We start from the raw sequence: 71,108 nt of genomic DNA, 5'->3' as shown, positions 1-71,108 counted from the left end.
CTAACTGACAATTTTAGACTTTGATCTAGGGAGGAAGGAGAACCCACAGCTTCATTTCAGCTGATAGGAATGGGGGGCATGTAGCCCCTTGCAGAGGCAGAGTATTTCAGCACAGAAGGATCCTGCCTGCATGAAGTACCTCTGATTTCCTATAGCTTTCACGTCCTTGCCTGGGTCGCTGGATAGATCCACTTTGCCTGCTTTTACAGAAATATTAGGTTTTGATACAAGCCTTTCTTGTAGTCATATACCACTTGCTTATATTGCTCTGCAATTTCTTCACTGACCATTGCCTAATTAATGTCACATTTTGCCAACTGGGATAAGTGACTTGGCCAAGGACACATAGCATGAAGGAAAAGACACATTCCTTGTTCTGGATCTCCAGTGGCACTCCAGAGATGCCTGTGACTTTTGTTGCTTCTTCATCCTGCAGTCCCTCCACCCTGCAAAGTCTTAGCTGGCAAAATGCAGAACTAAAATCAGAGCTCTTGGTTTCAGCTCCTGGGTATGTCATTCTAGGCCTACCTAGAAGAACGTTACTTTTTTGTTCTAGATAGTACACCAACTATGGGAACAGACTGTATCATTAACTGATGCTGGTATAAACCTGGTTGTTTTTTCAAAGTTTAGCTAATGTATGTGGTCACATGCTTGGGAGAATACACAGAAATCTTATTCACAAGCTAAATGAAATCCTATTGCAAAGGTGTATGACTCCTTTCTCATGAGACTGAGTGAACAGCTGAGGAAATATCTATTTTATACAAGGAAAAACATTTTGCAGTAATATGGAAATGATAATTTGATTATAGTTTAAAAGAATGTTATTACTGACTCCTGTCATTGGAAAACTGACTTGCCTTCTGAAGACCAAAATCTTATTTTCTTTCTCAGGGTTCTTCCCAGCCCAGCTCAGAACAGATCTTTAAGAAATTTAATTGCAACATTTTAGAATTTCTGTTTGGAAATGAAACACGCTTCAGCCAGGGAACACTGAATGTAAGTCCTCTTTTTATGTTTCCGTGGCCTCAGCCAGAGGGATGAAATCTTTCTTCATGGCAGGTGACATGATCTGTAAGGTCTACTGACTCTCTTAACAAGTTTTCAAACACTCGTAGATATTTTTCAACTTTTTCTTTACATGAAAGGAGATATGAATGTCTCCTTCAGCACCAGTCGCTGTATAACATATGCACATACTGTAAGGTCTATTAAAAAAGTTTCAATAAGCTAAGCAAATATGAGGAATTCTGATGGGAAGGAATTAAAGCCATCCATTTTTTTTCTTCCAAAATAAATATGCAAGTTAATCTGAAAATGTGAAGAGTGCCAAATATTCATCCTATGTGCTAAAGTGACTCATGGCAAAAGTAGACAGTTTTATAGTGCAATTTCTTTACTTGTGCTGGAAATGGATAGCTTCCAAGTGACACTTATGAAACAATTAGCTGTTCAAGGATAATCAGATTTGTATGAAAATGTAAAGATAAGCGATTTAGCTGTGATCTCAGCTGGAAAGTGACTGAGGGTGGTGGGCCATACTCCACAGTAAAAATCTCCTTTCTTTTGCTAAATGGCACTTTTGCTGAAATGTGCTGGATTCAGGCAAGTAAGGGCTCCCTTGACTTTCATTGCTGGGATGACACACGACTGATTTGCATCATTAGAGATCTTTACTGATGGCCAGGCTGCTTTGCATATAAATGAGTCCTACCCTGAACAACTGTTCAACTGGTGCATGTGAAGGATTTACGGTGCTGGATCAGGTCCTCACTCACCACCAGTCTCCAAAGGAAGTCTCCGGACCACTGGAAAACACATAACGTTTCATTCCTACATGCCTGGAGCTTGGGCAGGGGGCAGAGGCTGGGTGCTCAGATGGCTAAAAACATCTTGAAAACTTTTTACATTTTTAGGTTAAAATGCTTACTTTTCAGTCTGGCCCTCTCCCTCGAAATTATATATGGTGGAAGTGTGAAGTGCTTGGCCTGTGTTAGTGCTCAGAGAGATGATGCTATCTGTAAGAGATGAGCTACAGAGGTAAGGCCAACCTCTGTCATGCCCAGGGCAGCCAGGCTTTGACTGCCAGTACTCCATGATCCTATGGATTTTCCAGCCTACACAAGGCTCTGGAAATACGTGTGTACCCTCCGTGCCTGTACAGTGCTGAGACAGTCACATGGAGAGGGATAGTACTGACAGTATAGCAAGTGCCTGTCTGTATCAGTCCATGGGGTGTTTCTCCTTGTCTTCCTGTTCACTGGACCTCTCTGTGGTGTTAGCCATGTGTTTCCCCTTGAAGTGGACTCTGTGCTCTGCCTTTGCTAACACACTTTGTGGAAGAAGTGGGAGAAAACGTAGTAATGGCTTCCTGACCCCAGACTCACTTGAGCTGTAGGGGGAGGCCCCTTAAGAAACCTTCTTTTGTGATATTTTCAACTGTGTTTCCAAACCCCCAGATGCCTGTCTAAAACTGGTAGGCAGCCAAGCCTTGAGTTACTATTCATCTGCCTGAACCCTCCCTAAAGATTTGCCTGTCTGTGGAGCAAACCACATTGTCAAGGCCATTGTTAATGATGTGCTAGACATAAGAGCAGCTCTCAACCCCAGGAGATCTAGAGAGCTTGGAGACAGTTTGGGTCTTTGGCCAAAGCACCAGTGAGGCATATATCCCTAGAGCAGAAGTGGTGGTATTCTAAAGTGGTGGTATTCTAAAATCCAAGGACTAGAAAACACCTGCACTCTGTGTCAAAGGTATCACTGCCAGTGGTTTGATTCAGAAAAATATTTAGAGGGCTTTCAAGAAAGCATTTGTAGATTTGGACGTACAAGCCTGTGAGAATGTTTGATCTCCTGATCTCACACATGCACACAAAGCATCTTGGTCTTGAAAGGATGCTTTGACATTGCTTATTCCTCCACTGAAACTGACAGAAAAGGGAGTGAGCACTGTGATCCCATCTGCTCTGCAGTAAATCCCTGAAGGCTCTGGGATGAAATCAGGCACCTGGCACTGCTGCAGTGAGTGTTAAGTGTAGAGCTACTAATGGCAAGATCCTTCAGACGCTGCTGATTTTGGAGGCAGAGCATCCTCCTTTCATGGGTGTGGTTGGTTTTATCTCCAGGTTAAGAGGGTGTTGAGATGCCAGATGGAAGAAGAAGCTGTTTGGCTTTCAGAGCTTTGTTTACTTATATAAGGCCTAACAAACACGGTTGTTAAGGGCCCCTAGGAGGTCTTTCTTATGAAGCTACAGGCTATTGGATTAGGCAAATGAGAGCCAGAGATTTGCCTAATAGTTTGACAGGCCATGAGGGATTAGACTCTTGTGGGCTGGTGTAAACTTGTGGGACAGAGGTGCTGTGACATGGGTCTCTTCTTAGCCGTGGATAAATGCCTTGTCAACGTGGGTTAATCTTGTTTGCCTTGTCTTCCATAATGCTGCATTACAGGACACAACCTCCACCAATTTAATCACTGCTGGAATTGAATTGTAGGCTTTTGTTTCACTCAGGCACCTCCTCCGTTACGCAGCACTGTCAGCATTACAGGGGTCAGTGATTAACAGTCATTTTTAAATCACATCGGTTCAAGCTCCTGAAATAGTTGCTCCTCTGGGACCAAAGGTTCAGTTGCAGCTGGTTGAAGGCAAGTCCCTCTGAGGAGATCCCACTGCTGCCCACGCGCTGTGGATCCATGGCTACACTCTCTTTTTTCAAACACTGTTGTTAACACTCCTGCCTCAGATAACCCAGAACCCCTGCCCCTGAGCTGGAATCCTGCCGTGTCGTGATGCTGTGCTTGAAGCAGCACTGGAATGGCACTCTGTGAAGCCTGAAGGACACTCCCAGAGAGCACCCACTCCTCCCTGACACCTTTCATTTGGTTGGAAGTGGGAGTCACTGGTTACCGTTCTCAAAGGCAAGTGGGCAGTTAGCAGTGGGACTGAAGTGCCAGGGCTGTTAAGGGGTTGTAAAGAAAGTGGATGTAGGACTCCTTTGCTCCTGGGTCCCTTTACTCCCCCCTCCTGGGCCTGAGGGGGCAGAGGGCTGTGTGTCTGCAAGGTTTACAGAGCATCCTGGCTTTCACAGCACTTCTCGCTTCTGCTCCTGGCCAACCCAGAGAAGAGCAGCCACATCTGCTGGGCTAGGTTTGCTCACAGAGCACAGGACGTGTTTGTCTCATTATGGTGTAGGGTCCATCCCACCCAGGGTCCATCCCACCCAGCCCCAGGTTTATCACACTTTTAACTTTACATTTCCTTACCCCATATCTTCCCTTTGTCCTCCCTGCAAGTACACCAAGAGCCCAGCAGTGCTGGGTCCAACACAGGAGATGGAGTCCATAAACCTGCAGCCACTGGGGACACATAGCCCTGAATCTTTCTTGATGGGTGCTTGTCAGAGCTGAGGGAGCCAGGAAGACTCACTGCACTCCATCCCTAGGTCCGGAGGCTGGCTGCTCCACAGCCTATTAGCATTTGCAAGGCTCTGGAGGGGACAGTGCAGGTGGGAGAAAGAGCTCAAGCCAGTTCCTTTTGTCCCACAATGGGCGGCATCTTCTTCAGTTGTGTAAATTGCCTCTGAGCTCTGGGGGGCCCTAAGCCCAAATTTCTCCTTAGAAAGCCCAGCCCCCCAGCACAGCCCCTCACCCTGCACAGGGCAAGCGGCAAAGCCCCAAGGACAGGGCAAATGGGGACACCAAGTGCCAGCGGAGCTGGAGGACCAGGTGACACCTTCCCATCGGTAGTGACAGGGCAAAGGTTGCCTTGTGTGCACGTGATAATGGCAGCCACCTGAGCTCAAAAACTGCAGAGATGAGTTTGTGGAAAAGTGTCCTAGGTCTTGTCTCTGTCACCTTCCCTTGCCCAGCAGAGAAAAGCTGCAGGTGCCAAAAGGGTTTTTAATAGAGACCTGGCAGGCTGGTCCTTTACTAACACATCCCCAAGACAGCATCAAGTTGTCCTGGGAGGGTGAAAAAGATTCCAGAGCAGTGAGGTGGTGTGAGGGTAACAGCAAGACCCTCATCAGCTGCACATAGTGCAGTGGGCTGTGCCACCCAAGGGTGCTGGGCAAGGCCCTGGGGCTTTCCCAGCTGTTCCACTACATGAAATACCATCCACCTCTCAACCACCTCTCTGCTTCTTCCTTATCCTACAGGGAGTGGGAACTTTTAAATTGCCATGTGAGCACAGAGGAGAGAAGCTCTTAGGAGGGGGTGTATAATGGGGGATTTTTCTCTCTGTTCTGCAGACCACCCTTGTCTTCCTGACCTCTGCTCTTCCCACACAGGAGCACCCAGCTGTGTGCAAGTTTGTAGCTGGGAACCAAAAGCTGGCCAGAACAGAGCCCAAAACACACCAGGGCATCCATGGTACAGTCTTAGAAGAGCCTGTGCCAGCTTATAAATTTTCTGTGGAGTGGGACCTGGTAGAAAGAAGCACAGCCCATCTCCATGGAGGTGCCCTGTCTGCTTCTGCAGCCATCATTACTCAAACACAAAGCTTCTGCCACCCTTCCTTCCCTAGGCACAGGAGCCTTTTGGAGCAGTGCTGTGAGTTTTCATGTAAAACTGACCCTGCAGGGAAGAGGAAAAGGGAGTAGAGGGCTCCTGCTGTCCTGGGCATGGTGCTGGGCAGTCCATGGTACCTATCACTAGGAGAAGTCTATGTTTTTTCAATCTGAGTACTAGGCTTTATAGACAGAATACAATATCACACAGAGGACTGTTTATATATTGCCTGTGACTTTTGCATGTCTTAATTTAAGAGTTTACAAATTGCATGGTCCTGGGCTAGCCTTTCTGCCTAGCAGAAATTACTTTCCAGAAGGAAGTTCTTTGGCCACCTCTATCTACTGTCCAAACATCTGTAGAAGAGAACCTGCCACACTGTCCATCACCGAACAGTGGGATCTTATGTCTTGCTGTGCCTTTGGAGACCACTTTGTTCTCCAATTCCTTTTCTTTAACTGGCTCTGTCTTTACTAGTTGGACTCCATGTACTTAGATGAGATGCAAATTTTGCATAATAAAAGGGCTTCCTAATAGCCAGCAGTGCATCCTGCTGCTCCCTGTCTCTTGTTGCTGAAAATTAAACAGATGTAAAATTAGGAGCTGAATGTCTTTGCATCTGGGGGTCCTAGTGCATAGCTGGAGATAAGAGTTTAAGATGTGCCCTTTTCTCTGGAGCAGCAATTGCAGACTTGAAGAAATTATAATCCTTAACAAACCTTTCTCCAAAGAATTTTGCATAAATACTTCAAATCATACCGGATGTGTATATTTTTGCTCATAGCTTTCCTTGCCTCTTTTGGCTGTCCACTCCAGTGAAATCCCAGATCCTTTGTTGAGAATGTTTTTGAATGTTCCATTCCTACCTACACTTTTGGATCCCCAAGTGGGACAAGCAATCAGAAGGAAAGACTCACTGCAAGCAGAAGTCAGCAATTCTCCTTTGCCAGAAGAAACCATGCAATTTGGCATCTGCAGGCCCTAGTGCTGGATTGCCTTGGGTAACTCATGCTCCTAGGTATGGTGTCCAGGCAGAACCAAGTCCTGGTCCAAAGCAATGTGAAGCAGTATTTTCTTTTTGGCATGTTATGGCAAGAATCTCTTATGTCTTTACAACAGGCATCTCAATTGCTAAGCTTCATCTTAGGGTGGTAATCACATAAAGAGGCTGTAGTGAATGAATTTAATTTGTCTCCTGGTCTAGCAGCAGACCCTCTTGGGTGAATGGACAGAGCTTGTGTTTAAAAGCTCACTGCAAAAAGTAGTATCCATGGCTGATTGAACTCATGGTGTATCTTGTAACTCTGCACTTCCCCGCTCTATTTGAGAACACTGGGTGTTGGGAAACCTTGAGAACTGTAAGTGGAGAAGGAGCCCCATTAATTCCTGTCTAGACTGGCTTCTGAGCCCAGGTTTCAGAGATGAAAGGGCACTTTATTAAGACAGAGCATAAATCCACCCTGCCAACAAGTCCACACTCCTCTGGATTATTTACACCTCTCTCCCTCCCTCTGGTCATTGCCTGTCCCTATATAATCTACATTAAAGTTCTGACAGGATTAAGCCAGTATATCTTAACCTTTAAATATCAGGCTCTGTGTGCTTTCATTTCCATGGTGTCACAAAAAAAGATTTCATGTTTTTACAGATAGACTGAAAAAAAAAAACAAGTAGGTGTCTAAGGAAAGGAACTTGCTGTTACGACTGAGAAAAAAAGTGTGTCCTTAGAAGATTTTATTGCAAACGTGGCCTTTGCCACACCTTCAGCTCCTCTCCCTGGTGCATCTGGCCCTGTATATCACTAAGAGCCAGGCAGGGGCTGTATGAACTGAGCCATCTGGGCTCTAAGCATCACCTTTCTGGCTGAGGGGTACGAGCCCAGGGCCAGGCTACACCCTCTTCTTATACAGGACTGTGGTGCAGCCTTGCACCAGTGTGCTCAGCTATCAGGGACAAGGACTGAGGGAATGTGGAGGGCATGGTGGGCATTTTAGAATGGAGGCTGTGAGGAGAACAGGCTTTTTTCCTTCAGAAGTCCTGTGAATTTCATTGCTCTTGCAGTTTTGTTCCTTCATTTTCTGTCATCAGAAAGTTCCTATAGATTGTCAGTGGGTTTTCTGCTGCTCATGGAAAGAACCACAGCACTGTATAAGCATGATAGATCCTGTCATCTCTTGTTTGCATGAGTTTCCCCACCTTCCCTTGCAGCCAGGCAATGGGGAGCAAACAATGCTTATGGAAAAAAAGCCTCAAAGGAACTTTGTCACAAATAAATTTTTTGGCTGAAAATATAAAATTAGCATTCACTGCATGAGAATCTCTGCAAGCCCTGGCCCACTCTTCGTTTCTGGTGCAGGTCCTGTTCAGCCACAGGACTGCAGGGTGAGGGGACAGCAATGTGGAGCATTAGTGAGATGGGTGCTGTGCATGGAAATGAAGGCCCTCGAGGTGGCTACAGCAGTCAGCAATATCCCTGGGTGATGTGAAAGAGCTGCAGCCTTCAAGGTGACATCCAGGCACTACTGCAGGACCAGAGTTCATGCTCCCCAGGCATCTGTGTGTCACCAGTAGCAGAGCAGATCAATACTTTGGCAAGAGTGATCAGTCTGTCTGAAAGAAGAGATGAGTTCAGCAGCATACCCTGGTGCAGGAGTGTATGTGTGTCGCAGGCCCTGTGCATTGTCACTGGTACTTGATAAGTCCAACATGATAACAGCTTGTGATGATAGAGCTGCACAACACCCAGAGCAGTGTGACTTAAAGACACGCTGCAGGTTTCAGCACAAAGTACCAATGACAGGCCAAGGAAACAGGAGTCCTGTTGAAAGGATACTCTTGGTATTTTGTGCAGCCAGAGAGATCCATAGTGTCAAAATCTGCTCAAGTCTGCATTTCAGCTGACTGCAGGATTTGCAAACCTTTTGTATTAATTTTCTGTTGCATTTTTAAGAAATTAGTTTACTGGCATGGCCAATTTGAAGTCATTAGCAAGTGTTTATCTAAAGTTAGCTTGAAACCTATAAAAGGGACCATTTGAAGTGTTTCCAAGATTTGCATTCATTTGGCCAAAGAAATAATGATATCTGATACGTGTCCAATCCAATAACCAGGCTGCTATAATTTTGAATATCAAGTGCTTGCACTGAACTTAAAAAGCTGTTTCCAAACCAAGGCTCAGTCAGACTACAGAAATATTTCAAATAGATACTCTAAAATAAATCAAAAGCTGTTCACATACCAGAAGAAAAAAAAAAAAATAAATCACTGAATATATTATTCAGCAGCTTTCTTATTTACAGAACAATCCCTTTTTCCAGCAGCATTAAAGGTCAGTGTCATCTCCCCATTCAACACCCAGCTTTGTCTCTCAGTGTGCTGCAGGAGCAGCTGGCAGTGCAGGTAAAATACCTTGAGTTTTGCCTTTTTGATTTTACTGTCAAGTTTGTTGTTAGATATTTGGGGCCTCAGTAAACAAGTTATAAAACAGTTTCTATCCTTCCCTTTCTGGCAGATTTCTCTGAGCTGGAAGAGCACAATATTATCCCCACATCCTTTTTGCTCATACAGAAAAATTTTCTGTGTCATCTTTTTCATTCCCAGGTTTGTGGCAGGATAAGCAAAGAACTGCAGAGCTGCAGGATGCAATTGAGCACCAGCCTGAACAAGACAAGAGCCTTATTGAGCCTGTCCCAGCCAGGAGCCTGTCCCCCCAGTGCCCGCTGGGCACAAGCCATCATCCTCTGTGTGGGGAGAGCACGTGGCAGCTGCTGGATGCAGGGATGGGATATGCTGCATTTGTGTGAAGGACAGAGCTGGAGCAATAGGCTTTTGTCTAGCAGAAATAGCCCACAGAGTCCCAGAATTGCTTCCCACTGGCTTTCCTTTGGTTCATCAGTTGCAGTATCTCGATGGTAGAGTCAGCAACATGTCTTGGAAGCCTGTTAGTCTGTTAGTCTGGCCTGGGAGAGAAGACTGAAATACTCAAAAGTAGGCAGTGGAGGGACAAAAAAACTCCAGAAAGTAGTAATTTTTTTATTTTTTTTTTTTCATTTTATGGAGCATATTTTCATATTTTTCACTAGTCTAAACTCACCAGGAATTTTAGCAGGACAGGCTCCGTTTCGTGTCAGTCTTTAGCTTTTCCAGCTTTTTATTCAGAGACTCTTGCACCAAAGTTGAAAGACAGTACATATGTGAAGGACTAAATCGCTTTTTACATTCATGACTTCAACCTGATTAACAGTGTCACTAAATCCTTATGCTCTGTGATGTAGGCAGTGCTGTGGTGGCAGTGGGTGTGACTACACTGGACAGCTTGACATTGGGAACTGCAGTTAGTGGGCTTGTCACTGTGGCACAGAGCACAGCACAGAGCTCCCAAAATGTAAGGTAAGTACCAGGACAGATGGCCCAGGAGGACCTTCATCTGTCCCTGGTGATATCTGAGCTAGAGAGTTTGGCAGCATCACCAGTGTCCTGCATTGCCACATAATCAGGTTCAGCAAAGACATGCTCTGTGTAACTATTTTGAACTCTGTTCCCAGGCATGGAGAACAGAAGTTATTATTATCTAAAAACTCAAACACCTTCTCACATAAGGGCAGCAGACAGGTTAGTGTGGATCACAGGAATGAAAAGCTTCCCCCAAACCTCCATCCACTGAATGTTCCACCAGTTTTCTGGCATGTACCAAAGAGTCACACCTATTTTCTGCAGCACACAGCTCTCCAGCTCCTTAAAAATCCAGAGAAATGCTTGGGTACCTCTGTTCTGCAACAGCTGGGAAAATGGCAGGTATTTCCCATGAGAAGTTTTGAAATAACTAAAAAAGAAGTGAAAATTTCAACAAGAAATACATTCCCATGAGGAAATGAAAGGTTCTTTTATAACCAATCATCCTTCATCAGATAATACTGCTGAGGTAAGAGCTCCTGCCAGCTGGCATGTGTCCCATCTTTCATTTCCACCAGGAAGTGAGAAGAGAGAAGGAAATGGCTTAGATCCTCCAGGAACATGCTGACATGGAAAACCCCAACCCCTTTGTTCTGGGAAGATGCTGCAATCACCTCTTCTAAAACAACATTAAATAAGACCTGGGGAGAATTATCCACAAGGCACTGAATTCTTGTAAACTTTTGATATCTAGCCAGGGGGACACACATTTTTCTCCCCTGTTTAACTTGCCTGTTATTTCCTCCTTCTGGCATTTATTAATCTGACTGGTTAACCATTGAGTCCAGCCTGAAAACAGATCTCATCACAAATCCTGTTCTCCACGGTAGACTCGAAAAAGGCTCTAGTTGGACAAACTCATTTCTCCTGTCTTCACTCTGAAGGGCAGAACTAAATGCTGGAGATAGATGTTTACCATGAAATTCACACTAAAGGTTTCCTGTTTGGAGTAGCCCATAATGCTGAGGACACTGGGACTTCCATTTGTAGACAAGCTCTGTTTTGACAGAGCCCTTCATGATTCATCAATAATTTGAGTGCTTCTGGCTATGTGGTATTCATTGCACCCATCCCACTCTAGATAAACAGATTCAGGAGCCCTTATCAGAGGGGCAGTATATTCAATAGCCATTGCTCTTTAATTGTTCCTGATCTTTATCTCTCTTTTCCCCCAGGGTTTTTTTTTTTACCTTTGGGAGGATCATTGTTTCTCTTTGAACTGACTTTTCCTTTCAACGTTTATCATTCAGGACTGCTCAAGTGCTATTTTAGTGCAGAAGCTGCTTGCAAACTATTTTGTAGCAGCTGCTTTGTTGGAAGTTTGCTGTTTGCAGTGTCTGATCCCTCACACCACCCGATGTTGCCATTCTTTTCTGACTATGCACAAGACCCCTGCACTGCTCTAACATGCTTCTGGGAGAGCTGGGGTTGGCCCCAGACCCCCTGTCTCTGGTTGTCGCATGTCTGACCCAGGGGGAGTATTTCCAGCATGCCTCAGGACCACAAATCCATAAGCATGGTCTGTGAGCAGTGCACTGCATGACTACTGAATGAGAGGTGAACCACAGCCAGGTGTGATGTTCAGGTTGGGGGCTGATACCAGCTCCAGCAGGACCGTTTGCATCCCTGGGCACTGGCTTTCAGCCTGAGAGTTTTGCAAAGCAAGCCTCAGAGCCCTTGGAAATGAACATGTGATTGGGATAGAGAAACAAGTGAAAAACATTGTGAGGCTGAAAGAGGAAGTAAAGCTACAGGCTGCTTTCATCATCAGACTTGTCATGTCCTATGGCTTATGTGTTGCTGTTTTTACTATGGGGATGATTACTGGATTGTCCTTTCCATTTGCATCTAATTATTGAGAGCAGTAATGCATACATTGGCTTGAAGCAATTTACATGTGCAACTTTTCCTATATGTTGGTGGCTGACACAACTGCTCCTGTCCATGGAACTGCAAAACCACCTGTTGCTGTGACTGTTCCTGCCTAACATGCTGTGGGGCTCCTGGTTTTTAATCTCTGCTGGTCCTCACCTGAGCAGTTGCCAGAGGAGAACCTCACTGCACACCTGGGAGTCCCAGGCAGGCAGGATGCAGCCAGGGCAGCTCTGTCAATATTGACTTTGTTGCAGGCTTTGGTGCACAGCAATGGTTATCTTGTTCACTAGGTAAGATTTAGCCCGTTAGCACAAGTGTCTTTGAAGCCATTAAATACACAAAATGGATGGAGTTGAAAAGGGGATGGGGTCCTTTCAAACGGAGACGTGTTATCAGCCTGTGTGGGTTACCCAGACCAAGATCTGCACTTTAGACTACGTACTGGAGAGTACTGGGTGACAACTGTAAATGGGACTTTTGCAGGGTTCTTTCTGTCCACCATACTTGTTTACTTCCCATATAACTGTTTCTCCCTCTCCCCTGCATTGAGAGTATAGCATTTTGCAGGGCTTTCTTCCCTGGTGTGGCTATGCAGCCTGCTTCCCTACCTCTGGCATTAGACTGGATGAAAACTTTCCATCAAGAGATGTTTGCTTTATGGGAAGGAGCTTTTTGCACAGCATGAAACTTTCCATTGTATCATGACCGGTTTTGGGTTAACTAATTCCAGGTGAAAAGATCGTGCCAATGAGACCTGCCTGTCCATGGACACTGGCACCCTGGAGCACAGACAGCCCCACTCCCCCTTGCTGGAGCTGGACCCCAGGGGCAGGAGTGCTGCCAGCAAGGGGTGGCACAGCCCAGCCTTGCAAGTCTGCCCGCAGAGACACACTGCTCTGGGGGATGGACTTCTGTTTGCTCAGGTCATGCCAGCTGGAAATACAGAAGAGAGCCCAGGCACGGCCTGGCCTGCTGTGTGCAAAGCCCTGTCTGCCTTCCCCAGCAGTGAGTGGAAATCTCACAGGTGGCAGGATTTCCTCCCTTGTGCACATGCCAGTTGCTTTCCTGGTAATGGAGGGAGCTGGTGTTTTGTAGCCCCTGCATTGCAGAAAGGCTGGACACTCATTTCCCAATTGGATCCTAGTCCCTTCGTGCTGTACCTCTGCCAGTGCTCCTCAGATTTTCTGCAGGATTCCCAGCACTCATAAGGCTGGTTGCTAAAATAACTCTGTGTTCACTGCCTTCATCCTCTGCCTGCTGAACTGTAAGGTGGAATATTTTGAGGAAGGTGTCAACAACCTTCCCATTAGTGCAGAAAAAGTGTTCACATGGTGTCAGCAGGTTGAGATCCTGCATGGTGACTATCCATAGACGTGCAGTGCTCTTGGTTCACTCCATGCTAGGAAAGCACAGGAGGGATACATCTTGCTGGCCCTTAGCTGTGCCTGGTGTGCAGCATTCAAGCCAAGAGGAGGGACTGCAGTTGGAAAACAAGGCTCAGCTGTGTGTCCTGTTAAAGGTAGCTATCTCACCTGAGATGGGTGAGTTACCAGCTGTCCTGGCTATAAAAGCTACTGGGCAGGAGCAACTCAGCTTGCTGCTATGGAAGGAAGATGGGGATGGGATGTTCTGGGGTAGGGAGGCTCTTCTGGGGCTTCTGGTTTTGGCTATGGTCCTAAAGCTTCTGTGTTAGGGTATGAGAAAAAAGGGGAGGTGAGAAAAGAGCCTCTGAGATCAGACTTGAGTCAACAGAAAATGATGGATTCTAATGAAAGGCTCCAAATAGAAAAAGGAGACAAACCTATGTGGGTGGTATCTGCCTTAGGACTGACTCATGGCTATCTCTGGAGACACAGAGCCCCTAGCTTGCTGCCCTCTTTTACTGCAAATAGTCTTGTCCTTCTGGAGAAAAGGCTCTGAGGAGAAAGGTTTGGGGACAGGGGTGTGCTTGGATGAAAAGAGAAGGCAGGGAGCTGTCAAAAGCTTTTCTAAGCTGTGTCCAGGTGGGTGCACACAGTTTCTATGCTTATCTGATCTATCCTGCAAGGTGGTGGCATGGAAAATGCAACTGCCCATTGCAAAATGAATGCTGATGGCTTTATGTTGCTTCCCTATGTTATAAACCAACCTTCAATTCATGTTAATAGCTTGATATGGGATTTAAATGTTCTAAATTGGAACAAAACATCAGTGCTTCTGTTATTAGGAGGACTTCAGCAACCATGACAGGTTTAATCACTGAGCAGATAAATCTGCAGTTGGATTAAAGCCTAATTACCCAGTGATGAATCACTCTGTAATATTTTGTACAAAGCATTAGGTTTATAACCCAGCCTAAGTGGGGAGATCCACAGTGTCTGTCGTTGCGCTTGGGTCACTGATGCACATTCCTGTTTTAACTTGATTCTGGTGCTTTAATGGAAAGTAGGGAAAAGAAATAACTTACTAGTTCTGTCACAGCAGCACAAAGGTATTTCACTTTAGCTTTTTTCCAGCTAGAAAATAAGCCACTGTTTTGCCCTCCTTGCCTTCTGGAAGCCAGAGGCCGTTTCAGGACTGCTTTTACACTTTTTCAAGCTTGGCTGAGAGTCTGGCTTGCTTGGCAAAGGCTAGAGCAGTGCCAGGCACGCTGCTTACGTGGGGACCCTAGCGCTGCCGCTGCTCTTGCCAGAGGCAGTTAATTTCCCTAAATGCCATTTCTCAAGGTATTTTTCAGGAGCTTGTTGTTAACAACCTGCTGGCTGTGAAGTCCTGCCTCCAGCCATGGGATCAGAGGTTTCTCTGCAATGTCCAAAGGTAAAGCTGAGGGCTACGTCGTGTTTAAAGCTGGGAGAGGGATACATGGCTCTGTTTACTAGGGGAGGCAGATTATGTTTTGCTGGGTTTTCCCATTAAATCCCTATCTCCTAATAAAATACTACAAGAAAAAATTCATTGCTCCTGCCAAATTTAACAGGAAATTGAGAATAAATATTTTACTTCGGCAAGTTTGCTTTTTAGCAGCCCAAGCTTTTCCTGGGGGTGGGTAGACGCCTGCTTGGTCTATCCTTTAAGCCAGCCCTGGCAGAGCACCTCGCTGCAGGGGGCTGAGCCCTGCTTGAGACCACACTGGAGCCAGGTTTTCCAAGGGGGATGCAGCTCTCACTGCTGTCACACTTTCCCATTCCCCTTCTACAGGCTTTTCTCATAGCTGAGCTTAAATACAAGGAGAGGGAGACGAGTTTTGCATCCAAACATGAAATCAGCTTTGTGTAATACCAATTTGGGGCCAAAAGGAAAGGTTTTTAGCCCTGGGTATGTTACTAGAGGTACTAAGGGCACTGCTGTGCTGTAGGAAAGCAGCTGAATGCACAGGAGAGGGTAAATGAGCTGACACGGAGCAGCAATCACAGAGTGGCAGCTATTGATGAGCCCTGGCCTGGGAACAGCTCTGAGAGGAGGGTCTCTGCTGGTCTGCAGAGCTGCTCAGGATATGGCAGTACTCCTTGTCTGTTGCATTGTGTGGAGAAAAAGGAACAGCCATTAAAAGTGATGAACAGTCTTAATGACAAATGGGAAGCCCAGATAGTAGAGCTTGAACAAAATGCAGTTTTTCTGCATCCACCAGAAAAACAAATCTTTTTAATCCAGAGGGAGAAAAATTAGTAATGCAGCCCAAAAGCAAGGGAGAAAGCAAGTGGTACATAATGAAGTAAATAGACTGTTCTGTAATAACCTTGTTAAAGCAGCAAAGGATGTCTTTTATATGTTGCTTTTATATTTTTTTTTTTACACAGGTGACAAGGAGGCTGGTGTGGCAATCAGTACCTGGGAGGGCACAGCAGCCTGCTTGCCCCTCTTCTCACAGTATGACCCACATACCTGGCCAGCCCAGCTACCTGAACAAAAGCTATCCTTCCCACATCCTGCACAGTATGAAATGAAGACTACATGGGCTCACCTGGTTCCTTTACAAAGGTTGTCCATGGCTGTGGAAGCAGCCAGTGTATGGGCCACAGCACAGCAAACGCTTGCCGGATGCCTCCGTGCACAGGGGTGAGTGAGCTGAGGGAGGGGTGATGATCCCTGGCACCGTTTGCTCCTTCTTTTAATCAAGGCAGAGTCAGAGCTGCCAGGGGTTGTGTTTTTTCTAGGTGAAGGGAAATTTCTACAATGTATTCACCTGCCTCTCAGGGTCTGCCAGCTCTTAAACTCAGTGTTTGAAAGCCCACAAGCAGTATTATCACTAGATGAGCACAAGTCTTCCCCAAGCAGGTAATATTTTACTGCACAGCATTATTTCAGGTCTTGCTAAGAAAGCTTCATCCCAGATGAAATTCGTTTAATTTGCCTGTTTGTTTTTCTTATCTTGCCTGGTGGAAGTAGACCTGTGTCTTTCAGAAGGCACTATCAAGCTCCACAGGCTAAAATGTGAGGAGGTCTCTCATTTTGGCAGGTCAGCCAAGGGGCTAAAACCAGGCCAGCATTTAATCTACAACACCATCCCAAGGTCCGCCAGGGCCATGGGACAAAACCCCCAGGCATCAAGCCCTTCTTGAACACTGCTGCTCCTCAGCTGAATGGGTGGCTTGTGCTCCTACTGCATCAAGCCAAGAAAGCACACCTCTGGCCTGCCCATGCTCCTGGTTCTTTCTCCCCAAACTTCTGGAAATTATTTTGGCTGTCTTGTGTAGCCAGCCTACTTGAGCTATGATGCAGGATCTTCTTATAAGGTTTTGCTGCAGCCCCAAACCTTAGTGCTGTTGAATGTCCCAGACCAAACAGGCTACCCTCAGTTTTCACTTCCATAGGGTAACATTTGCTCAATTGTAAGAGAAACATTTGTGGTGGGAGTGCTTTCAATTCCAGGGAACACCAAGCAGGGAGTTCTTACTTTTCTACAATAATTTTAAAACAACCTAGAAAATCATCCATGGAATGGAATTATCTGTTAAAGCTGTAGCTTTTTTTCTAAAACCTAGTAGAAAATGCCTTCCCCCCCCCTTCTCGGTTTAGCTGTTTAGACAGTTAAAATAATTCTTGTATGACCTGCAGGTTTCATCCTGCTCTATTCTAGGGAGACTTTTCACAAACCACACATTAGACTAGATTAACAGTCTCATATGGATACCAGAGAGGTGATTGTAGCTATAAATGAAACAGCATTTCTGCTGTGCTTGACACCAGTAAAATGGAAAAGAAAAGCTGAAAACAAAAGGAGGAGAATATCAGAAAGAATGAAAAGTAAGGGATAGGAGGGATTTAAACAAATGCACTAAAGGAGGCATCTTCCTCTAAGGGATTTTGAAATCCAACTAACAGTTTCATCAGGGAGAAACAGAAAGAAATACTGTTGACTATAAAGACCTGGGCTTTTTTGTTCCCTAACCCCACACCAAGGATGATTCAGGCACCCTCCTAGAAAAGATAAACTCCTTTGGCAAGGGATAGTGAAGCCCTGGATTTACAACATGCAGCTCTGCAAATCTTTTCCTGGCTACACCGTCCCTGGGATTGGCCTGTATGAAGGAGAGTGGGAATGCTGGGGAGAGTTGCTTGTAGAGCTTTTCATGTGGTTTCCGTGGCTGGGTTCCCTAACTCCTTGTGAGTGGTCAAAACAGCTGTTATATTTAAAGCATGGCTTGAAGTCTTAGGTATGTTCCAGGAAACCAGAAGGGCAGGGAGAGAGACCAGACCACATGCAACATGTGGCTCTGGGAGATTGCTTGTTTTGCTTCAGAGTCTTTACAGTGGCCTGGACTGAGAAATCTTGATGCTAGCAGCCCTTTGCATGCTGCTGGTTCCCAGGGTGCTGAGTAAGAGATGATGTGGATGCCATACAGGTGATACAAACAGGTGCTGCATCGGGATATGAGCTGCTGCCTTTGTTTGCTCTGCTTTTGTTCCACTGTCAAATGGGCACTGATTTGCTTCCAAGGGGCAGAGTCCATTCCTGGGGCTCTTTATTAAGGCACTTAAATGCAAGCCCCCACTAAGATATCTGGAGATCTGCTCAGTGTTTTGTCTTCAGTGAACAGTGCCCTCTGCTCTAAGGCAGCCAATGAAATGAAATACATGAGCTGCAATAGCATATGTTGCTAGATGTTGGGGAGAGGAGGAAATGCAATAGTATGTCAAGACAGGAAACTTTAAAAGTCATCCAGAAATAAGAGGGGCATCCTCCAGAGTGCACAGGCAGTGTTCCCTGAGCATGCTGCTGCTGGCAGGTATGAGCAACAGCCCAGTCACATTCAGCTTCCCTCTGCCTGTACCTTGCTCACCCTGGTCTGCCTGTGCCCCCAGGAACAGCACGCTGGAGACATTTGAGTGCCCACCCTCAGGATGGCTCCTGGGGCATGACAGTGTATCATGGTGTTGGGCTGCTCTGCCACTGGGTAGAACTATCCCAGTGCATTCATTGCTCCCAGTTGCTGATCTCAACAATGGTGCTCTTTCTTCTTGTCGCTCCTGCTCCCCATGTTCATAGTTGGTTGTCTCTGTGGGTGAACACGTCCCCCTCACTGGCAGTTTCTCTGCTGATCAGCCCCATTAGCTGGGTTTACTCTTGGCTGTGCTCCCCTGACTCCATTTTCCTTCTTGCTCCTACTGGTTGTGTTTGCAGTCTGGTCTGTTCTGCCATAAAAAAGTGGGAAGGGAGGCAGGAAGATACTTTTTATCCAGCTCTCAGACATGAAGTCATCAAGTTATTTCACTACCTGAGTGCAGTTTTCTTCAGCTTGTTGGCAGCACAGAACACAGTCTTGACAGACTGGACTGGCTATTTCTTAAGCAGAGCACAATGCTGCTTTGTGTGGGGCTCCTCCACCAGCCAGGTTAGGTTTTGTTTGACAAAGCCTCTTTAAATTTCAATTTTTTTCTCCTCCATGGAGTTACGAAGAAAAAGATTTCTTTCTTCCTTCCTCAAACCTGCCTCCTGAGTTTGCTCAAAATAGGTCTGTGACCCAAGAGCTAAGGTTTCAGGTTTGCAAATAAACCCGTAGGCCAGGCAGCCTGGCTGTTTTGTAATCAAATTTGGGGACAGCAAAGATGCTATGATTTCAAACCTAGAGAAAAAAGATGGAGCTGGGAAGCCAGAGGATTATAATTTACTCCAGCATCTCATGTAAGCTTTGTGTAGAAAACTACACCATTGCTCTGTATGCAGCTTCCTTGTGTGTCTAGTGACATGAAGCAGTTGCAAGATGTCTCACAGGAATGGTGTAAACCTCTCCCCATGTTTCCAGAGTGCCTGAGGTCTTCTCGTAAAGAGGATGAGAGAAGTGAGGGGGATGGAAGGAGTTTCCTCTGAAAAGGGGAATCCAGAATGAGAAACATATTCAGCCACTGCAAAAAGTAAAAACACACGCACTTTGATTCCAGGAGCCAGACCATGCATGCCTCACATGTGCAGCTGCCCAAATTTATGGCCTGTTATCCTGCAAGGCAATTACTGGGGTTTGTTGTGGGGATCTGGATGAGCGATGCACGGGCTGCCCACATAGCCCAGCCTTCTGAGAAATGACACAGTGCTCGCTCTGCCAGCACTCACCATGTGCTGTGGCCAGGAGCAGCTGTGCTGGAAAACCACCACGGAGGAAATCACAAGTTAGTGAGTCACTGAGGCTGCTGCCAGCCTCTCAGGAGTCTCTCCATAACTCAGCTTTCATGTGCCTCTGCTTCTGCACTGAAGCAGGCTCGGATGCCACCTTGAACAGCATAATGGTCACTAGCAACTGCAGAAGGAGTGAGAGCATGTGGGCAGGTGGACCTGGTTTTTGTTCTTTAGTCCTGAAAAAAGGTGGGTGCTGTGGAGAAGTCACCCCACAGCCCAAGCACAACCTCCCACATGGCCTGCACTACCCCCATCCTCTCCCCCCTCACCTTTTTGTTATTGGTAGGTGGAATACCAGTAATTGCAGTACCATTCATGGTGGTAATCTAGAGTGCACCCCTCACAGCTCAGCAGAGATGTTGCCCCACGACCCTTCACCCTGTCCAGGAAAGGTGCTGTGTGGGACACGACCAGGAGCACACTGTTGCCAGGATACTTTTGGCCCAACTGTAAACATTGATATTGAGGTCTTCCCAAAGCTCTATGGCTTTGGCCCAGCTATGAGGTCCAAGTGGTTGGGGCTTTATCTGTGCACTGGGAGACCACTCACAGCTGCTCTGGCCCAAGAACAAATTCCTGTGCCTTGAGCTGGGCTGCATTTACATCACTTGCATCTAGGAGAACCAGGAGAGAGCTGTTATGTGTGTTAAACAGGCCTTCAACCAGAAGCTTGGAGACATGAAGGGCAAGCTATTGTGCATTAAACCAACAGGCAGAGTAAGGGCTTTCCTTTCCAAAGGAAGGGCAGTGCTCCCCATGGCCCCAGGGCAGAGGTGCTCTCTGCACCCTATGGATGTTCCTGGTGACCAGGCTGGCTAATCAGTTCCTGGGAGAAGAGGGTTGGAGTTGTGCTGCAGGACACAGAGCTGGCAGGGACAGTGCTCCTGCCTGCTGTGCTGTGGAGCCAGCTGCCTGCACCCAGCTCATCCCACCAGCCCACAGCTTTAAATGCTTCTCTTCCTTAATCCCTAACAAGAGAGGAGCAGGATGCAGAGCAAACCAGTTCCAAATGCTTGTGCTGGGGTCTCCAGGCTGGGTCTTGTTCCCCTTAAAGCCAGAGGCAAAATACACAGGAGACAGAGGTGCTAAGATCCTTGCTGGCTGAGTAGCCAACTGTGCTTTCCTTGGAAGTGAGAGAGGGTCCATGAGGTACAGTTTTGTCAGTGAGCAAGACCAGGTATTTTCAACATCAAAACAGTCAGGAGAGTAAGAAGTATTTTATATGGAAACTTAGTTGGATAAAGCCTACATCTGGGACTTGTGCACTGCTTTCTCCTACAAAAACTAAGCAATCATTCTTGTTTCAGGACTAGAAGATTTTCAAGCAATGAAACTATTTCCTTAAAATCTCAGTTTTAAAAGCAGTGCATCCTGCACTGAGTTTTTGGACGAGTTCTCACCACATATTTCAGCTGGGGTCTGTGCAGCACATGTTCCCTGCACCAGCAAGGAGTGCTGCTCCTGCTGCCTGCAAGGTGAGGAGGGCTGGGAGCTCTGTCCAGAGCCCCTTCCAGCCTTCCCTGGTTTTAGACCTGCTTGTGCTTGTGGCACTGGTGTGTGCTCAACCCATTGTCAGTAGCAGATCCCCTCTGCTTTTTTTCTCTCAGCTGGTGACAACCACAGAGAGTTGGTTGTCAGTGCTGGCCTTGTGTTTTTGGTCTTCCATCAATTGTGCTTTAAATTGACACTTGGGCTTAACTTGCTTTGCTTTACACATGCAAATGGTGTTTTCTACCCACACTCTCACCCCACAAGAAGCAGAATGTTCTCTTCAGCTGTCCAAAATAGTCAGAAGCCCAATTTGGGACCTTCAGATTTGAAAAATTTGGTCTCACCTTGGGCACAGCAGCAGGCAAACTTCCCAAGTGGTGTTAGAAGTGCTCTTTGGATATAAGAAGGTGGTACTTCTCAGCAACAGCAGTAATGCTGGCTGACATCATGAGCTGGTTGTTGATACAGTGAAAATGCAGCATGGCCAAAGCTCACAGTGTCTGAAGTCACTTATGAACTAGGATCACATTCAGTGGGTAATCTGGGAGGAAAAAAGATTCTAACAAATTTACTTTGAATTGAGAAAGCTGTGTGTGTTGTGTTGAGCTGCTGTTCCACTGTGAAATGTCAGATGTACTATTTTTGAAATAATTAATAGCTTACTATTTTAAAAACAATCACCATCAGTGAAACACGTGAAAAACAAACAATCTTCTGTCTTGGACTGAGTTAAATGTTCTGTTTGACCAGGTGTGATTGAGATTTTCTTAATTTAGTTTTCTTCTGTTTGGTACTTTGTTTTGGAAAGGGGTAGAGGGAATACCCCACAGATACACTAGATCCACCCGAAATGAAAGATTTCCAAACTAAAAAGTGACCATTTCCCATCTGTCCCTGCTCTCTCCTTCTAGAGGGACCCTTTACGTGGCTGCCACCTTGCAGGGGGTACCTGCACTTCCTGGCTGACACAGGGCTGTGGGACCTTCCTAGCTGTAGCCATCTCCTCCGGGGCACGTGGCTGGGACACATGCTCAGGGGAAAGGGAGCTGGCTGCCATGTGTCACCTCTGTGAATGTCTCAGCTAAGCCCACATTGAGCCTGGAACCCTCTCCCAGCCAATTCAGCTCAGCGTAGCTGTAATTATTGTGTGCTTTGCTCATCTTTTGTAGTAGCTGCCTGCTTTTGAATCCTAATGGTCCCATTCCCTATCCCAGAAGGTATGGGCTCCCTCTCCACTTGGGGGCTGCTTCTGCTGTTCAGTGAGTGCCCCTGTCTGCTCTTGGGTGGCTGCATGTCAAAGGAGGTGATGACTGAAAATATACCTGAGGAGAGTCAGGGCTGTTCCCTCCATGGGTAAGATGAAAGCTGGGTGTCCTGGCACCCCAAGGCCACCTCCTACATGTCTGTAGTCAGCAGGACAGGTGATGCTGGTTAAGCACATGACTTCTTGGTGTGAGTTGGTCTTGATCTTCTCACTGACTGCTTACACAGATGTCCTCTGGGTCTTGTGAACATGTGTCTTCAATTAATTTTCATCAGCAGAGAAGTAAAACACTTTTCCAGTTGGAAAATGAGATGCCTGGTATACTCCAAGTGGCAGATTTTCAGGCCAGGTCTGCTCCCTTTCAAATGCCTAAGGGCAAATTTTCCAAAATGCAGAGAAGCAGCCAGGGCTGGTGGGACAGCTAATGTGGAGCTGTTTGCATCCAGGACCTGAAAGGCAGAACATTCTGGGTAATGTGAATCCTGCTGGAGGATTACTCTCCCATAGCATCATCTTCTGGGAACTCACTCAACACAAGCGTTTGAAGAGTTTTTCTCTAGAAGTCCTGCATAGATGCAGACACTTGTAGCTCTTTCTACAGTCACCACCCACAGAGGTTTTGCTGTCAGAAACTAGTTCAGCTGCATATTGGTGACCAAGACATTGCAGCATCCTTCTCTGTCCCCAGAAGCTTCCTTGATGTCAGGGCAAAATGAAAAAATTCCCTATTTTCAGCCATGTAGATGTTAAACTGCTTAATCCTGAAGGACATCTTGAAGACATACGAAGCTACATACCTCATGGCTTGAGTCAGTCACTGCTAGTAATTCAGGTGAGATCTGTGTGAGGCAGATTTCCTCACCTCCACATTTTTTGAAACTCTTCTACTGAAACGTCTGAGCTGGGATCTCAGAGGGGGATATGCAGGCCTGACCTGCTTAGGAGATGTCCGCAAGCAACAGATCAAACCCATAATCTAGGAAGGAGTGTAGGTGTGATAAGTAAAATGGGGCTGTTTTCACTACAAGCTGTTCATTACAGCTGTTTCTCAGACAAAAACAGGTGGAAGAGAGAGTTCCTGTCCTGTCTCTCTGGCCAGGGTCACCCTGTCTCACTAAGGGGAGGGCTGGAGTGTGTTGGTGGTGGTTTTGAGGTTGGAGGTCTGGAGGGAACTTGCAATCCCAAACACTCTGTGGTACCACTTATGAGAAGTGCCAAATTCTGGGGAGATTTGAGGAATATGTCCTGCTCCCAAACCATCTTCAGGATTTTCCTTTGATCTAAAAAGCAACTGAATAGCCCCTGGAGATGGTGATTTAAATGGCAAATCCATAAAGGACCAGTGGAGATCTGGTGAAATGCAAACAGCCAAAATCTCAATCTCCCTCCAACACACCTAGAGACTGTGGTAGCAGCGAGTACATGAGAAATGACCCCTTGTTGTTCCCAGGGTACTTTTTATGGCTGAAAATTCCCGAGAGCGGTGTGAGCAGGTTAGCTCTGCATGCCTGCTAATGCTCTCTGCTGCTGTTGCTCTCATTTCTAATGGTTATTTCCTAAGCTCCGGATTCCCTGCAGCAAGGCAAACAGGAGGGTATACAAATTAGGAATTAAATCAGCCAGCCAAGGCTGGCAGCCTGTTAATCAGTCTTCTTCAGCTGGAGAAGGCCAGTTGCATAGAAGTCAAAATAGCATCCTTGATTGGAGGTCTGCCTTCGTTCTACACACATCAAATCCATATTTTGCTTGCTTTCCCATACCCAAAGGATGGAAATCTCACTCAGAGTGACTTGTTTGCCTTTGAGCAGATGGTGTAAAGTGTTGCCCCTCTGATCCTGCAAAGCACTCACACAGCAGCCCAGCGTTGCTCAGCAGAGCCCCCCTGCCTGGCAAAGCTGGTGCTGTGCAGAGATCAAAGCCAAGTCTTCTCCTCCATGACTTTCCTGTTACATTTTTTTTCCCCTCCTTTACTTTTTTTTTCCATAATCTGAGTCTTGACTCCTTTTACTTCCATATTCAGGCTTGAGATCAAACAGGCCAGACATCTGCTTTGGTATTTTTTTAATCATGTTAATGATTTAATAATTTCTAGGGCAGAGGGAGAAAAGGGAAATTAAAATAATGACAAAGCCAAAAAAATGACACAGTTTCTTTCATTCAGGCGCAGTCAGTGCCTGTTCTTCCCTCTTCTATTTTTTAATCTTGAGGAAATCATCATGATGATTGTAGCTGATGTACAGTGGCAAAACATTTAAGTAGACATGTGCCTGAAAGCATGAATCACATCTATTTTCTTCTTCTTTTAGGAAATATGTTATAATGATAAGGCTTTTTCATCTGAAAACACAAAAAGCCTGTTGCAAACACCTCATCCCTGTGAGGCAGGTAGAGCTTGTGTGTTGGATGGGCAAACAGAGGTGGAGAGTTTGGGCAGCTTTCCCAGAGGAACGCAGGGTGCAACAAAAACAAATCCCTCTCGTCTTAAATGCTAGACCATATTTTCCATTAACTATCCATTAATTTGTCTCAGTTGCATCTAATGTGGGGATGACTTGCTGCCACCACCCAAGTCACTCCGCAGGGGTTGTGCAGAGGAGTGTGGCTGAGAGGTGTGCAGGGAAGGGAGTGATGCTGCCAGCTGCATTCACAGACCACCTCTCTGTCACAGGGCATCCTTGGCTTACCGTGAGGGCTCATTTTTCACTCATTCTTTAAAAATCACAGGCATCTTTGAGTTATGTATCAGCACCAGGCCAAAAGATTATGTGCAAACTCACCCACACTGCTTATTTTCAGAGAGAAGGTGCTCAGCCTGCCAGCCATCTCTGGGAAGAGGTCTTTTTGCAAAGAGAGATGGATGGCAAGAACATAGGATGTAATTCTGATCCCCTTATTTAAATTAGGGAGAGATCATTTGAATGTACATGCCACATACGCTCATCTGGCTTTTCATTTTCTTCTGTAAAATTTAAAAAAAAAAACAAGCAGAAAACTCAATAGGAGCACAGCATCTAAATGTGGTGTACAATCTTCCTCTTATCTGCATGCCATTGCTCAAAACAAATGCATTAATGCATTTTATGTTTCATGGTTATGAGTTGCCCTGAGGATAATCAAATCAAAATCTAATGCCCCTGCAGCAGATAAGGTCACTGATGCTGTTTCCAACCCTTTCCCACTCTGGCTGCTGGTTTCACTGCAGTTGCATTTATTACTCTCTCCTAGTTTCATTGCTGTTTCTTTCCCATATGGGAAAGAAACATTTCATTGCTTTCCCATATGGGTAGTTTAAGTTTTTTTAAGCTGTAAGCTCTGTAGAGGTGAGACTCGCTGACAAAGCTGGCAGCTGTAGATGTGATCCTGTGAGTGAGAAATAGCGGGGAGAAGTGGATCGCAGTCTCCCAGAGGGAGAGGAATTCCTTGGAGCACAGTCCATTGAAGTGCCCGTCTCCACCTCTCCTGCTCCTTAATCAAGCGATCATATCAGCCCTCTCGCTCCTTTCAATGGGGGGAAATTTGCAGACAAATTCCTGCCAGCAGGATGTTGGAGTTCTCCTGGGTGGCAGGATAAAGATACCTGTCACCTCCGCGTGGCCCTGCCGCTGGCTCACGCTGGGAGCAGGGCTGGGGAGCCTTGTGCTGGCTGCAGGGCCAGTCACTTCCAAATCCCCAACAGAAAGTGAAATAAGACCCAGTTCCCCAAAGGCTCAGCAGACCCATTGACCAAGGCAAACAACTGTGTAAGTGGTCCCATATGTTGTAGGTACGCTAGAGGGACATAAATTGTGCTTTGTGCTCAGGGTGGTGGTGGCTTGTCCCTGCTGCGGAGCTGCTCTTGCCTTTTATTTATTGGAGGGGCAGCTACTCTGACCAAAAGATGTGTGAATGTCACTGAAGCTCTGAAAATGGGATCTTCCCAAGCTGGTTAGTCAGGAGAAATACTTGCAGCCATCATTGTGAGTGTGGCTGTCGTAGGGTACCTGCAGGGCAGCAGCTCTCTCCTCCGGTCTTTGTCCTTCTACTGCTCCCCCGTCACCAAACGAAGATTGTATGGGCAAGGATAAACAAAGAGCCTGTTCATATGAAGGAAGTTTTGGGGCCAGAAAGGACTGAAAGGCTCAAGATACGGCAAGGCTTAATGCCATAAATCTGATTAATTTACCTTGTGACAATCGTAACAAAAAAGTGAAGGCTGGGAGCCGGGGCTGCGGGCTGACCTTTCGCTCGCGCTGAAAGGCGGCACAATAGGGGCTGGGGCTGGTCAGGGGAATGACCCTGCCTTTCACTGCTACCTGCTGCTTCCGACAATGCAATCGGACACAGCTCTCAGGGTGATGAAAAACACCTTCCCGCCAAAGGCCCCTTTTTCCCCCTGCCCTGGCTGGGGGCAGCCCAAGGGTGTTTGCTCGGGCTGGGCTGGCTGTGCTCGGTGCTTAAATGGGCATCACTCACCACCGTTAATATCCACCAGGCAAAGCTCCCCTGGGGACTTCAGGCTCGGACCCTGCCTGGCCACCCGTATGGCTGCTGCCCATGCAGGAGGTGTGGGGGACTCTGGGCTGACCTGCCAGCAAGTGGAGAAAGGATTTTTGAGGGCTCTCATCCCACTGCTGGTCAGTCCAGAGTCAAAACTCCAGTCTGTGGGATGGGATGACCCTATGTGTGCAGGGAGTGCCCCAGCCACATCTGAAGGCATCAGATGTGGGAAAGAGTCTTTTTGTGCGTTCTCTGGAGAGTATCTTCCTTGGGTGCCCTCCCACTGCCCTGTGAGCACGGGATTTATTCCTCTCTTGTCTCTCACTAACCATACCCTAAATCACACAGGGAGGGTGTGTGCTAGCTTCAGCAGCAGCAGCAACATGTCCTGGTGGGAACATCTGGCCCAGAGGCATCTCAGCACAGGAAACTGGCTGAAGTCTTGCTCAACAGAAATATATTTGGCTGAGGAATTAACTTTCGTGTTCAATACTTGTTCTCCAGACTTGTCTTTGTCTCCAGCACCTGCTTTGCTCTGAGTAGCAGCCCTTTCCACCAGGTGCAACTTCTTGCTCCACTAAAATGGGGCCAGAAGACCTTTGGGTGGAGAACAGAAGTTGTGTGTGTACCCCTGCACCCAGGGCAGTGCCAGGCTGTGCCCAGCATCATCCTGGCCCTGCTCCCTGTCAGGAAAGCGAGATGGAGTGGTCTCATACCCTTTCACATTTCAAGCTCTCTTCTTTACACTGTAATGGTTTGGGTTCAGTTCTATTTGCAGAGGCACTATCAAGAGGAAAGTTTAAGGGATTTCACAGTTTATTTTAGTTTTATCAGTATTAAAAAATGGAAAACTTAAAAATAACTCTCAATCTTAATGGGACCATATACCAGTCAGGCAAAACCTATTGTCTGCTTTTAAATGCACTGGCTGGTATCTCCTGAGATGCATCAAAAATAAATAGTTAATAAAGGTGGTTTGACTTGAACATCTGCTGCAATTCTTGGTTGTGGAGCCTTAATTGCAGACTAGAGTATCAAACTTTCAGAAGGTTTGGGGACAGAGATTGATTGGGGTCACCAGGTTATTCAGAATAAAATCCCAACCCTTATCTCTCAAATGCAGTGTCCAATTGATTTTCTCTGGACCATTACACAACACACTCTGCCATGAAGCCCAGGAGGGGAGTGGCAGAACATCACGCTTCTTGGAGTCCTTTTGATGCAAACTACTGCAGTCCTTTGCTGGCACTTTGGGAGGCACAGCTTTCTCTTGTAAGGACTGAATCATGGGTGATGAAACCATCATGGCAAAGGCTCAGCCATTTTCCAAACTCAGTGTTTGCAAAGCACCCAGCCACATGTGGTGGGTCTGGGTGATTAAAATCACCAGCTGCTGTTCAGACAAATCCAGCATTTCCATACAAATTGCTGAATTCCATTTATTCCAGACTTTCAGCCTGAAAAACTGGGAAGAGCTGCAGTTTGTGAGCAGAGCTGGCCACGATGGAGGTGTGTGTGGTGCAATTTGCTTAACAGGAAAATACTTCAAGGTTAAAGAGAGCTCTTCACACCAAAGCTGTGGCTCATTACCTACCAAGTCCCAGGCAGCTGGGATTTGCCAATCAAATCATATTTAACCAAACTGCCAACATCAGCCCTGGTTGCTGTCTCCCACACATCCCAGAGCTTTGCTGCCCCAGGGAAAGCAGGCTTTGACATTCCAGCTCTCTCTGTCCCCTCGCTGCTGAAGCTCAGGCTTCCTACAGGGGTTTCCTGGCATCCTTGTTTCATCCACAAGTCAACCCCCTTTCCCACAGTCTCCTGATGGGAGCAGGCTGGGGTGCAGCCTCCCTGGGGACAGATTTGTGCAGACCTGGTTAAAGCCCAAGCCAGGAGGGGCGGTGGGAAGTGGGGACCCACTGGCTCAGAGCCCTCCTGGCTCGCTTTGTTCTGCAGCCCCTAATCCTTCCTGGCGTACTTCTTGTCTTTATGGACTTCCACCTCCTTCAGGTTTGGGGAAAGCAGCTTTCCCTTGTGCCTCCATTGATTTACCAGCTCCAGGGTCCAGCTGTTGCCCTGGGTAATTGGCAGCAGTGACATATTTGGGCTGAATTTTATTGTATGCATTAGGAAAAGTCAGCAAACAGAGTTGAGTGCTGTGTCAAGTATTGCCTTTGACTTTCTATTGCAGCCGTTTGGGGTCTGTTTTGTCCTTGGACTGAGAAAGCCTCTGTTCTGGTTGAGCCTTTGTCTGAGATGTTGGAGGTTAGTCTGAGGAGAGCCGTCTGAGAGACCCTGCTAATCCCTTTTTACTTTTTGAACAAGAAAGTCAAGTGTTTTTTATAATAATAATAATTTGAGCTAATAAGTAACATGCTGGCTGGAGCTGGAGCTGCAGCTGCCTGGGGTGGAGCAGATTTGTTTTCTCCATCTCATTAGAAAGCCTTAGCTGATGTCACACACCTCTTCATTTGCAGGTTTTCTGGAGAGGTCCAGACTCTCACAGTGAAATCAGTGCAGGGGCCAGGTACCAACACTGGCTTCCACCCCCCCAGAGCTTAGCCCTTCTCCCTTCATTTCTGCCACTCAAACCCTGCTCTGCCCTCACCACTGAGCATTTTTTGGGGGACCTCAGGCTCTGGTGTGGCCCCTAGGCAGGAACCCCCACTCATGAATCAGCCAGTGGTGCTTTGTGAGGGTAGGTTCCTCTATCTGTGGGTAAAAATGTTTATTTTATTATAGTTCTAATTCTTCCACACTGCATTCCTGCCTCATCAAAACGCAATCGCAAACTAAATCTTCATAAGTGAGGGAGGTCTTGCTTCCTTTCAGGGATAACAATTCTTTAAGTCTGTGGGAAGATTAAAAGTGTGGTACTAAGTAAAAAATCATAAAGCTGGGGAAGGCAAATGCCCGTAACTGTGTTCGTTAACAATATTGTATATCATCTAAATGAAAGCAAGTTTAAAGGCTTAATGATTTCCTTCTCACCGATACGTGCTGTTCAGCGCCAGCTCAGACAATGAAGAAAAACCAACCGGTTTTACCTCTGCCCTGCTTTGATGGTTGTTTTGCAAACACTTTAGGGAAGTGTTCAAATTCCCATAAAATTGATTTTCAGTGGAAGTTGAAAGGAAAGAAAAAATATTTTCTATTGAGCGATCTTTACAATAAGATTAACTTCACAAGACCTCAACTTTGGCCCTAGCTGGCCTTGACAATCCCTCCCTTTTAAGAAGGTGATGCAGCTATCTATAATTAGCCACGGCTAGTTAATAACTCATCTGTTAACGTCCAGGCCCACAAATAGAAGGTTTCAATGTACAAGGAACCAAGGTTAGGCCAACAAGGATAAAATCATGTCTATTTTAGTTTAATGGATTCCGTTTCCATTGTTGCTGCATTTTATTTGAACAGTCAGATGGAGAACTGGGCTTTGGGACTGCTTTTGGAAGGGTTACAGTCTCCTGCAGTGCAGCAGCTCAGGCTCCCTCCGCCAGCCTCTCTGGCCATAACAACATTGCAAATAAAGGTAAGAGCAATAGTCTGCAGTCTTCTAAGCTTAACTGCCAATTTGTTCAAAGCTTTGGTGATGGTAACTTGTTTCTATACTATGTTACTGCTTTTGGTGTCCCCTGAAATCATGGGAATGAACGGAGCATTGACCTCTGATGCTGAGGTGAGGTGTTGCCCCTCATTGCCTGATGTGGGTCCTCACCCTTTACTGCAGGTGCGAAGAAAGGGCCCCTCAGTCTGCATCCCCACCACTTCAGGTGGGCAGCCTGCAAGAGCAGAGGCCGGGCTGCCCAATACAGGCCTTAACATGCTCTCTGAAGAGATGCTGTGGCCCTGGTTATTACTTACTGCCTTTCAAATCAAAGATAAAGCCAACATCCTGGCATTACTGCATCTTGGCCCTTGGCTGGGTGATGATATTCCATACTTTTTAAATACCCCCAGAGCTTTGAGGTGTTTGGTACAGGACAGCTGGGCTTTGGTTGGCTTTGAATAATCGGGATTATTAGACACCCAGCCTCAGTCCTGATGAAAACTAGCACAGAAGCCAGATGATGCTGTCAAATACTAACCAAACTGGTGATAGCACTGGTTTTGGCTAGCAGTGTGAAAGGAACCTTGTCTGGGTAAAGACAGTGATATTTGTTTGCATGAAAATAATTAAATACCAGAAGTGTGCCTTTCCCCATTTCAAAACCTAAAAGATAAATTACATGTAAAATCTCAACAAACTGACCCTTTCCCTGAAACTTTCTGCTTTGACTTTCAGTTGAAAAATTCCCACCCAGCTTTAGTCATGGGAAAGAATTTTCTCCTTAGTGTTCTGGTCAGAAAAAAATAAATCTTTGTTTGCATGACTAGGTCTCAGTCATGAAAAACTGACCCCAAAAAATGCTGCTAAGAGTTTCCTCTGGCTGTAGAGACTCAAAACGGGACATGTTATTTGAGAAGATGCATGCTTGAGCAGAGTGGGGACATGGGGAATTTTGGGAGAAACCCATTGGAAGCTCCTTGTTTCTTACTGAGTGTTTTGTTTAGTGCAGAGCACTTGAACCAAGCGAGATGCAAGAGGCTGGGGCCATGTCACGTAAGGCAGCGTGTGCAAGCCTGCCCTTGTGACACTGCCCATGGGGAGCTCTGGAAAACAAACTCTTTTCCAGCCCACATGGCCCCAGCTGGGCCGGGGCTGCTCCTTCCCCCATGCTTCCGATTGGAGCCAAGGCCATCTCAGGACAGGCAGTTTTGGGTCCTCTGTGAGGACTGAGCCACGTGTTGTCCTACGTCCCTGACGTCCAGCCTGTCTGTGAGTCAGGCAGGCGCTTATTGAGGTTTTGAATGATTCCTCAGTATTCTCCAGACCTCCTTGGTTTGTAAAGCCAGACAGGAAATCTTGTAGAAATGGTTTTTCCTTTCTGAATCCTAGCCAGGTCCATTTTGAGGACTACCTGGAAATAGCTGGAAGATGGTTTTGGCAGAAGATGCCCACAGTTGGAGCCCTGTCTAGGGACTGGAAGCTGGGCAAAGTTTAAATACAGATTCTCAAATCTTAGGAAGTCCTGGGATATGTAAGAGGGCAACGATATAAATACTAGCATCCCCCCACTACTTTAGGCTGGGCTTTCCAGAGGACATGAGTAACAAATTAACTTGGCTTCCCTGGGTTCCTAGGACATGGGAGATGAACTCCACATGGCTCCTCTGGAAATCCCCCCACATCCCTGGGCAGAGAGAGGGCTTTCAAGCAGCTATTTCCACCTTTATCCCTCTGGAAACCAGATTAATTTTCTTATGTAATTGTGCTTCTCCTGTCCTGCCCTCAGGCTTTCCCCTTTGGCTGTGTGGTCAATACAAGGTACACTTCCATATCTGGGAAGGACAGAGAAGTTAGCCTTTCCCACCAGTAAAGCCAGAGCAACCTTCAGACTTGCTCCCTGACTATATAACCTCCTAACTATAGTCTGATAACAAAAGTTCAATTTTCTTATAAACCCAGTCAGCTCTATGGAGGCTGGTAGTTGTTGCTGGCTTTTCCACTGGAAAATATCACCAATGGACAAAAATCTTGGAGGTTTCAGGCATTTGGCTTTGGGAGGGCACCAGGCATGCAGTCGTTTGTTGCATGAAATCCAACCTCAGCAAACTAAATTGCAGCTTTCATGATTGCTATTTGAAGCTACAGATAGGAAGGCAAAAACAACAGTTCAGACCTAGGCAGCAAGGATCTGAACTTGAAAAAGGCCCACCATGCAGCCTTCAAGAGCACTTCTGAGGCTGCCTGTAGAGAAAATAATTAAAGAGATGAAAGATAGAGTGACTGATAGTAATAAATCACAGGCGGCTGTCTTTGCTCTCTCAGCAACAATAAATCACTTTTGCCTTTAAAATATGGCAACAAGCATTCTTCCCAGATTGCTTTGAATTTATTAGACAAGGTCATTAGAAATGTATTAGGGCAAAATCTGAATTTATTAACTGAGTTACTTAATAGCTTAATTGTTCTGTTAGTGATGGGTATGTGCTCTGCCTGCTTCTTTGGGTGAGAAGGAATGCTGGCTGCTGTGCAGGAGGTGCTGGGGTCCCCAGGAGCAGGTGGCCAGGATGCCCTGTGGTGGGGCTGGCACAGGAGCTGGGTGCAGCCCTCCGTCAGGTCCCCACGCTGAGCTGGGTGCACAAGGTGTCCCAGGAGGTTTCTGATTAGCATCAGGCAGGTGTGTCTGTCTCCCTGGTAATTGGCTCGAAATTGGTGTCTTTTGAGAAGGCAATCTGATGTAGGAGCTGCAGCTGGGCTGGGCCAGAGCTTGTCTGAGTCTATTTTGTGTGTGCTAATTTGGGAGGGCAGTTGGGAACTTGGGAGGGTCAGACAAGTTAGCTCCGCTCTCTGCTGGGACCAGTCAGCAGAACACACATCCCTGCACCTTCTAAGGACTAACAGGTTGGAATTCAGTTGGATTTTTGTCTGTGCATGCCAGAGGCTCTTCTAGCCTTGAGCTTTGAGACACTCGAGGCTGTGTAACTATGCTGCAAGGAACTCTTCTCATTGCACAGCCAGACCTGTGTCCCTGCTTGCAGGACATGATGTACTCTGCAGCATTGTCCTCCCAAGCAGGGGCCATCTGCCAGGAGGGGCATTTCTGGCAGCAGCCAAACCCAACAGACTGACTTGCACATGTGCTTCTCCTCCTCTGGGACAGGCTGAGGCAGCAAGGACACAGAAGGTCTGAGTCTCAGGCACTGGTGACACGTCAGAAGTTTTGGTTTCACAGACCACCGAAGGGAGGTCACCATGGTTGCTGTGGAGCTGGGGCATGCTGCTATGGTGCTGCTGGGATAGGGTGTGTGGCACCCATCTGAGGGTGAACGCAGAGCTCAGCTCCTGCAGTAAGAGAAAGACACTCTAAATATCCTATTTACCAAAGCTTTCAGCCCACTCAGCAGCTGTGACCTCCCAAGCATCTGCAGCCTCCAACTGATAAAAACTCATAAATTGCATCTTCTGCTCTTTTTTGGCTTAGTCAAACATAGCTTTGCACTTGTTGAGCAGGAAAAGCCTCCACTGAACCTGTCAGCTGCTCCACCATCTACCTGTAGGTCAGGAGATGCACTAGTGAAGACTTCCAGTGAGGACTTGTTCCTCCCAGGATGTAAATTCTGTAAAACAACAGCATTTGCTTAGTTTTTCTCCAGTTCTAGGTAGAATTTGGAGTCTCTTCTTCCTCTTTCTCTGCATGCTTGTTCTGCCTGGCCAGGAGAAGCCAAGTGCCCCAGGAGTTCATATAAGACAGGCTGGTAGATGCTTGTTGAAATCAATGGGTATTTTGCTTTAAGGCAGGCTTCATGATTAGACCCTCAAATTTTTCACTGTGGCATGTTCCATCTTTCTCCCTTATGATGGGTAGCTCCAGAGTAAGGAAGAAGGTAAGAGGAGAAAACATGAATTTGATGACTGCAATGGCAAACTTTATTACAGCAACTTTATGGGGGGAAAATGTCTCACAATCTTCACTGCATAACAATGTCCCAACAGACATGATGTCATTGCCTCTTAAAAGGTGTTTGAGTTGGAAAATCTTTTCAACAGTGTTTTAAGGGGCTGTTTCAATGATTAATAATGTTTACATATGTGATTTATTATCTTAAAATAAAAATGTACAGTAGGTATAAAATGTATTTGAAAGGGGGATGACTGTGTTTATTAAGGTTACAGGTGTTATATTGCCAGACATTATCAAAATAAATATGCATAACTGTAAGAAAAAAACATAGCATCTGGTCAGATTTTATACATCTCCCCCACAATTGGTATCAGAAGGAAGGAGAAACTGGGCAGAATATTATTTTGGACCTCATATCATGAAACAGCACAAAGATGAGATTTCACCTCTTTTCCCTGCTCACTAGAGATATACCTAGAGTACTGTGTAATGTATATTTTGATGAAGTGCACCCATTAAAGCCACTTAATGCTGTTCATTAATGCACATCTGAGAATATTTACCTAATGGACAATATCTAAATTTTGTCCAAAGGGGCTTGTTGAAGTTAAACTCTAATCCCCTGCCCCACAGGCACAGGGAGGGATGGCTGCAGGGGGTGAGAGCAGGAGGTGGCTGCAGCCACAGCAGCCACAGTCAGCTGTTTTCATCCTTCCAATTGTTTCCCTTTGTAATTGCTTTCCCTTATGTAGTGTTTACTTGCAGGCAAAGCTACAGTTTAGTCAAAATCTTTCTGAGCCAGAGTCCTATTTTTTGTTTCAAAAATTCAAAGAAAGTCTGAGAATGCCTTTATTTCCAGTGGAAGTTTTGTTTATGGGGAAGTTTTCAGTGGCAAAATGGATTAGCTTGAACACTGCTTATTTTGCAGATCTCTGAATAGCAGAAAATTAGTTTGGATGAGTAGAAATGAGGAGACTTGGGACCTTCTCACACACCAGCTGCATGATGAGTCCTTACTCTCTTTCCTCATTAACTTTCTGAAGGCTGCAAATGCCAATGCTGATATTTCCATGCTCTGTTCAAACACTGGCTGGTCCCTGTCACAAGCCCAAAGTGCTCTGTAGTGCCACCATCCTTGACTGCCAGTGGCTTGGGAGTGCCCAGGCTGGGCTGTGGCATCCTAAACCAGAGGCTGCCTTCAGAAATCTCACACTTGGCTTCCCTGAGACACCATTTCCCACAAATTAAAACAGGGATAAGTGTTTCCCTGACCTGGTTGCACTGAAATTAAGGGTCTAGGTGAAAAGACCCGTGTCTTTCCCAGTACTTGTCATCTTCATGCTCTGTCAGAGGACACTGGGATTCCTCCTGCCTTCCTCACGTCTCCAAACTCACTACCCTGGGAAGGCTGCTCCCAGCCCTGTTCTCACCTCAGAGCACATCACTGCATCAGCCCCTGTGCAGACTGATTACCCCAAAACCCAAACATTGCCAGAGAAACAGAAGCTCTAAAGGAGCTTGGATTTCTTTATCTGGAATTGTTTATTTCCAAAATTTTCAGTATCCATCCCTTGGGCACAAACCCAAGTAGACAGATGCCTGCATCCCCTCCTGCTGTCCCATGGCTGCTCTGCTGGGCACTGAAGGCCCTGGCAATATTGCCAGAGATGCAATTTTGGCATCTCCTGATGTTTCTAACCTATATTGAAATATGCCCAAATGGAAGTTGCATTCTGCCTCCTCTAGGGTTTCCATGGAGCAGATCTAATTATCTTTCTTTAATAGCACTAATTGGTGGAATTACAGCCCTGGCAGTTCAGCCCACTCCCGGGTACTCCCTTTATCCCTTGCTCTGTGCCGGCCTCTTGGGCTGGATGGGCTTTAAGCATGGTCCGATGGTTTGTGAAACCACTTTGACTTCTTGCCCTCAATTCACTCGTGCTACCTGAGCTCCTCGACCTGTTGACAGAGGAGCTTTCCTTTGTCTTTGCAAATTGACACAGCTGCACACTTGGCAAATAGACTCAGATGTTGAGCTTTGGGCTGAATGGATCCCCCAGATTAGCCCGGGGGAGAACTAGCTTTAAAAACCTTAAGCTGGAGCCAGCAGGAGGAGAATGGAGTGAAGCTCTTTATCAGGATTCACTGCCATAGAAAGGGGCTCCCCACTCTCGCAGTGATATTTACTTCCCTTTGGGGAGGACATTCCTGGAGCCGATAGCTCATCATGACCCTGGACAGCCCACTCGGAGTTAATTAGCCCACTGTATAATGGGAGATTCGCCTGGAGATTACACGCAGTGATCTCTCACCACACACGCTGTTTGCTGAGTGGTTTGGGGCTCTTGGCAAGCACAAAGCACAAATGCAAGCAGAAGAAAATCTGGATTTGGGGGAGGGGGGATTGCTGCGACAATGCTGGGCAGAGCTGCAGGCAGGGGCTGAGCCTGAGCCCTGCCGGGTCCCCACACTCCGGGGATCCTGCTCCCCCATCCTCCCAGCCTGCATGGACACGGGGCAGGTAAGCCCTCTTAAGGCTTTTTTGGCAAAGGGCTTGGGAAGTTGGCCACACAGATGAATTTGCCAAAACTCGAGCAATAGGGTAATAAAAATTATATAGATATATATATGTCACCTCAGCCTTGCATCAAAGCTGGGATGTAAGCAGGGAGAAATCAGCCTGGCTGTCCTGGGCCAGGCAGGGGAAGACATCTGCCTGCCCTGCCTTGTCCTGGAGGCAAGGGGACAAGATCGGCATTAGAGGCAATTAACACTGAACAACTTGTTAATGATTTTATAGCAGGTTAAAGAAAATGGCTCAAATAAAACTACGGGAGACCTTCTATAATTCTACATGGCTGTAAATATGTATGAACTTAATTACTATCGGCAATTCCAGCTTAGTTTGGAAACAGTTAAAGTGGGTGCACGCAAAAAGGGATTATTATCCTTAGAAAATGAGTGTGAAGATAAAAGGGATTTATTTCACATTAGCTAACAAGCAAAGGCAGAGTTGCAGAAGAAGGTGACTCCCTCTGTTTTACCACGCTGGTCAAAGGGGACAAGGGAGCAGCCAAGCTGTGTCCCAGGGCAACCAAGGGCCTGTTTGTGCCCAGCGAGTGGAAGGGGCAGTTGGGAAGAGCCTGGCACAAAAGGAACCACCTGTCCCTCCGAAGGAACAGATGCCCACTGGAGTTAGATCCCCATGCTCATGTACTTCATCCTCAACTGCTTCTTGCAAGGGGCTCAGAACCAACCCCCAATACCCAGCCATTCTACTCCTGATTGTTGTTTCCCTTATTTTCTCCCCAGGTCTACGAGCTTGTATTGCTTACAGTTGAGAAGCTGGTTCAATTTCTTCAGCATAGAAGTTCTGTATTTCACAGGTGTCCCATTTTGCCCATAAATACCTAAGCTGAGCCCAGGAAGAGCTAGAAAAGTATCTCTCCTTGGACTGAGCACCTCTCTTTCCTTTTCCTGGCTTGTTACAGTGGTTTCTAACCCTGTTTCTTAAAGATGAATTCCTGATTTCCTGTTAAATGTGCCCTGATTCTGTTTCCAGGTTTTGAGTCTTGTCATAAACATTCTCTGCTAAATTCAATATTTGTTCTATTTCTTCTTCCTATCATGACTTTTAGAAGTATGACCAAATGCTCATTTTTCACAGTTTTTCACAGTTGCACAAAACCAGCTGAGCTCTGCAGGTCTCTCCAGAATGCTTATTTCTGCTTTCAAATAATTTCTGTGATTCTCTCGGTAATCACCAGTGTATTCGCATGCTGCAGGGTGAGCACCAGAAGGTGGTAAGTGCTTTCCTGTGACAGCTCTCTCCTATCTGCCCCAGGATCTTCTTGGTGTTTAGCCACAGCAGCATCACTTTGCTGGAGCCAAATACTTCCCAGAACTAGAAAGTCCTCTGTGCTCACCCTGAGCCCTCAGTCACCTGCTGGTCCCCTCTCCCTGCCTTAGCTCCCCATCTCCAGTATAATTAACATTGTCTTAAATATTCATTTCCCACTCTCACAGCCATGATTGAAAGCTGAATTCACAATTAAATATTAACTCATGTTTAAAGGCCAATCGTTAGTCAAGAGCATTGAAATATTTTGTGATCTGCCTGTGGCACATGTGGACTCCTGCTCCACAGCCCAGACCTGGGTTTAGGACTCCCCAGAGCAGCATTGCTGGGGTCTCCAGGGTACCTCGGTAGAGCCTGAAACTGCTTCTGCTCTTTGAAGATGCAAAGTGCCCTTACTGACAATCCCCAGCCTTTGAGACTGGGGAACAGAGCTGGAAGCCTGGTGAGATAAAGCTGCTTTGTGATGCCAGTGCTTTTGTCATGCACCAAAGCTGCCAACACAATTGCAATATCCCTTATCGAGTGCTTAGACCAACCTGCCTGTTAGGGGCCAGAAGGCAGAAACACTTAGTGGGAAAGGTGGGGGACAAGGCTATCAGGCCATTCAGTAGCCCTGGAAATGAAAACCTAAAGACAGGCAGGCTTCAAGAATGGGGAGGGGAGGCCAAGAGGGGTCTGGACCCCCATAGTTTATCCTGGCTTTCTAAACTTAGTCAGGGGCAACTTTTCCAGGCTGGCTGCCTAAGTGTAGGTGCTGCTGCTCCTGGCTGCCACCCAGGACCTGTCTCTTCTGAGGTCCTCAGCAGCCACCCACCGTGCTGTGAGCATCAGCACCCAGCTGAGTACTTTGGAAAACAAGGTCATTTCCACCCTCATTGACTGAACTTCCCAGCACCCGTAACTCATGGACAAAACACAGCAAGCTTGGGTTCTCCTGTGTGAGCAGAGATGTTTTACACTCTTACAAACACATTTATCACTATAGAACATGAGGTTTGTACATACAATCTGCTTTTCTTTCATGCTCTGCTTCTTCTGAGTTCACAGGTGTTCAGCACTGCCTTACAGGTAACTATCCCTGCAAATGGCAACCTCTCCTGAAGTCTCCTGTCACCATTTCTGGTAAGAAACCCATCTGAGGGGGAGCTGGGTCTGGGCTCATGGGTGATGTTTGGAGCAGTAGCAACATTTGAATGCGATGGTATTTCCTTCTGAGCAAAAAAAAAAGACCCTTCAACTTGTTTTCTCTCCCCCACACCCCTCTGCTGTAGGAGAGGATTCGCCAAGACTCACAGATGGGATCGTTTACAGTTTCCTTTTGAGCTGCCTTGGCCCTTTCAGGTTTTGTTTATTCGAGCTGGGCTCTCAAATAGGGGAGGGTGGGACGGGAAGGCCTCCCTTCCATGTTCTGGTTTGGATTGGGGTTGCTTAAGTTCCCCATCTGACAGAAGATGATTGATGAGAACAATGCAAGCTGTAAATTTGGGAGGGTTTGGAGATGGGGCAGCTCTGCTCTTTTCGAGGCCTTAAATCCCAGTTGCTGGAGCAGTGCAGGGAATGGCATCCCCGGGGTAATTGCAAACTGAGGACAGGAAAAGCCATACTTTTCCCGGGGGCTGTGAGACTGAACAGGGCTGTGAAAGACAGGGATGTCTGTGCCCATGCTGGCAGCTGCTACTTCGGGTACTGGGTCACCAGTTTCTCCTTTCCAAACTGGAATGGACTGGCACTGCTTTTCATTGCTGCTGCAAATAGACCTGTCCTAGTGTGCTCCTATAGGGTGTGTGACCTGGGTTGGGTCTCCAAGAGCTCTTTTCAAAGCTGTAAGCATCCTGAAGCCTCTAGACTGGGAATTTAGCAAAACCAGGAGCACTGAGCTAGAAGAAAGCAGCCAGGGGTGAAGCAAGGCCCGACACTAGATGCATTTAGAGTAGCTGGTCCAGTTAGACTGGATGACTGTGGGGCTGGGATGGGAAGGAGGGGATTTCCCCTCCCTCTGCCTGTGTTGCTGGTTTAAATCCAACCACAACTGAGCAGTAAATAAGAGTTACCACCCGGCAGCTGCCGGGTGACCTGTGTGCAGTGAGTCAGCGAGCTCTGGCCACACAGCCTTCCAGACATTGCAGCAGAGGAAGCCTGGGCTGAAAAGCGTATTTTCTGTGGGAATGTGCTCTCATTTGAGTGAGCCCTGCAGCGCTGCTTGCACACCCGAGCTGCTGATGCACCCTGGGATGCAGCTCTGCCACACAGCAGAACAGCAAATGTCTCTGTGTTGCAGCTCAGCAGTCAAGGTGTGTGGGGCTGGGGGCAGAGCAGCATCAGTGGGACTGTGTAACTGGAATAGCTGTGATGAAAGGGAACCCAGTGCCTTGTAAGGCTGCTGAGCAATCTATAATCAGCAAAAGAGGTGGTGCTGCTGCTGGGTCAGGCTGAGCCTGTGGCAGCTTGGGCATGTTCATAACTGCCTTGGTGACAATGGGTTTACTCACCTGAGGCAGGGTAAATACAGGGACAGTTCTGCAGTGTCTCACAGACCTAACAGAGGGGGGGTTTGAGGAGACATTTGAAGAGCAAAGCAGATTTTTATAAGGAACTTCCTCTCCTGGGCAGATGAGACAAAAGGGGATAAAGCCAAGCAAAAACACTCAGCTGCTTATTTACCACTTACATTCAGGAGAGTTGAGCCATACACACCTCCCACTGTGCAGGAGCTGCACAAACGCACAAGGAGACTCAGGTCTTGCCCCAGAGTTTCCAGTCTAAGATGAGGAATTATAAAAAAAAAAAAAAACAAACAACAAAAACCAAAAAAACACCTCAGAGGAGTAGCAGCTCTGAAATCTCTCTGCAGATCTCCATCTGGTAAAAGTGCAGACAGGGGCATGTTCTCTCCACATCAGCTGCACAGCGAGAGAGGCTTAGATGAACTCTCCTAGCTGGTAATAAAATGATTTTACATATGTAGGAAGCAGGATGTGCAAAGCCCAGGAGTCTGATCTTGTTTCTGAGATCAAACAGAGTCTTATTGTACAGGGGTGTGGAGCTGATGTAACTGTCTAGTGTGCCGGACACAATTGCCGTGGTTACGCAGCTGGACCGGAATAAAGCAAGTCTGTATCTGAACTCATTAATTTTTACAACCAACTGCACCACTCTGCCTTTTTCTTTTGCCCGTTTGGTGGCAGAGGACTGTGGTGCTGCAGCAGAGGGGCTCTGTCCCCAGCCCCTCACCTGCAGTGCAGCAGCCGTGGCTGGCACAGTGAGAGGCACCCAGACCTATGTCACCCCCAAAGTTCAGCCACCCGCCATGTCCCCAGGGATGCTCAACCAGCTGCACGGGTGTTTCTGAGACAGGCCAGGAGCTGGAGGAATTAGGGATTAAAACACAGGCTTCACGTGAGCAGGGCGGTTGCTCTGTCAGCTACAGGTTATGTCAATCTTTCATTAGAAACCCTGGTTTGCAAGGTTTATAACTCAGCTGTGGAAGTGCCCTCCAGGCTGGGCCCTGGCAAGCCTGGGAAACCCACGGTTTGCTGCTGAAATGTTCAGTGCAGCTGCTTGGTGCTTGCATGTTGCTTTTCACCCACATGCCAGTCGGGGAGGGCTTAGTCGGTAACCGGTGCAGGCAGCAGAACTCACTGTGCTGGGAGCCCCGTGTGAACGGCCCCTGCCTGCAGCAGCCCCAGGGCAGGGCAGGGCTGCCTGGCCAGCACTAGCACTGTGGGACCTCGGGCTCCCGGGAGATGATGCTGCAATGCAAACAACGAGGTGAATTTACCCAGGGACAAATCAGAGGCACAGCACCAAAGCCAGGGGCCAAAGCTGCTGATGAGCTGTGGCAGGGTGAGGGGGTGGGACTGGGACTCTGTTGCTTCTGGCCACCAGACCAGGACCAGGAAGCTACCTCATGCTCCTCCACAATAACCATCCCCATCTCCCGTGGCAGCCCTCCCAGGAGCCTGGCCAAGAACTGAGCATCCTAGTCCAGTGCCTGAGATGCAGCTGTGGCCTGACGACAACACGAGCCCAGCACTGGGCAGAAGGCTTTATGCAGTGGCCAGAGCCCTGTAAGAGGCTCCCCTGGCCTGCAGCCTGGAGAGCTGTGGTCTGACTCTACCTTGGCTGCTCACTCGTGGGAGGGGCTGCCTGGCCATGGGACAAACATGCATCCAGCCCTCCTCCCTTCATCCCACCCCTTCCCACTCCTGGGAAGTTCCTCTTGACACATACGCATTTGCCTATTTTAAAGACTCACCAAGAGAACTTGCAGGCTAGGATTTCACTGTGAGCAGGACCTCCTGGGGCAGGCAAGACTGCTTTCTTCCCTTGCTCCCTCCACCTACAAGGCTATAAAAGAGGAGAGCAAGAGATGCCCACAAGCCCCTGGGGTGTGCAGGGCTGGTGGCATGCCTGGGCACCTTCATGACCCCCCTCCCGTATCAAGAAACAAACCCAGCTCTCCAGCATATGCCCCCAGCTCTGTCCTGTGCAGTCTGTTCCCTGAGGCCAGCAAAGGGAGGATGTCCCTGTGGCTGAAAGTGGTGCCCCCCAAGGGCATGGCACCCAGCATCCCTTGCAGGAGGGCACACACTGCCGGCCTGCCTGCCTGCCAGCATGCCTGCCCCAGGTAGAGGTGCTGCAGGTGGGCAGCTTCCCTCATCCTGGGCTGCAAGTCCCCAGCACCCCAGCTCAGCTAATGATCCAGAGGGACAGCACTCAGCCATTGCCAAAATCTGCCATAAAACCCACCTCATGTAATGAGTGTAATTGGTGCCATCACCCCATTAAGAAGGCGGCTCCTGCAAAAAGCTCAACTAGACAAACTCCATCAACCAATTCACTTCTCCCCCTGAGCCAGGAACCCAACTGAAACCCAGCAGAGCCCCACAGACCCTTTCCTTAGTGGCACAGCAGCAGTCACCAGGTCCTTGGCCACCCTGGCTCCATGCACCCACTGCCCTCCGTCCAGGGGAAGGTGCCTGAAGCCATGGGGTGACCCACAGCCAAGGGGACAAGGCTGGCCATGGCCATACTAGCCTGGCAGAGGGCAGCCATCAGTGCTGGCACTGGTGGTGCCACACAGAGGTGAACCACAGGCTCTGCTCATCCAACAACCAAGAGAGAGAGAGAAAAAAGGGGGAAATAAACCACAACTGCTTGCTGTTTTGCTGCTGCCTTTCCAGTATACTTGAGTTACCATGGTTAGTTTTCCACTGTTCTCCTTGACCCCTGCAGCTTTCCCTTATGAGTTAGTGTCCTGGAATGTCTCTTTACGAGGTGCCTAGAGAAGTAAAGCTGACCTGATGCCAGTGCCCCCACACTGAGGACTTTATTAGTTTTTTAATTTTCTGTCTGGGTGCTCTCACTTGCCTCAAACTTTCCACAGCTGCTAGGACTTATTAATGAAGGAGGTTCATTTGTGTCCTGCCTCCCCTTCCCCTGCCCAGTGAATTGGTGGTGTTGCTTTGCTAGTTGTTTTTGTTTAATGGCACTCCGGGGGGTTTCAGGAGATCTGGTGGAAGATTTCACTTGTGCAAGCAAGCTCTAAAGAAATGTGAGGCACACAGATGGGAGCAGCCATGATGGGACCATCCTGATAGAAACACAGTACGTGGCAAGTGGAGCCTGACTGTGGAGCCAGCACTGGGACTGGGAAAATCCAAAACAGCCATGTCATTGCCACTAGGATGAGAACCCCAAGAATTAAGAGGATAAAATCATTTTGGTTCCCCCAAAATGGCAGGGAGCCTCCATGTTTCCCATGCTGGAGGGGCCCTGGGAGACAGAGCTGCAGGCTGGTGAGCAGAGGGCTGAAGGGTGGTGAAGGACATGCAGAGATGTGCTGGATGTGGAGGAGAGGAGGTTTAGCATGGCCAAAGAAGCAGAGAGACCCTGCAGTATAAACATGGCCAAAAGGGCACAGAGAGGGGGAGAAGGGACAGACTTACAAGGAAAGAGGAAAAAGGGCCACATATTTATTTGTCCATAAAATAGGTCTCCATAGCAATGAAGTGCTTCACAATATGTTTTCAAAACAAGCCCAGCCACAGGGCGTGCAGGCCAAGCTGCCAGAGGGAGAGGTGATGGCTGCCCAGGCACCATGTTCTTGCAGATGTGTGGTCTCACACCAGGGACTGCCAACCCTGTAGAGGGACACTGGAAGGGGACAGGGAACAGATGCTCCCTAGGGACACTGGGCAGCCCCAGCCCCTGCCTTGGGGTTGCCTTGTGCCAGGGTGGGGAGGTTGAGCGAGTAGGTGGGTTTTTTACAGCTGTGTCTTGTGTCAGGATATCCCAGGGTCTTGCAGGTGTGAGATGCACAAGCATGCCTGGTGTTAGGCAGGGAAGGAAAAAAGATGTTCTCCTTCAAAATACTGGGATGGGGAACTGGCCAGGGGGTGGAATTAAAATGCAGGCTGCTGCCTAAGGATCTGGCAGCTGCTTCGAGCACACAGCATGCAGGGGATGGACCCCAGCCCGCCGGGTTTGTGGCTCTGGGGTTACAGGGCACCTTGAATTAATTACTGAGCAGGCAGCATCTCCTGGGCGGGTGCCAGCAACAGCAGCACATCTGTGCTGCACAGCTGGGGCGAGTCCTGCAGGGACCACACAGGCAGTGTATCGCCTGCCCAGGCGGGCAAAGGGGTTTCCCCCCCATCTCTCCCCAGAGGACAGGAGACGGGGCCTGATCCTGAGCCCTGGGCAGCCCTCCCTGCTCTGCCGTGTGAAGGTAACTGGTGCCTGACCCCAAAATATCTCAGCAGCAGCATCGAGCACCTCTCCTAGAGCTCGTGCTCAGACAAATGTCACTGCAAATGATTTGGCTCCAACCTGTGGGGACATAAATTCCATTATTTTTATGTCAGCTGCACAATTTATTCCTGTAACAAGGTGTTTTAACCTTGCTTCACATTCATTGTTCTGCCCACTTTGATTTTACTGTAAATGACTGGATTTGTTTTTGATGTGATGCCAGTGCCCCATAAATCTTGACACTCACTGTAGGAAAGGAGAGGGCCCTCCTCACTGCTTGGTTTGCAGAGGGTGGCAGTGAGGGGAGGACTGCCAGGAGTCTGTGCAGGGATCCTGCACCATCCAAAGCAAGGATCAGCTTTGGCTCTGAGCCTCCACCTGATTTTTCCAGGCAGGGAAACAGTCTGTAAGATGGGAGAAACAGGCAAGGAGGAGGAGTTGGGTTTCTCTTGCAAACCACAGCCAGCATCATTCAGAGATTCACGGCTCCTTTGAGGGCCCAGCCGGTGCGCCGAGCTTGCAAGAAAACCCCAGACCAAGCACAATTTGTGTGGTTTGAGGTTTTATCCTGAGCTGCTTTTAAGTGTTTCGGTTCCCAGCACCTCTTCCAGAGTGTGCTGGAGGTGAAAAGGGGCAATAAAACCACCCCACACAAAACCCACACTTAACTGAACATTTCCAAGCCCGGCAGCATTTGGAGGATGGATCCTTCTGTTACTGCCATCACCCAAATTCCTCCCAACTCCAGCAGCAGTCAGATCAGACTCCAGTTTTCCAACCAGTAATGCTGCCTGGGTTTTGTTCAGTTGCTTGAGTGTTTCTGCCCAGGCCTCCTGTTAATGCAGCCTGGTGAATTTCAGAGATTTTACTTAGAAGAGACTCTGCTCCCCAGAGCCTCCCTCCCCTGGCAGTGTGAGACCAGGCCCATGCCCAGCTGGAACTGAGGCGTCGGCCTCGGTGCTCATGCCAGGGAGAGCGAGGGTTGGACTCGTGACCAGGAGGAAGCCGTGGCCTTGTCGCTGCTGAACAATCAGCGGAAAGGGGCCATGGCCTCGGCCGGCATCCCAGGGATGGGGATGGCTGCGTGCCAGCAAGGGCAGGGACCGTGCCGCCTCCGCAGGGGACAGACCCCATCCTGCCCCGGCTGCATCCCAGCCAGATGCCTTATCCTGGTGCTGCCCCACAAGCAGGAGCTCCTTCAAAGGGAAAGGCTGGAGCTCCTTCCCCAGGTCCTAGGAGTGCAGGAGCACAGTTTATTGGGGTGGCGTTTGGTGTGGGATGCAGAACGTGCAGTGCATGGTGTGCAGCGTGGTGCCCAGTGCACCCTGTGCAGCGCAGGGTGTGCACAGCATGGTGCACAGCATGGCACCCAGCGTGGTGCCCAGTGCACCCTGTGCAGCGCAGGGTGTGCCCAGCATGGTGCACAGCATGGCACCCAGTGTGGTGCCCAGTGCACCCTGTGCAGCGCAGGGTGTGCACAGCATGGTGCACAGCATGGCACCCAGTGTGGTGCCCAGCACATCCCGTGCAGCGCAGGGTGTGCCCAGCACGGTGCCTGGCGCGGTGCCCACCGCCTGGTGCGCAGCATGCGAGGCACGGTGCAGGCTGCGTGTGTGTGTGTGTGAGTGCAGCACTGACCTCTCGCTGCCTCTGGCCCTGAGCAGGGGCCAGGAAGGGAAGTGCTGCCGGTCCGGCTGCTTTCATCAGAGATCTGGAGCGCCGAAGCCTGCCCAGATCCTAATCAGTGTGGGAAAGCAACTGCAGGCCCTGCTCTCGCCCTGGCCTGCTGGAGACGCCTTTTATTTTCATAAACTTTATCGCAGCCCACAGCCCCTGATAAACCACCGTAAATAAACGGAGGGGAGCGTGGCAGCCAGCCAGAGCCGCTCGCAGACGCACGCTCCCGCTGCCGCCCCGCTCCCGAGGGGATGCCCCGTCACACGCCAACTTTTGGAGCCCTCCTTTGCCCCCCCCCCGCTGCTGCTCGGCACGGGGAAGCCACACGGCCCTGCCACTGGGGCACCAGCCAGGCAACCAGCGCCTGCTGGCAAGTTCCTGCCCTGCCCCAGCCTCCCCGGTGACCCCAGCCCCTTGCCAGGCCGGGGCCCTGCAGCCAGACCCGGGTCCTGCTCCCGGCACTTGGCACGGGCCCTGGCAGAGCCACGGGGGTCAGGATGTGGCCAGACACCACCCCGGGACCTGGCATCCTCTCTGGGCCGTGAGAAGGGGGTCACATCCCACCAGAAAGCTGAACCGGCAGCAGGTCTCAGTGCCTCCCCTGGGGCTCCTCTCTTGTTGAGTTGGAGGGTTGCTGAGGTTTGCCACACAATAACAGTTTGGGCTGCTTTTTCTCTTTTTTTTTTCTTTTTTCCTTTGCTCAAAAGTTTGGGTTTTGTTTAAAAAGGTTTACATTCTTCTGGAGCATGGAAAAACAGGACCTGGGGGGTTTTTTCCACGCTGGCTCCACAGACTGACAAAGATGAAAGTTAACCCTTTTCCATTTCTGTTTGGAGCTGCTGGCTGAAGGCATCCCTGCCCAGGGCTAGCAGCTCTTGCCATCTCCCACCCCCAGGAGGCCCAGCTTTCCTGCAGCCTCATCTCCCCTTCAGCATCACCTTCTCATTGCAGTCAAGGGCTGAGGGAAATGGGGAAATGTATTTGCTTGTGTTTCATTTCCACTGTGATTTACAGGAGCCAGTTTTAAGCTGTAGTTTACCCCAGCATTTGCAGAAGGCAGCTTTCTGCAGTTGGGTACCAGGGCTTTGCTTCCAAACGTGCCTTCGCTTGTGGCCACAGGACGAGCTGCCGGGGTCCAGTGCAGGAGGAGTTTGGTTCCTGCTGGTTTATACTCTGCCTCCGCAGCCGTGTGTCAGGGAGGCCGCCCAGCTGGTGCTGACAGCTTCTGCTGTTAAACTGAGGTGATTTAATACAGAAATGGCTCAAACCACAGTGCTGTGAATTAAAGGTATATAAATTGCGTGCCACGTCACATGCGCCAGAGCTTTGGCCAAGAGCAGCTAATCCAGCTGACTGCAGAGAAGATGCAGTGGGTGCCTATGGGTGACTTTCACTTGCTTTTTGCCAGGCACCATGGGGCTCCATAGGGCTGCAAAGGAACCTCTCTCATCTGTATTTGCATGGCCAGTGGCATCTCTTGGGGCTCCCTCTGTAGCTCCAGGACTGCAGCAGAGGTGGCAGGAGGCAGCAACCAGGGGACATCCCGTGCCCATGTCCCTTCTCACAGGGGCATGCCACAGCATGCTCTGCCCCCCTCCTTCAGCCACAATCCTTTTTCTGCCCGCAGCCCTGGCCTTGCCTGGCATGCTGCTCTAACAAACACACTCTCTTTCTCCACGCTGGTCATTATTGGCAGCGCTCAATAGCCACTTTCCAGCCCCACAGAGAGCCTTTGAGTGCTGCCCTGGTAATGCTGTCCCTCTGCTCCTCTGCATCCATCCAGTGGCACCCTGCCCTGCTCCTCACCACCCAACAGGCAGGGCAGGCAGTGCAGGCAGGGCACCCCATGCCTGCCTGCAGCTCCTATCCCACCACTGCTCCCTCCTGGGCTTGTTACACTCTGCCACTGAAGGAAATTAACTTGGCCTGACATGTCTCATCCTTGACAAAGTCATGTCAGATATTAATTACTCTTCTCTGTGCTAACTTCCAGATGCTCAGAAAACTATCTGGGATTATGCACACCAGTGTTTTGCTGGGCTGCAGCCCTCCACTCCTCCCTTGTCTCTCGGTAAGGCGGGTACTGTGGTTGCTACTTCGGGGCACCAAACTCTGACAAGTAACCACCAGTGGCTCCGCGATCCCAGCAGATCCTCGTTTCACCTTAGAATGGATCAGGCCCAGCCAGTCTGAAAACACTAAATACACCCTGTACCATTTTGCATTAAAAAATATTGAGGGGCTGTTTCTCCTACTTCCAGACTACTTTTGCCTCTGATAAAGAGGCATGTTGTGGAGGGCCTGAACCCTTCACTATTACAGATGAGAACTACTTGATTTTCCAGGCTCACCAGAAGTTTGCAAAGACAGACACACTTTCTGCAACTGTTTCCACTCTTGGAAGAACATCCTCTCCTGTCAACAGGAACACTTTCCTGTTGGATGTTCCAGTTATGCTCCATATAATCTTTCAAACCAGGATCTCTAAATGCTGTGCTCCTCCTTGTGTAATATTTTGTCTTCAGTTCCTGGCTCTGTTGAAAGTGAAGGAGTCTGAGGGCCCTTTAGGGCTTCAAGGATTTGGCTCATGGAACAGGATTGGAAAACCTCCAGAATTAAGGCTATATGTATGAGACTCCCTAAGAGGGGCACTCATAGGTCTCTGGTTTCTCACCTAGAAGTCCTCCTGGGATGCTGGGCAGCACAGGGTGCCAGTCCCCCTTACAGTGATGGTGCATGCTGAGGTCATGTCCACAGCATGAGCTCCTGAGGGACACGGGCTCCTCTTGGAGATCTCCAGTCACAAGACAAGCCAAGGCCCATCTCCAGTGTTCTGCCTGTCCAAGAGCCTCCTGGGACTTTCCAACAGGACCTGGCATTGGCTGCATGACCAAAGAGCATCCTTGAACTTTCCTCTCTGGAGTTTTATTCTTTAAGGTGCTGGCAGTGAGAAAACCCTCTCTGTGCCCTTCCCCCACCTCAAAGCATCCTTTATAAAAATAAAGTGCCCAAAATAGCCCTAGACAGTGCTTGACGTTTGCCAGACAGCTGCTCTCGAGAGGGCTACAAAGGTTATGGATTGGTCTCTGCTTCCCTCCTCCTCCCGCCCCACCACCGCCCGTGTGAACCTTGGAGCAGGGCCAGGTTTCATGGCAGTCTCTTCGTTTGGAAAAGCCAGATTTGAGAGGGAGCTGGGATGCAGGGAGGTGATGGTGGGTTTCTGCCTCCCCTCCTGGGGTGACCTCTGTGAGGGCAGCTGCAAAGCATCAGCTCTGCCCATGCCTGGAACTAGCAGGATGCTGCTGCAGAAGCCTGGTGGCCATGGGGCAGGACAGTCCCCACCTGCAAGTCATTGGGAATCTTTGCTTGGTCTTCCAGGTGTCTGAAAACACAGGCAGAGGGGCTGTCCTGTGGTGTGCACCTCACACCAGGCTGCAGGGTTACAGCCAGACCTAAAGGGTCCCCAACAATTTCACAGTCAGCCCAGGAGGCCAGCGGTGCCTGGGGAAGTCATGACTCAAAGAAAGACTTGGGAGTCATCTTGGGTCAAAGTCCCAGGTCAGGCATTAGGAGTGCAGCCTGGGGAAGGAGCAAGCAAGCTGGGAGAGCTGCAAGAACATGGTGACTGGTGCTGGAGTAGCACCTGGAGAAGGATGTGGGGACACGGCAAGAGGCCAAAGGAAGGGCCTGGCCAGGCAAGCATTGCAATGCAAGGCAAAATGGACTCAGCACAGAGAAGGTCAAAAGGCAATTTAGGCATCTGCAAAATCAAGGGACCTTCCTTCCGAGGTGGAACTGGTCCTGTGTAGACTGGTGGATTTATCATATTTCTTGGGAGGATCCAAGAAGAGTTGCAGCCAGGGGGAGGTCACTTACCTGTGATCTGAAGGGGACCTGGAATTGCACAGAAAGTCTCCTTCCCATGGAGCTTTGCTGATGCATCTTGTACTAGGACAAGGTCTCAGGATGGAGCAGGAGGAATCCCCTTTCTGTGCATTGGGCATTTTATAGAGGGAGCAGAAAGTCACAGTCTGGGCCTCAAAAAGTGAAAGGTAAAGGTGCAAACTTTTCAATTAAATACATAGACAAATGCTTGAAATCCATTATCTTCATCAAAACGAGAAGTCAGCTGCAGCAAAGCAAACAAAAAAGTTGTTTAATCTATTAAGCAAATAAATACATACATGTATTTTAAGCAAAAGAGTCAACAGCCTTTAAATAGGAAGAAAACATGCACACAGGAAGGAAATTTATCACTTAGGACAGAACAGGGTATTTGAAATGTTAAATGCAGTAAAAATTGTTTTAAACTACACAAGATAGGAATAGAGGCCTCAAAGAGAGAGTAATCCCAGCAACTTCTGCAGGCTCATGAGGCAAGGAGGCAACCAGCCAGCAGGGAAAAAGGACAGGATCACAGTCACCTCCATCCACGACCTTATGAAATTTGGGAGACAACAAATATTGGGATGTCTTCAGGTGTGGGTTTGCTTTCCCTTGCCAGAACCATGGGGCTCACTCCTGCACAGAGCAGGATTGTCCCTGCTCCCTGTGCAGCCCCCAGGACTCTGCTGTGGGTGAGGGATGAGGATGAGGGGATGCTAGAGAAGCTATCAAGGGGACTGGTGGGTCTGGCAGAGATGGGTGGCCCAGAGGAGCCTCACAGACAGACTCACTTCCTTGGCTTTTTTTCTATCACTTTTATGTTTATGCAAATGAAGGTTTCCAAGGAAGTGCCGGTACTGGCTGAGGCCGTGCTGCCAGTTTTCTGCAGGATCCGTCTCATCTCCTGGGCCATGAGACTATTTTAAGTACTCTCCAGATCTCCAAGAAGAGTAACTTTTAAGATGTTTTCCCATGCCTGTTTCTCCAGCCTGCACACTGATTTGTCCTTGCAGTTTCACCAGCCAACAACTTTGATGTTTAGGAGTCTGACATGCTCACCTCTGAAGCATTTCCCATCACATGTCTGGTTGTTTATACCTTCAAGGCACGCAGCCACCCTGTTCTGTTTAAGGACTGTCTTGACCACATCAGTAGAGTGAGAATATCTAAAAATAGATGAACTGGCAAACTTCACAATCTGGAAAATGACATGCTTTTGAAATCTCTGGAAAAGAATGGATTCCTTAAAGTATAGTTTACAAATACTGATTTCATTATTTATGGTAGCTGTAGAGCACGGTGCATTCGGAAAGCATCGTCCCACTGAAGAAGTGTGTTACTCATTACCACGGCTTTAGTGTTCCAGCATGTTCCTCAACTGAAAGGCAGCCAAGAGAACAAGCTGGGGGCATACACAAGGGCAGCCTGGAGGGAAGCTGCTTCTCATTTCATGTTGGAAAGGGTGGTAGAAAGGGAAACTCAGGGGACTGCAGGATCCTCTGCTAGAGTCTGCTGTGGCATCAGGCGAAGAGGGCAATGTAAAGAAGTGAAAAAGTAGCAAATTCACAGCTGGATAGAGAAGTTAATTGATTTTAATGGAGTCAACACTCAGCTCAAGGCACCCGGTGGGCCAAAAATGGAGCTGGGTATCAGAGTGGTGGGACACTTCTCTGGCTAAGGAGCTGGGGACTGAAGGTTAGGTGCCAAGCCTATGAGTTTTGGGAAGAAACACCCATGTGTGAGGCACCCAGAGGATCTCAGATGGGTGTTTTTCCTCCATGCTTGCACACTCAGTGCCCTCTCGTCCTGGCTCTCCTCAGAAGACCCAGAATTTCATACCTTCTTTGCTGTTCTTTCTTCAATGCTTTGCTGAAGTGCAGCCTGACATTTCTTTTCTTCACATATGCTGTGTAAGACAGAGATTACCACTCCTGCAAATCTTTTGAAAAGCACTCAGCTTGTTCAGGAATCTTTCCCAGGATCCCCGGATTTAAATTGCTCTGCGACCACTGTTTTTCCCCTGCCACTATGTTATCCCTTACCCTCTCTACTTTTTTCATTCCTAAAGTCACTGGTAGCCAAGGGAACATGCTCCTTTTTATGCAGCTGTCCTGGTCTTATTGTTTCTTTTAAAAGATTTATTGCATCATTGCTCCTGCTCCCCTCACTATTTCCACTAGTATATTTGTAGACATGGGTAAGCACTGCAAGACCGCCTGCACCTGTTCCTCCAAGTCCTCCTTCTCCTCTGCATCTTGCCCTTCTGTGAAACCCTCCTGCAGGAATTCCTCACCCAGGCTTGTGTTTCACCCTTGAGCTGTACCTTTGGAGCTCTGAGACCATGCTCGGAATTCTTGGTGCTGCAGAAGCAAGAGGTTTCTCAGGAATGTTCTCTGAGGATTTGGGGTCTGCTTCAACTGCTACAGCCACGTATAAATGTATAGGTGTATGTATATGTATATGTATATCTATATGTACTGGGGACCAGATGATCTTTGAGGTCCCTTCCAACCTGGCATTCTATGATTCTATGATTTTCTGACATCCCACCACAATGACAAGCAATTGAAGGGTAACTTCTTGGCACTGAGGGTGGTGTCCCCAGCCCTTCTGGTCCCCTGCAGGAAACCTGCTCCAGCTGCTGCTCCTCAGCACCCACACGGCCCCTTGCTTTGGGAACACCACATTTTTATTTTTATGGACGGGGATGCTGCACCTCCTAAGTCCTTATCCAGATGGTTGTGCCGGTGCTGTTTGCAGAGTGGTGGTTGAGATGGGATCTTCAGGACTTTTCCTGTCCCTGCTTATGTATGTGTGCTCTGGAAGGTGCTTGAATGTACCCATCCATGGTGCTCCCTTGCACAGCTGAGGAGGCTGTTCCTCCCATATGGTGAGAAAATCCCTGACATGAGAACATACTTGCCCAAAAACCATACCAGCTGTGTCCTCAGCTGCTGCCTCCCACAGCCAGGGCAGCTGGGCACAGGTCTGCCCTTGGCTTTCACCTACCTCATCACACAGCGGGGCACAGACTGTCCTTCAACACTCAGATATCCAACCCAGGATATTCAGCAGTGCATTGGGCAGGTGTGAAACCCACCACGAGCACCAGCACCCAACCAAACCGCCATCAGCAGCAGGTCAGCAGTGGCCAGCAAAGGGAGTCTGCACACATTTGTGTCCTGTCCCCAGGCTGCTTTTGGCTCATCTCCCTGCTGCTGGGAGCTGCCTGGGGAGGTAAGCAGCACTCCCAAAGCAAGGAGTTAGTGCTGTGCTGTAAATATTTGCTCTCTGATGTATTTATAACTTTTACATCTATCTGACATTTTATGGCCCGGCAACATTACAAGGGACAACTGCTTTCCATTACTCACTGCCATGAACTCTCATTCACGGCTTTTTTGCCTCCCTGTGACATCATGTTTGCACGGCACGGGTGAGGGCAGGGGGGCAGTGCTGGCCCCCACCAGCATAACCCAGGATGCCCCTGGAGCTGAGCGGCAGAAACAGACCTCATCTCCAGCCAGCCCCTGGGTGAAGGTCAGTTGCTTTCCCAGGATGGATTTTTTGGTAGTAACCCCCTCTTAGAGGTGACAATAAATCTCATCCCACTGGCCCACTGCTGGAGCAGTCCCGTGTGCGGTTGCATGGAAAAGTAACTGCAGGGGGGAAAAAGCACCTTCCTTGGATTGCTTGCAAAAAGAGACAACAAGGTTTAAAATTTCCCAGGGAGGGGGAATGTGCACAGTAGCAGCCCCCCTGCCTGCACCCCCTGCCTGTCCAGCCCCTCTCATTTGGCCCCCCAGCCACCCTGCTTTGGTGTCAGCCACTGGGTTGGCATCCCTGTCCCATGCCTCAGCTGACATGAGGACAGTGAGGACTTTGCACCATCTGGGCATGGGGAAAGCGTGACCGAGGAACAAATGTCACCCGTTTGCTGATGGCACCAGGCCCAGAGCACGCAGACGGCTCCTCCAGCAGCCCTGACATGGCTGCAGAAGGAGGTAAGAGGACACTGACCCACCGTCGACATCAACCTTTCCTCCTTTCTCCTCCTGACTGAAATTTTCCTGCCTATGGGTCCTCTTGTGGCCAGGGCCAGGGGCAGACATCTCATTCCAATTGTACTCTGCAGAGCACTGGAGAAGGATGTTCCTCCTTTGCTTCCAGGCAGCATGACCCCAAAGCCAGACCTGTCTGCTTCCCATGTGCAACCTCATCCCTGCGCACTCCAAGTCCACAGAAGGTTTTGCTGGGGCAGTTGCATGCTGTGTGAAGGTGTTCCTGGGATCAGAGACCCTTTGGGCTTAAGGCAGCTGGGCTCCAGCCACTCTTGGTCCTGCTGAAGTGCTTGCGGCCAGTTGGTACAGTCTCTCCTTTACCTCCTGCCCAAGCAACCCCCTCCTCCCTGTCCTTTGGCGTCCCTGGTCTCTGCTGCCTCTCAACCACCACCCTCACTCCTGGATTCCTCAGAGTTTCCTTCCACCTGGATTTAGTCTGTGCCCATGTTTGATATCCAGCATTTCCCTCCAGTCTGTCATCACGGTGAGACATGGAAACTGTCTTGCTGCCAGAGCAGTGTGCAGCCCTGAAGGGTTACAGCCCACTGGTGTCTCCAGGGGGTCTGGGGTTGCCCACAGGGCAGGTTGTGACACACGCAGAGGTGCATCCTTGACCACAGTCATCCTCACACCTTTTGGAGCTCTGCTATGCCCATGTGTATTCCGGATAACGTGTGCACATATGTGTCTTTTCCCTTTCCTCTCAGAAGTTGCTTTGCATTAAAGTCACTTTCCATGGCTCCAGAGCTTCTGCTGCTCCTGTCTCACATTACCCCTGGGGAGATGCACACCTGAGTCCCAGCTAACCCACCACAGACAGCTTATAAAATAAAAGGGGCTTCTGAGACCTCACCTCACAGAGCAAAGGACTGGGGATCAGGGAGCACAGGCGAGGGGATGCCAGGAGCCATGGTGTGGTGGGAGAGCCAAACCCACCACCAAACAGAGGTGAGGTGAGGGGAACTTCAGCCAGTCTGGGGTGTCCCATCACCCTGGGGCCCTTACTGTTCCTTCCAGCTCAGGGATGGGGACCAGCGTGTCCCTGGGGATCTGTCCCCAGCCACTGAACACAAGCAGGGTGAGACAGCTGGTGTGGCTAGGATGCTTTGCTCTCCCACACCTCCCACCCATTCCTGTTCCTTCATCCAAAAGGTCTCTTCTGGGAACAGGGGTCTTTGGCTGGGTGGAGGTTTTCCCCTGCAGCTTTCAGGAGCAGGGCCTGGGGCCAGCAGGGAAAAGGAAGGGGGAAAATCTTTTCTCTTTGGAGGAGAGGCTGCTGATGGGTGATTAATGGCTGTGGCCAGACCACTGTGCTTGTGCCATCTGATAAGAGGCCTCCTGATAAAACAGACCTGTTGCTGGGGAATTCATCATGCCTCACTCAACAGCCATCAGATAAGAGCAGGGCTGGATATGTCCCATTCATCCTCTTCATTCCTGCTTCTCCACCCTCTCCTTTCACCCTGTTTGCCAGAGCATTTCATTCTCAGAAGTGAACTCTGGAGGGGCAGGGACACTGTGCTGTGACTGAGGGGGGAAAGAGCCAAAGCTGACACTTTTTAGGGTTTAGGGGCAAGGATTTCCAGTTTTGTGCTTTTTATTAGTCCACTTGTAGGATCTCACCCCCTTTTTTCTCTCCTTCAATGACAAGCATCAAGTTTTAAGTCAAGGAGTCACACTTTTAGGGAGAGGGCACCTCTGGGTGGCAATGATTGATCATGAATAATGTGCCTTTCAAGGGTGAAATGCTGCTGTGTGACAGAGGGAACTGGTTGTGTGTCAAACTGCCCATCCTGTGGCTCCCAGCCAAAAACAAACTTGTCATACTTTAGCTGACAGTTTTGAGCTCCTTTAGTTTTTGAGCTCCTACATGGAGGAGGAAGCTTTTGGGAGGCTGGGGTATTGTAGACCCCTGCCACAAGGTCTGTGCTGTGGGGCTGCAGGCTCTGCATCAGTGCCAGCCAGACCTCTGCGCAGGGATAGATGCCATCCCAGACCAACAGCCTTGGAAAAAAGCCCCTTCCACCCAGCAGCTTCTGGGAGAGTGTCACCCACAAAAGGCCCTGTGCTAGTCCCCAGGAGGCTCCATGGGGACCCTGCAGGTAGCAGAGAGGGGGTCAGCCAGGCAGGCTCTGCTATGAACACAGGCAGACCTGGTAACCCTGTGGCCTTCATGGTCCTTTCAGCCTCTTCTCTCCTCCAGCACAGAGCAGGTTCGGGCACCCTGTCCTGTCTGTGCTGGTGGAGGGCAGGCTCTCCAGCCCCACACCCAGCAGGTACTGCCCAGGCTGCCAGATTTTCAGCAAACCTAGTTCTAGAGACACACATCTACATACACATATAGACACAAATGCCCATCCAGCTGGGACACGGAGGATGGCAGGGACTGCATCCCCTGCCCTCTCCATGCAGCACTGCATGAATTTGCGCATGGCCAGCAATACCCACAATGTCCCCAGCAGTGGGGACACACTGAGCCCCTGTGTGTAACACTGAGCTCTCATGGACAGCCCTGCATGTCCCAGGGAAGAGGGGGGGTTCAACTGAGCCAGGAGACTGGCAGAGGTGCAAGCATATTTGCACACTCACACACTCCTGTCCATAAAGAGTTAATCCCCATGTGACTGGATCTCTCAGGCTTCTCTGGTGGGATATACCATGCAATGAGGGCACTTAATGAAATCCAGGATCTCCAGCAACTCTGGGGTCACATTTTCCTTCCCTGGAGGAATGGGGAACGGACACCAGCCAGGGCAGGCACCGTCTGGGATGCGCCTCCACAGACCATGCACCAGCCCCATGCCAGGACACTTCCCACAGCTCTTCTTCAAAAAGGCTTTTCCAAGCAATACCCCGGAGCAGATTGAATTAAAGCCTAATAAAGCAGTGGTAATTTGCAAACTGGAAATGCTCCAGAGTGCCCAGGACTAATTCATTAAAGTCTTCCTCCTCCCCTCCCTTCCCCTGGAGGTATCTGGGTGAAGGTAGCCAAGCTTTAACCCTGCTCTCCTGCTTTCCTTCTGCACCCCAGCTCCTGTGCTGGCTGTAGCTCTCACATTTTCAGTTTTCTAAGGGAGAAGGGAGGACAAAAGATAGACCAAAATAAAAAATGTGGTATCAAAGAACAATTTTTAGTTGAAAATTTTTTTGTATTGAAAAAGTAGTTGTTACAGAAGGCATTTGGGTTTAGGATAAAGCTTTCAAGTACAAAACAGCTTTTGTTTTTTATCACATTAGTATTTGAGTAAAACTAGATATTTTTTTTAAAGATAACATTTTGTGGGGGTTTTTTCCTTTTGAAAATAAACTAGAAGTTAGCATAGAAAATATTTTTTAAAATCAAAACTTCAGGCTAAACCAGATATTTTTGACCAGTTCTGCCGAAGTCCCTTCATTTCCAGAGGAGAGATCTCCCAGGACTTGGCAGGGTTGGGCCCTTGTCCCAGCATCCTGCTCCTCCCTTCTCATGGTGGGAGAGTGGTGGTGACCCCCAGACCTCTCCCAGGGCCAGTGGTGACAGGCGGCTCATGATGACACAGCGCTGACACCAGGGAAAGCTGTAGGGCTAGCCAAAGGGCTGTGGGACCTGCTGTCCTGCTTGCCACCCCTTGCACTCCTCATGCTGTGCAGGGGGGTTGAGCCCACTGCCAGGGGTCTGAACCACACCAGCCCCTTGGCCAAGTTTCCTGAGCTGCCTTATGGCAGCAGGTGTCTTGAATTTGAGCTGTGGGCTGAGCTGGGTGTCGAGAACTCAGGGTGGCTCTGCCATCCCAGCAATGTGCCCACTAAGCAGGGATCAGCAGCAAGGAGAAACATTATCCCAATGGGCCCCACAAGCGCTCAGCAGCTGAGGTCAGAGTGGAGGGGAACCTGCTGGACCCCTCTGCCCTCCAGTGATTCCCTGTCGGCATTTTTGTTGCCCTGCCTGCCAAGACTGCTGCCTCCCAGCTGGCTGGAAGGGAGGGAGCTGTGGGGATGTGCATGGCACCACCAGCAGCAGGGAAGGAGCCCCAGCCCCACACATGGAGCAGGTGGCCAGGAGCACCCCTGCTTAGAAACCACTTAGACTTCCCTGGAAAAGGAATTTTGAAAAGTGATTAATTCATCTTAGAGTTCCTAATAACCCATAGCACCCCCAAACTCCTGAGTTAGAAAATTACAAATTATCCATCAGTTGTCTTCTACTTGCCCCCAATTTCTGAGCCTCCAGCTGACATTGGAGGCTGCTCCCTGCAGGCACAAGGCCACGGCCATCAACTCTCCCAGGACAGCAGCCCTTGTGCAAGGTTTGGTCGGGCAGAGTCAGTCACTGATGGTCAGTGGCAACTCCGGGTGCTGCCGGGCTCCTCCGCGAACACAGGGGAGGTTTAAGAGAGGTAATTCACTCCTCCCATATTCACATCCATGAGAGTCAAACGTTCCCCAGCAATACACCCTGCATGTAAACACGATCATTAGCACTGAAATAGATTTATGCATACATGCTCTAGTGAATCACTGAGGAGGGGCAGAGCAGACAGAGAAGGGGAGACCTCGCTGCCTTCAAAGGAGCTGGTCCAGCACTAAGGAGATGATGTGCTGCCACAGCAGAGGGCTGGTGAAACTGCACACTTCATGTTTCTTCCTCCTTCCAGTGCAATTAAACTTCTGTTAAGTGTCAGTAAGGCCAATGTTCATTTGAAACTGAGCCTGCAAGCCTTGGAAAGATTTGGCTGCTCTTTCGTGAATATTTGACTGACATGTTTGGAAAGTATAACAAAACCTGCATCAGAGAGGGGCTTCAGGAGCTGTTTGCTTTTCTTGCTCAGTTCTGGCAAGGAGAAACTGCTGACCCCAAGCTTCCAAGTTCAATTCTTCTTCATGAGAGCTGCCCCACTTCAAGAGCTTTCAGGCAAGGAGTGTAGGTCTACGCCTAGCACCAACAGCAAACATTTTCTCTACTTGAGAGGCTATGTGAGGATACTCGCAGGCAAGCAGCAGAGTGGCAGGCATGGGTTGCAAGCAGGGTTTGCCCCCACTTCAAGAGGGGACACGGCCGGGCTCTGCAGCAGGTGACACGTCCAATGTCCTTGTAGTCAGTGGTGGAAAAGGTGCTGCTGGGTTGCTGGAGCCCCAGATTTTCTCACTATGCTGGAGCTCATCCACAGTGGAGAGGCTGCACTGCTGTCTTTGGTTTGCAGAGATAAACCCAAGGCATCCTGTTCAGTCCTGGGTCAGAGTTTTCCCAGAGCCTGGGAGAGTTTGCATCCAACATTTGGCTTGGCCCACAGTCTCTAAGACCCTGTGGCCTCATTTTGTACCCACTATATCACTGTCTGTCTGTCTGCAGCAGGCTCCCCATTTGCACAGATGCAATCCTAGAAGGACTCCAAATGAATTTCATTAGAGGTCTGGGTTTTTTGGATTTGGTCAACAGGTTTAAAGGGAGCTGAAATCGTGACCTTCTGAAATTGTGTAGCTCTGAGTGGGTAGTCAGCATCACTCTCCAAAGGTTTCCAAAATAGCTCCACAGGGCTGAGGGCACAATGGCACCTCTTGGACAAAGTGCCAAAAAATCAAAGCAAAATTTCAGACTACAGCCATCCTATCCTGCTCATGCAGTCATAAATATATCAGTCACCCTGCAGGGAGGACACCCAGTCACTGGTGGGCCAGGATCTATGGCAGAGATGGACCTGGGGCTGTCAGCACACCTTCAAGATGTGCTGTGGGTTGAAGACTTGTTCTGCCTGGTCTGGGTGGTGGACAGGAGTAGGAGAGCAGGGCAACATTGCAGCAAAGCAGAGGGCAGAGAAGCTAAGAAGCTTTATTTTAATTGATCCGAGTTCACTGAGCCTGCCAAGTTAATGAGTCCCCAGCAAGCAGCTTTAACGAGAGCCCGTGGCAGGCTTAGGAGAAGGAGATGAAAATGAGGGCAGAAATAGATGCTTGTCTGCAGAGCCTGCTCAGCCGGGGCCAGCGAGGAGAGGAGGCGCCGGGGAGGGCTGGCGCGGGGGCACCAGCCTGACACCGAATGTGCTGCTTCAGCGCTTTGCCCTCCTGCCAAGCCCCAGCCCGCTTCTCCCGCTCCCGGGGCCGGCGATTAATACCGTGGCAGGGGGCTGGGGCAAAAAAAAAGGGAAAGGCTGTTCCCCATCCTCTGTTCCTCTTGGTCTCGCTTTTGTCTGACTTTAGAGCTGCTGGTGTGGGGGCTCCCGCAGCGAGGCAGCCAACCCTTCCACACGGCGGGGGGGGCCGAGCTGGGGCCCCAATGCCGAGCCCCTCCGTGCCGAGGGTGATGCCCAAAAGGGCCGTGGTGAGCAAGGAGGATGCTGGAGTGGAGGAAGGGGCTGGCTGACCCCCCAGGAGCTGGGGCGTGGGCTGCAGGAGCATCCCACCAAAGCATCCAGCATCTCCTGCCTTCTCCTCCCGCATGTCTCCCTGCCGGAGCCCCGTGCTCAGCCCCGGCCGGGCGGGCTGACCACGGCAGGGCCCTGGTCGGCTCCAGGCACCGCGGGGCCTGAAAGGGGCCATTGTCTGCCCAGGGCTTTGAAGACGAATAGCCTTGTACAAGTGCCAGGTGGTGCGAGCAGCGGCGCGGGGGCAGCACCCGGCTCCCCGGGCCGCTGCCTCTGCTGTCAACACCCCCCACACCCTTCGCCTGGAAACAAAAAGGAAAAAAAAAAAAAAAAAAAAAAGTATGGGGGTAAAAACCTCCACACAACTGTTTTCTAAATAGGGAAAAAAAAAAAAAAAAAAAAGGGCAGCAGCCCTTCCTTTCCTTCCCCGTCCGCGGTGGCCGCAGCAGGCGTCTGGGGGGCTCAGATGTTTTTTGTCACCCGCGGGGCTGGGGGTTGGCAGCGGATCCGCACGGAAACGAGCGGGAGAGAACGTCGTTCCAAGGGCTGCGAGCCTCGGCTCCTGTTTCTCCCGCGGCGCGGCCGGGCTGGGGCAGGGCAGCTGCTGTGAGTTCACTGGAGCAGCACTTTCCCACAGTCTGGAGAAGTGACACATGGCTCTCACACATTCCTGCGCCGGCAGGCTCGGCCGCGCTTGGCCAGGAGTCAAGGCAGACGGAGGGCTGCCGCTGCTGGGAGCTGCTGATTAGCAGGTTCCGACTTTGGCACCAGCCCGGCCCTCGGAGGGCGAAGGAGACGGAGGGGGCAAAGCAGAGCCGGGCTCCGGGGTGGTTTGTGCAAGATGCTTAACCCTTTGGAGGCAGGTGCTGGAGCAACGATTTTCCCCAAGGATTTTTCATCTGCCCTGCCTTCAGGGAGCCTGCAGTGCTGGGCCCAGCTGCCTGTGCTCCCTGCCTGCAGTGCCTGCGTCTCCCCTGCCACCCCATCACCCCTTGTATCCCTCTCCATGTCCCATGAGCGTGTGTGGGATGGACAAGCAGGGCGAGCTGGGTGGCCAGAGGAGGCATCAGAGCTCAGAGAGCAGTGAGCTGATCCTGCCAGACACCAGCCTCACCCCCTGCCATGCTTAGCCTGGCCAGGGCAGGGGAGCAGGGCTGGCAGCATCCCCGTGAGTTCTGGAGCAGCCAGATAGAGGACCAGGACATGTATCATATGAGCTACTCATGCAGGAAGAAAAGGGTGACCCCACATCTTCCATGGGGCAACAGTGTGGCAGCAGAAGCTGCCCAGGTTCAGGGTCTTCTTTACATGCAAGGTTTGGCCCCACATGAGCTGTTGCACATAGCCACGGAGGATTCTTTTCTTGCCCATGGGAATGTGTTTGAATTAGGGGGATTGTGTCAGCATGGGGGAAGCTTTGGGGCCACAGTCTCCTAAGCCCATGGAAAGATTTGCAGGTTCCCAGGAGGCCCTGGTGAGCATCTTCCAGGGCCTGGGCAGTGCCATCCCCAGCCATGCTTGCAGCCAGGACACTTGGGGATGCAGGAGGATGGCTGGATCATGCTCTGGAGAGAGCAGCAGACCCCTTGGCCTCCACACAGCCCTCACCCATGCTCAGGGCAAGGTGCCCATGTTGGGAAGAGCGAGGCGTACCAGGGCGTACCCGGCACCTGCCTGGCCCTTGTCGCTGCAGGCAATGGGTCCTGCCTCATGCCAAGGCTGGTGATTCACGGTGTGGTGTGACCGGCATCAGCTGGAGGGGCCCAGGCGGTTCCCAGGCTGCATCCTCCAGGGCCCCCATCCCTCAGAGCTGGCAGAGAGCCTGGGGCAGTGGCTGTGGGGCTGCCTGGGGGGCTGCTCCTCACCTCTGTGCTTAGCAGAACCCTCCCTTGTGATAACATCAGTTTACCAACCCTGTGGAGGCTGCAGCGCTCATTCCCATGGAGTGCCCATGGCCCCAGCCCCTTCCCTTCAGGAGTCCAAAGCAAGGACATGCACCTTCCAGTCCCTGCTGCATTCCACAGGGCCTGACTGGCTGGGAGGAAGAGGGGGCTGGAATGGTCCTGCTTTTGCCTGCCATCCCCTTCCCGCATCTTGGGGGAAGCTCCCAGGCTCAGGTTTAAGGACTGCAGCATTCCACGTGCCAGGGAGCCCAGCTCCATGGTGGGAACAAGGATGTGAAGGAGGCAGGAGGTGGTGCTGCCAACACCTCACTGGCCTTGGCATTCCTGCCCCACTGCCACATCCCAGAGTGAGACAGGCTTCCATAGACATGGCACCCCGAGCTCCTGAGGGCTCCTTGGGCTGATCCAGGTCCCCCACATGTTCATGCAGCTGAGCCCTGACCCTGTTGCCTGGGCAAAGCAGCTGGTGGCCACGGCGTACCAAGGGGATGGCAGCTTCAGCTCTGCCCCACTCTGCCTGTGGGAAAGTAATTTCTTGCCTGTTTCCACTCCTGTTTTGTGTATTCAGGCCACGAGTTCTTCTCTCCAGAGCCTGGAGCAGCTCCAGCCTTAGGTGGGGTCTCTCAGTAGTGTCATGCAAAAGCTGTGGCAAGCACAGTGCCACACCATCACCACTAGCAATTGCATTTACAAGTTTCACAGTCCTCCCAGAAGCCAAAATGAGCTGATTTCATGCCTTCCTCCCTGCCTGCTCGCCTTCACTTGCTAGTTTTGTTTGATTCCAGACTAACCATGACCTCCTCAAAGGCTGCAAAGCGCTTTTCACCAAACAGCTGGAGGCAAACCTGGGATAGCCGGGGGGTTCCAGACGATGCAAAAAATCTCTTTTATCTTACCTACGTATTTTTACTCCCTGCAATTAGCTGCCTGCTCTGTCTGCTCCCAATTTCCCTGTGGGTCCTCCCAGCAGCCTCAGAAACATTTTGATGGAGAAGCACATCCCCATGCCCTGTAGCTCTTCCGACAACTCTGACACTGTGGGTGTTGGCCCTGCGTTCTCACCCGCTGCAGGCAGCAGAGGGGCTCAGCAGCACCGGGACCAGCACCACCAACCTCTCGGCTATCTCTTCTGCAGGAACCTTCTTCCCCTGCCCTCGTTGCAGGTGACAGTCAGGAAAGTGGGCCACAATTTTCAGTCTTCGAATTATCAAAAGGAAGCAGAACAGCATAAAATCCCTTAAAATACTTGCTTTTACAAGAAACCAGATAGCTGGAATGCTGCTATACGAATGCAGCCGATGTGTCCTCTCCCTGCACTGGGCTGTTACCTGGCCATTTCAAATATTATTTTTTGAAAACCACTTCCATAAATCAACAAACGCAGCCCAGCACCAGCAGAACAGCCCACGGGGCTGGAGAGCTGGTGGCCAGTGCCAGTCACTGAAGTAGAACAAACTAGCAAATAGGCAAAGAAATGTGATTAATGAAAGACAGACCACAAAGCCTATAAACACACGTTTCTGACTTTTATTAGGCCAAAGCAACTGCATAAAAAGGGCACACAAGCCTCAGATGCCAGGACAGAGTAAGGCAAGGACTGATACCACCCTGTGAAAGTGAGGTGTGTGGATCCCCCTGCATGCCCCTTGTCCTGCCTGTCACCCCACTGGCATGGGTGCAGAGAAGTCTCCACTGCAGCACATCCAGCTGGCAGGGACACGTGTCCCACGGCTGGGATGAGGAGGAGGGATGAAAGGGAGAGGCACAGAGAAGTGTGAGTCAACCACAGCGGTAGGGCAGCACTGGTGAAAGGATGGGCGTTGCTGGGTGTCCAGCCCTGGCAGCGAGAGGTGGTTGTCACCAGGATGAGTCACCCCCCCAGCTTCAGGCGGGTTCCTCACCTCCCTGTCTCTTCCCCCGGGGTAAGGCAGGGAGAGCCCTGCCCCACTCCTGGCACCGCCTTGGCACCGGGCTGGCGCGTTGGCACCACGTGGCTGAGGGAAGGATGTGGTGGCATTTCATCACTTGTCTCTCATTTAGCAGGGCCTCCAACCTGTGGAAATGTTGTTTTTGCCTCCCCAGGCACTTCTTTTCAAGTAAAAAATAAATCTCCCAGCAGTGGAAGGGAAATGTTTATTGTCTCCCCCCATTCAGCTTGATGGAGACAGTAACAACGGTGGAAACCGAGGAGGGGGATCAGCACAGCACCCTTGCTTCCAAGGGAAAATAAAAGCTACTCCATTTCCTTGCCACCAGCATGGACTGGGCATAGATATTAAAAAAAGAAAAAAAAAAAAGCCCCTTTTTCCACTCTTCAAGGCGAGATCTCCTCAGTAAGCACTGGCAAAGAAAGGCATCTTGTTCAGGGGCTCTGAAAGGCAAGATGAAAGGGGAAACCTACATTTTTCAGCCCAGCCTGTTTCTGACATGGGAAAATAGCGCAGACAAGAATAGATAGCTTGTTGGCTCATTTTTTGCTTGACAGATTATCTGTGTGAATGCAGCGTACTAAGCCAGGAATAAGACGCCAGGACCCCCTCACCCTCCCTCTCCCCCTTCCCCAGCTACCTTGAGAGCAGGGAGCAATGAGGAGCTGTGATTTGCAAGCATGCAGGGCACCAGGGGTGCACAGAGCAGCCATCCATCACCAGCTGCCTCTTTTTGCCACCTCTGCTGCATGCACCAGCCATCTGCCCCCACACTCAGGCTCCTGCCTGCCCTAAAAATGCAATGATAACTATGTTGAAAGCTAAGCTCGGGTTAGGAGGAGCTGTGCTGAGATTAACTTACTGATGCTCCCCATAAAACATGTTCCAGCAGCACAGGTGGGTGGTGGTGTCGGAGTGGGACATGCTGCCATGATGAGAGGGAGGAGGGTGACTGCAGCCATCAGCCACCCACGGGGACCTAGGCTGGTGCCAGTGCTGCTCTCAGGAGACTCTTGGCTCCCCAAGGGAGCCCAGTTTGGATCCCAGTTCTGCTGCCATTGTGGCTCTCTCCCTTGGTGGCTTCCACTGGGCTTTCAGTAGCTCAGCAGCCATTGTTTCTGTCCCGGCGCCACTCGGAGCGCGGGTCATTAGCTGCGCCCGGCTGTGTGACCCTCCAGCGCTGTCACCCGTGACGGCTGCTCCCTGCTGCCTGCTGCGGATCGCCAGGCACCGGGTTATTAAAACAAATGTGCAGGTGCCACACTTAGGGCTCGAGGGAGGCTCACGCCAGCCTTCTGCCTGCCTGCACCCCAGCTGAATCAGGTTTTCACACTGCAAAGAAAGCAAAAATGGTCTAACGAGGGCTCTGTGGCTCCCTGGGGGAGACGGGCACTGCTCCTGTGGGCATCAGGGACATGGCACTGTCGGTCCCACCACTCCTATCAGCAGGGTCATGCTCTTTGCTTCTCTTTAGAAGTGAATCCCTGTCAGAGAGCCGAACCTGTGGCTGTGTTGCCCAGCCTGAGGCATGTGTGCCAAAAAGCCTCACTTGGACCAAAAGCAGTGCACTAGCTTAAAAAAATGCAATTAAAAGTCCAAAGCATCGTCTTTGCCTCCCTGTGAGTCACTGGGGTCCTGTTGCCAGGTTTTACCCCACAGTCAGAAGAAAGAACTAGCAAAGTGCTTAAATGACAAACTTCCCCTCCTTGCAGGGCTCCAGCAGGGTCTGCGAGCCACCACCCCCCAGCTGCAACCAGCAGCACCAAAATGCAGCCACTGAGGCATGACAGGACTATTAGGAAATGTGCCTGCCTGGACTACAGGTCACCGGGAAGATCCCTTCTCCTCCTCCAGCACCTGGGATGCTCACTGGTCTAAGCAAAGCCCATCCTGCATTCCACTGTGTCCCAGCAGCTCTGCAGCCCCCCGCACTGTGATGCTGTGCCCTGCCAGCCCTGCCACGTGTGCACGCATGTGCCTGTGGGTCTGCCCAGGCAGGCTGCAAGGTGCTGCACCCTGCCCAGGAAGTGTGTGTGTGTGTGTGTGTGTGTGTGTGTGTGTGTACCAGGAGGCCTGTTTGCATATGAAAGTGGCCGTGTGCTCCAGAGGGCTGTATCATTTATTGTATGATCTTATCTGGCGCGTGCCTCAGCCGCCCTTTCCCACACTCTGCATGCTCTGCTGCCAAGGCCCCGGGCTTAGCCTGTCAGCATTACCCGGGCTCAGCAGGCAGGCAGTAATTCCCTGAATAAAGAAAACATTTTAAGGTTTGACAAGTCCAGCATTTGCATGTCTGTTTTCAGAGAAATAACCATCTCAGGGGATTAAGCCCTTTTTTTTTTCCCATCCAGCCCAAAGTATGAAAACATTCTTGACATAGTTGCCTGAAAAAAGGATTTCTATAGAGTAAAATACCTTGCGTCCTGTGTGAGTCCAGTGATTTGCTCTGGGGGGGAAGAAAAGGGGGAGAAAAAAAAACAGAAAGGAAAAAAAGAAAGAAAAGAGCCGCTTCAGCCCAATAGGTTGTTGGTTTTAAAGTGGGCGAAAGGCGCCGGCAAGCCCCGCGGATCCCAGGCGAGGCGCATCCCGGGCAGGATTTGCATCCCTCCAACACTGCCCACCTCTTTGTGCTGCGCCGGCTAAGCCTGTCGGCTGGGCTCCCCGTGGGGCTCCGGCCACACTGGTGGCTCACAGCATCACTTGTGAGCTGAATGAATCCTCCTCGGCTCACCAGCCCTGCAGGTGGGCGGCTGCTTGGGTAGGAGGGCTGGCAGCTCTGGGGGGCCCCAGGGGACTCCAGGGGGCTCTGGGGCTCAGCTTGCTTGAGATTTGCCCCAGCATGGGGGCTTTGGTGGCCCATGCCACGCACACCCTAGGGGAGTGCTGGCCAAGCCAGAGATGAGCTGCTGCAGAAAAGCACCAGCCCTGGGAGCGCTGGGAGCAGGTCATGGCAGAGGTGTACAGCCAGGTTTAGGATGTTAAACACTTATTTAACTGGAATAGATCAGATTTGCAATGGGTTAGTCACCCTCTGACCCAAGGAGGAGGTCACATTTTGTCAATTCAGGGTCCCTGGGATTTGGCCCTCTGGTGCAGTACTAGGGGTGTCCGGGCAAGACCAGCCTTTGCCCCAGTACCATCTGGCAGCTCCTGTGCTGACAGCTGCCTTTGGAGCCTTCAAGAGAGAAGGTGCACACGGGAATTGCACACACACACCAGCCCGGAGCCTGAGCTGATGATGAGCATCCTTCTCTCCTCCGGGCTCTGAGCCATGGTGCTGCTCGGCACACCCAGGGATGCTCCTGGCACACCCGGGGATGCTCCCAGCCATGCCGGCCGCCAGCTCCCATCCCACACAGCTGGCAGTGGAGCCTGGTGTGGCTGTTCGTAATTTGTCAGGGTGCTTTGCCTTCCTTCCCCCTGCCTCCCCCCGCAAGTACACTGGTTTTCTTCACAAATAAATGAGGCTTTAAACTGGGGGATAATACAGCTTTAACACGGAGAGGCTTAAAAAGCAAAAGTGAATCATTCCTCAGTTCTCCTTCCCGTAATCTCTCCCGGTAACATTAATTATGAGTTTGCGCAGAGTGCCCCAAGGCAAGCGCTGCTTTCCCAGGACAATTAAAGTTACTTAATTATTAAAAACCATGTGTGCTGTTCCTGTGCGTTCCCCAAAGCACCGTGAGGCAGGCAGGCTGCCTCAGCTCACACACTTTCTCAGAGCGGTGATTGAAGCGTCTGTGGGAAAGTCTGTTCCTTTGTAATTCCTCCAGCATAATCTCCGCAAATCCCACCCCCAGCCCGCACCCCGAAGGGCGAGCGATGCCGGCGGCCGGGCCTCTGCCCCTGGCCCTCGCGTGCAGGATGGTGGAGGGGCCAACAGCCTGAGTGGGTGACGAGGTGCCTGCTCTGGGCAGGAGGAGCCTGGGGGGCTGGCTGTGGCTGGGAGTTTGGGGGGACAGATGCTGGTGTGGAGCTACAGAGAATGCTGAGCTCTCCAGCCGGTGCTCCAGGTTCAGAGCAGGGCTGGGCAGCTTCATAAGCAGCAAATGGCTTTTGCACCAGAAAAAAGCCAGTTTGCCAAAAGCCAAGCATCCAGCAGTTCATTCCACCCTGCTGACCCTCAGCCCCACTCTGCTTGCAGCTGCACCAGGCTCTGCATGCACAGCCCCAGCACCTCATTCAGCCCTGGTGTCATGCAGAAGCAGGTTCAGCTTCTTTTTCTTCCTGACTCAAGATATTTTGTAATCTGACAGAGATCAGGCTCTTGCTCATAGAACCCAGGAAGTGGCAAAGGCACGGCACAGCAGCAGTACAGTGGGAGGCAGGGGAGGATTTCTGCCTGCACCTTGGAGCCAGGGCATGGCATGTGGGAGGAAAAGCTCTTGGGCACAGCTCCCTGCCCAGCCTTTTGAATCTCTGAAGATGTCTCTGTGTGCCCAGCTTGGCCCTATGGTCTTATGTTCTGGCTCCTTCACCCCTTTCCCAGGCTGACAGGGTGTCAGGTTGTGGGGTACAGCTTTCCCACCTCGTGTGCTTTTGGCTGTCACAACAGCCTGTGGCAGAGGGTTTCACAGCTGAGCAGTGCCTGGCCAAGGCCAGGGCTTCCTCTTCTTCATTTTGGACTTGTTCTCACTATGATTTCACTGTTTCCAGTTTGATGCCAGCTCTCCCTTCACCTATCATTCTGTCTCCTGGGACCTCCATCAGCTTTCCTTCATCTTTTCCAAGCTTATGTGACCTGGACATCTGATCTTTTCTCACCATGCCTCCTAACTTTACTCCCAACCATCGTTAAGGTCTTTCTTCATACTCCTTTATTCCCACTACATTATTTTTGAGGAAAAAGATCTGCACACGATATTCAAGAGGAGGACCTATTTAGTTGATCTCTCTTCCTTTCCTACTTATGTTTTACACTTGGTGTCCTGACTCTCGCCCAGCATCTCTGGACAGAAGACCAGCGTTTGGCATGGCTTTTCTGTGGGTTGTTGTTTTGCCTTTATCAATATTGACTTTCATCTGCCAGTTTACCAGCCTGAGGTTAACACTGTGAGCTTCTGCTCAGCAGTCAACTTCACACTTGGTGACCCCAAGTCTTTTAACTCATTGTTTTCTCCGTGCAAGGAGAATGTCCCTCTAGTTCATTGGGGGTTTTTTTGAGAGGTGCCAAAGCAAAAACCACTTCGGAAATGCTGCTGCCCCGCTTCAGGTGACCTGTCTGATATATGAGGCATGGCTTCCTCCTGCAAGGTGGTGTTGACTCTTCTCCAAGTGCTGTATTGGCCTAGACTTTTACAGACGACTTCTCCCAGATTGCCCGTGACATCCCCTGAGCCCCTCTGGCTACAGCTTCCCCATCCTCTGCCGGGTACCAAGCCCAGCTGGGCTGGCATCTCCTCGTCCCAGACACACACTGGTCTGCAGCTCCTTGCTTTGCTGGAAAACCTCTCCAGCAGGTCCCTGCCACGGGATGGGCTTCCCCTGAGAGCTCTGTTCATGCTTCCATAATCCACAACCTGCATCAGCTTGCTGGCTGGTTTCCTACTCCTGACACATATGCAAACCTGCTTATTTTCAGCTTTTAACACCTTTAATGAGTTCTTCCCCAGTCCTTTTAATCACCTTTATTGTGACTTTACTTTTAGCTTGCCAGGATGTTGCTCTTTTCTCTTTCTCATATTAGAGTACCACATCCACTTTTGAAGGTTCTCTCCTCCCCTACCTCATCATTAGCTTCTCCCTACAACCCCAGGGGCTGCTTTTAGGCCCTTCTTGAGTCACTGACAGGGCTGGGGGCTGCCAAGCCCTGACTGCTGCTCAGAGAGGTGCTCGCAGAACGGGGGCAGCTGGCCCTGGAGGAGCCCTCCTCCCAACCCCGCCCTCCAGCCACCCGGCCACCCCCTGATTTCTGCCCCATGTACGGCAGAGGCTCTTTCATCCCCCGTCGCACACCCAAGCAGTTCTTTCCTTCCCGTGACAAAGCCAAACCAGAAACAAAGATTTTTTTATATATTATTTTTTCCCAGCACTGCCGGCAGCCGGTTTGACTCCTTGAAGTAATCGCTGTAATTGACCCTTGTAGGCGCTGATCGCCGAGGGAGCGGGGCTGTTCATCATGCTGACAGGGTGTGAAAACCACCAGCTCTTAGGCTGGGCTGGCTCCAGACCCTGTCAGGCTGTGAGGGGCTCTCGCCGAGCCCCGCGGCCACCCCAGCCCCGCGGCCCCTGCTCCTGGTTCCGTGGGGGCAGCACTCGCTTCCTCCCCACCTGCACCTCGGGCAATCAGGGGTGGAGCAGCTTCATAAATAGCCTGACTTCCTCCCAAAGCCTGCCATGTTAGGGTCAGCAGCTCCCTGGACCCCCGGGGCATGGGGACGGCCCCAGCTCACGCTGCAGCACCGCGGCAGGGGTGGCGACGTGCACATCGCCCCTCTGGTGCGACCCACGACCTGGGCCGGGGTCGCTGCCGTTTCCCAGCTGGGCTACACAGCCTGTAAACAGCTTTTCCGTAGGCAAGGGACATCCCCGAGGCACAGAGCTGATGTCAGAGGTGACAAGCACGACACACCCTGGTGATAAACCCCGCGGGGA

The 71,108-nt window shown here is 49.9% G+C and overlaps 1 long non-coding RNA gene across 1 annotated transcript; it reads left to right on the top strand.

Moving 5' to 3' along the window:
- Positions 1–29,999: 29,999 nt before the first annotated feature.
- On the top strand, positions 30,000–55,084 carry LOC127387832 (uncharacterized). Its single transcript, XR_007890212.1, has 3 exons — positions 30,000–30,193; positions 39,016–39,090; positions 48,392–55,084. It is a non-coding gene; the product is annotated as an uncharacterized LOC127387832 (long non-coding RNA).
- The last annotated feature ends 16,024 nt before the right edge of the window (positions 55,085–71,108 follow it).

Source organism: Apus apus, chromosome 8 (assembly GCF_020740795.1).
Source record: "Apus apus isolate bApuApu2 chromosome 8, bApuApu2.pri.cur, whole genome shotgun sequence".
Classification (NCBI taxonomy): Eukaryota; Metazoa; Chordata; class Aves; order Apodiformes; family Apodidae; genus Apus; species Apus apus.
This window is presented reverse-complemented; position numbering and strand designations above follow the sequence as displayed.